Raw genomic sequence first — 70,306 nt, forward strand, 5'->3', positions numbered from 1 at the left:
TACAGATAGTAACGATGCTGGTGGGGCTGTGGGTGGGAAGCCGAGGCCCACAGGGACACCGTGCTGCCCCTCCTGTAGGAAACACGGTGCACATTACCCCATCGCGCATCTGATGCCGCTAAGCCCAGCTTCATCTGTTCTCTGTCAGTGGGGCTCTCATGGACAGAGCACAGAATACCTGTGGCGATTTGCACTTTTCTCCTGGCCCTGTTTCCAGACTGAGCTTTTCTCTTTCTGGGCCACTGTGGCAGGTGATACAACCTCCATTTCTCACCCCATGGACAGCTGAATCTCTGATGAGAGGGTCTATTATGTCCGGCGCACCTCTACCCCAAGGCTTCTGTGAGGGAAACTGGCCCCTTGACCTCACTGCTCTGGCCCCAGCTGTGGACCCAAAGGCAGCCATCAGAGGCAGGCCAGGGGCCCCGTCACCTACCAGGCAGTGGCTCCCCGAAGACCCTGAAGAGAGGCTCGGAAAGGGGAAGCTGAGGGAGCAGGTCCGTGTGCGCACCGTGGGAGCACAGGGCTGCAGCGTCCTAGTCACTAAGCGGCTCCAGAGCCTCCACAGGGCCCAGAACACAGGCCCAGCCCAGTAGATAATGTTGAATGAATGAACGAACAATTGAATGAATGACTGAATGGAAAGTCCACGAGGGAGCCAGGAGAGTAGTTTTGTGATGGAGTCTGACTAGCAGCAGAAGCAGAGCAGACAGGCCTGTCTTTTTAGTTGCTAAACATTAGAGCAACACAAACATTCGCACTGATTAAATGTCACTATGGGCCAGGGGAGCTAAGTGGGGTTCTTTTTGGGTTTTTTTGTGGTACGCGGGCCTCTCACTGCTGTGGCCCCTCCCGTTGCGAGCACAGGCTCCAGGCGCAAACGCTCAGCGGCCATGGCTCACGGGCCTAGCTGCTCCGCGGTATGTGGGATATTCCCGGACCGGGGCACAAGCCCGTGTCCCCTGCATCGGCAGGCGGACTCTCAACCACTGCGCCTCCAGGGAAGCCCGGAGCTAAGTGTTTTACAGGTAGTTGCAAAGAGCTGGGACATTGGTTGATCAGAGTTCCAGGGCGGTGCAGGTGGGGCAAGGGGCTGGATTTTTGGGAAAATTCAGTCAAGCAGAAGCCCCACCTCCTCTTGCCAGAGGGCCGGAAGCAGCATGGGCAGCGGGTGTCATTAGGGGCAGAGGAAAGGAGGAGTGGGTACCTGGAGATTCGGGTCCGCACGCACAGCGGGGGAGAGGGTTTTTGCAGCTCTCTGAGACGGAAACTTTGGGCAACAAAGACCTTCTCCTTGACCAAAGTTCAGGCTCCTCTGAGCCCTCTTCTCAGCTAGGCCTTTGACCTTGGTCCCTGCCCAGTCTTTGGCCTGCCCAGCCCAGTCTTACCAAGAATCCTGCTAAGTTAGTTTAGAGAGGATTCCCACCCTTGATATCTGATCACCCTTGGTCTCTGATCAAGTTCCTCATCCCCGCCCTTTGATGTCTAAGCCTTTGGCCTGCTTTCAGCAAGAATCCCCCTACCCTTGTCGGCCCCTCCCTACTCCGTGGCTATCGACCGCGGTGTCTGCTGTATTCAGGGTTGAGCCTGAACTCTCTCCCCGTTGCGTCAGTCTTGAGCCCTGTTGCCACAGTCTTGAATAAAGTCCTCCTTACTGTTTTAACAAGTGTCAGAACAACATTTCCTTAGTGAGCGAGAAGAAAGACACAGAGTTCTCAGAAGCTTTTGTTGGGAGGGCCCTGTAGGCCGTTTTACAGAAAAGCCACTGGAAGGCCTCAGGGGTCAGGCTGATGCTTCTTTGGATCACCGCCCCTCGTTCCACAGAGGGGTCTGATTTACCTTGTTTTCTGGACTCTCCTAACCTCTCTCCGAGCATCCCTGGGGCCGTGAGCACCGCTGCGTTGTTTCCCCGTCATTCTCCCCAAGGAAGGAGAACCAAATAATTTCAGGAGTGTCTGAACCGGGACACTCTGGGCACTCCTAAGAGTGAAACGGGCGCTGTCACTGATAACGCTGGGACATCAGACCCAAACCTCTGGATGGCCCAGGACACTCGGGCGCGGGGGACGCGCTCAGCTCCGACGGGGTCTCCAGCAGCGACGAGCCCGCGCAGGACTCTCAGCCCCGAGTCTCCGCCCAGAGTTCCAGAAAGGCCTGGAAACGCGCGGCCGCTTGCGGCCGAGCGCGGTGGCCACTAGGCGGCGGGCCAGGGCCCGGAACGCGGCGACGCCGGCGCCCGCGGGTCTCGTGACCGCGCGCCCCGCCCGGAGCTTCGCCGTCATGCAGTCCCCGGCGGTGCTCGTCACCTCCAGGTGAGCCAGACCCCGCGCCCGGCGCTGCGTCTCGGGCAACGTGGAGTCGGGTGCCCGGGAGCCGCGGCCCGGTGCGCCCGGGGCGGAGGAGCCGGCGGAGGCGGCCGGTCCCGACGATCCCGCCCGCCCCGCGGCGTCCCCAGCGCGCCGGCCGTTGACCTGGGCTCGGCCCCTCCACCACCCAGCGGGAGAGGCGGGCGGCGGCGAGTCCCTCCCCCCGCTCTCCCCCCCCGGTTTTACAGATGGGGAAACTGAGGTCCCTAGAGGGTAACGAACTCACCCAAAACCCAGTGGAAGGCCTGGACTGGCTGGTCCCGGCCAGCAGGCAAAGGGAGGGCTCTCCTCCCCGCTTTCCTGTCCACCTGTCTTCCTTTCTCTTCGAAGATCTAGTTATGCATCCTGTCCGCGCTCACCGTGCGCCAGGCCCCGGGCACGGCACTGGGGACGGGGTGAATCCGGCAAGGCTCGGCCCTGCAGGGGAAACGGGGATGAACGCAGACCCTCGGGAGACAGATGCTGAATGAGGGGTAGTGGGTTCAGGTTGCCATGGGAACACAGGGCAGGAGGTAACCCCGGCTTCTGAGGGGGTGCATGAGGCCCCCCTCCTGCAGGAGGAGTGGAGGTTAATGAGGTGAAGGGAGAGAAGAGGGGGCAGCTGCTCAAACAGGTAGCTCAGGAAAAGTGCAGTTACTGCCAAGGCCTGCGGAGGGTCCCTGGAGGCAGAGGATGCAGGGTGACCCACCCCACCCTGACCCAGGCCTGGGGGACCCAGTGCAAGACGGATCCTGGAAAGGCTGGGATGGTCATGGTTTTATTCTTTCCCCCTCTCTAACATCTGGCAAGGGACTCACTTCAAGTATTTTCATACACTCTGCCCTTGTTCCCCCTACCCAGAATCTTGGGCTAAGACATCAATCTCTTACATAAATGAATGTTATTTTTCCAGCAGTAATCTGAACATCCCTGTGGCTTCAGGTCTAGAAAAGTATGTGTGACTCTTTAAGTGAACCCTGATATCAGAACCTGCTCGGCCTCTGCATGGTTGCTGGTCGTGTCCTCGCTGGCAGAAGAGGTTTCCCCAGGGCCGCATGAATCACCTCCTCTCCCTGAGCCTCAGTGCCATTTCCTGCAAAAAGGAGCTTTGAGGTTGGCAGGTGTGAGCAGGGCCGCCAGCAGCAGACCAGTGGGGGTGTGACCTTGGTGCTGGGAGCCTGGGAAGGGCGTGGGTGGCTTCCCTCACTGCCACACCTGGGCAGGGCTCCTTAACAGATGCAGGTGCTGGTGGTGAAGGCCAGGAGAGTGGTTCTAGGATACAGTAGTGAACAACACAAAGTCCCTCTCGTGAGCTTTGCTGGGGCCGACGGACAATAGGTAAATATATGGTGTGTCAGGGATGATAAATGGTATGAAGGAAAATAAAGTGGTAGGGAAATAGGGTGCTAGGAGGAGTGAATGCTGTTTTACATGGTGTGGCCCAGGAGTGTCTTTCTGACAGAGAGTGGCAGTTGGGCAGACTCCTGACAAACGCAAGAGAAATCTTGAGAAAGAGTGTACCAGGCAGAGGGGACAGCAGGAGCCAATGTCCTGGGGCAGAGAGGTGCTTGGGCACCAGCGAGGAGGCCAGGGTGGCTGGAGTGCCGTGAGCCGCAGAGAGCATTAGGTGATGTGGTGCGGAGCTGGGGGCTTGGAGGCAGGGGACAGTCAGGACAGGCCTCCCAGGCTGAGGTGAGGCTCTGGGCGAGGTGGGACCTGGCTTGGGTTTCACAAAGGTCATTTGGCCGCTGTGTTGAGCAGAAGGTAGGTGAGCAGGGTGCAGCAAGGAGACCGTTCTGGCAGTGATCCACGTGAGAGCTGATGGTGGCAGAGGGGGTGCGAAATGTTTGGGCTCTGGCTGTATTTTGACGGTACAGCTTTCAGGGTTTGCTGATGATTAGATGTGGGTCGCGAGAACAGGAAAGAGGAGTCAAGATTGACTGCAAGACTTACCCTGAGTTCCTGAAAGAGGGAGGTTGCAATGGACCGAGTCGGGAGACTATGGATGGAGCAGGTTTAGGAAGGTGAGAATCACCATTTGTCTGGACACGTTCATGAAGAAGCTTGTTGACAGCCAAGCGGAGATGTCAGGCAGGCAGCTGGGAGAAGGAGTGTGGCCTTGAGGGGAGAGTCCGGAGCAGAAAGAGGAACGGAGGACCATCCAGGGAAGCAGAGCAGGAGTGGCCAGGGAGGGCGGAGAAGGGAGAGAGGGTGGGGGTCCCGGGAGCAATGAAGACAGAGCTTCAAGGAGCAGAGAGGGACTGTCAGGTGCCGCTGGAGTAAGAGGAGAGGGAGAATTAACCTTAGGGTTTAACCACGTAGACCAGTATCAGCATCACATGACAGCTGTTGGAAATGCAGATTCCCAGGCCCTGCCGCCAACCTGCTGGATCAGAATGTGCACGTTGACAAGATCTCCAGGCAGCTTGGATGCACTTTACAGTTTGAGAAGTTTGGTCTGGGGCATAGGTGGACAAGCTACACCCATGCGCCCACCACTTGCTTTTGTAAGTCCTGCCCACCACTTCACTTTTGTGATAAAGTTTGTCTGTCTGCCACTGCTTTCGCTCTACAGTGGCTGCGTTGAGTAGTTGTAATGGAGACCCTGTGGCCTGCAAAGCCTAAAGTATTTACTCTCTGGCCCTTTACAGGAAAAGTTCCCTTGGGGGCCTCGGGGAGTGGGAGCGAGCGTGGGTTAGGGTCAGGTGACTGTTAACATGAAGTTGATTCAGCACCCTGGATCTGCCACTCTCACAAGCTCCCAGGTGATGCTGATGCTGCAGGGGCCACACTTGGAGAACCCCAGGTCGAGACCAAGGTGGGGTTGCCAGGCCCCACGCTGGAGCTTGCAGGTTGCGGCCGTGAATTTCAGGTGGGACCAGTCAGCACGTCTGTGCGTTTATCCCAGTGACGTGCAGCTGCTGGACACAGGTGCGAGGGACGCGCAGAACTGGAGGGTTGAGGGGCGAGGGCAGGGGAGCTGAGGCCAAGGGTGTGATCCCAGCAGTGGGGCGGCGCGACAGGACGGTGGGGGAGGGGACAGTGGAAAGGGGGAGGGGTCACGGAGGCAGGTCCTGGAGGAGCAAGCTGGACTGATGGGAGGCGCCAGTCAGCGGGGAGGGGGGCGGCAGCCTGGAGTGAACCCTGGCTCCACCTCTGACCCGCTGAGCCCAAGCACAGGTGACTCCCCTTTTGTGTCTGTTTCTCTGACTTTAAGTGGGTCTGAGCGGTAGTGACCCTCGGTAGGGCTGAGGGAGGCAGGAGTGTCTCAGGCAGGCAGGTGCTTAGAACAGAGCCTGCGGTAGCGCGGCCGCTTCATCTTCAGTCCCCTCCGCTCTCCTGCGCTCCTAACAGTAACACGGCGCGCAGCGCCAGCGGGTCTGTACCTGGTGCAGGGCCAGGGACGCTCATTTGGTTACTGGCAAAAGGAATAGAGGGCTGATTGGTGTTTTTCCGTCTCGCCCATATGTTGGGTTCATTCAACACCTGCCTGAAGGCAGGTTCGCCTGGGCCTTTCTAAGTGATTCGTGCTCATTTTCGCATACCTTACACCCTGTGGATATATTTGTGTGTGTAAGGGTTTGAATGCTTAGTAGTATGTGGCTACGTGGTGGGCTGTCCTCCCAGTTGGTGACAAATGGCATCATGGTGACAGTGCACATGCTTGGTGTGGAAAGGGGAGGAGTCTGTGTGGAAGGAGTGCTGGGGGCAGGGTGTCATCTGATGGATTGGGATGGAGTTGCAGAGAGGGAAAGGGCCTTGCCCCAGACACAGTCTTAGCGCCAGTAGCCCCACCCCTCGGACCCTCCCCTTTCCTATCTTCTGAAAGTCCCGCCCGGCACATAGTAGGTCTCGACCCTGATAACTGTGTGCTGGGCATATCCTGTCATAGGTGCTTGTGTGATGTATGTTTGTGTGCGTGGGTCTCCATTATACCCTTACATAGAATGAGGAATACATTTAACCTTTTTTCTCACCTCGGAGGAAACATTTCATAACTTCTTTGCTCATCGTGTGATTCAGTACATTTGTATAGCATTTAAAAATCCTCCAAGAGCTGTAATGTTTTGCGGAGTATCCTCTCAAAGCCTCATAGAGCAGGCCTTATCAGTGCCTTGCAGAGGCCCCAGGGCAAACGATGGCCTGGTATCCAGTGCCCTTTCCATCTTCCCCTAGCTGGGCAGGTTCTGTAGCGGCTCTGCTGCTCTCTGGTTAGCTGAAGAGATGTGTTTCTCTCTCCGGATTCCTGGTGGGGTTTCATTCCTGCACTGTGTGCCCAAAGCCAGGCACTTCCCTTGGTTTGAATAGAACCCCTGGAATGCCATCCCCACAAATCCCACAGGAGCTCTTGTGCTGGGTTTGTGTCAGACACCTATAGCTGTTTGTGATTTTCCATGAGTCCCACCTTCTCTGCTGTCACCTGTTTTCCTGCTGGTGAGAGCCCATTGTTCCTGAGTGACCCAAAGGCAGGGCCCAGGCTTGGGGCCTGGGAAGCCAGGCTTTATGAGGGGCTGGGCTGTGGTGGGGTGGGTAGCCGGGACCACAGAGAATGGCCAGTGGAGCAGCCTTGCACCCAGGCCTGCTGGGCCACCTGAGGTCTGGCCTGCATTTCACTCAAGAAGCCTGCTGACTTGAACCTGAGCTTCTTTTGCCTTCTTTCCCTTTGGCAGGCGAGTTCAGAATGTCCACACAGGCCTGGACCTAACCGTGCCCCAGCACCAGGAGGTGCGGGGCAAGATGATGTCAGGGCATGTGGAGTACCAGATCCTGGTGGTAACCCGTCTGGCTGCATTCAAGTCGGCCAAGCACAGGCCTGAGGATGTCGTCCAGTTCTTGGTGAGCTGGGGGCTCCGCCAGGATGCTCCCGAGGGTGCCCAGGGTCCGGGGTTCCAGCTGGGCAGACACACCTGCCACCAGGGTGCGAGTAGCATCGGGGTGCGAGCAGTGCTCTGGCCAACGCTCACTCGGCCTGACGGTGCCAGAGCGATTTGGCGGTAAGGACACCGGTGAACCAGATGCTTACAGTCTGTGGGGAGACAGACCTGTAAAGAGACAGGAGTCCAAGGGGAGGGGAGGACTGTGGTAGTGTAGAGAAGGGGCACCTAACCCATCCTAGGGAAAGGGTTCTGGAAGATGTCTCGGAAGAGGTTAGGGCTGAGCTGGGTTTTGAAGAGCAGGTGGAGACATCAGCATTACTGCGGATGAGACCCTCCCTTTCTCACTCCCCTTCAGTCTACAGCCAGTGAAACATCCCAAACAGTCTCGCACATCTGTCCATCTAGAGGTGGGCGGACTGGAACATACAACGGAGGCGGAACTGAGGTGGTGTGTGCAGTCCCAGATCCCCGGCCCTGGAGACCGAGCCCGCGGCCCCAGAGAACCCAGCCGCATCAGGGAGGCGGCACGCACAACGCCAGCCTCCGGGCCTCAGCCGCGCCTGCAGCCACAGGGGACTGGGCAGCAGGGCCTGCAACACCGTCCCTCCAGTTGTAGAGCTGCCCACAAGTCTGGCCCCCTCTCCCCGACCCACAGTGGCGGCATCCCTAAACCTGACAACCCCAGACACGGCAGAGGTGCCGAGACCCCAGCTCCACCCCGTGCAGTGGAAGCAGACCTGTGACTCAAGATTCTGGACACAGCAGAAGTGCCCACCACCCCACTGACCCGGGCAGCAACAACAGTGACAGCAGCAGCCATGGAGACACAAGCAGTGACAATGCGGGCACCAGGCAACACCTCTGACAAGGGCAGTGGAGGCTGGAAAGTGCCCATCCTCTAATATAACCAGAGGCAGCTCAGGTAAGAGAAACCAAAAACTTGTGCTGTAGCGCCACCTAAGGGAAAAGAAAAGAAAACAAAAGCCTCTAACCTGTTGAATAGTTGGAATGAAGTTTAAAAAAAAAAAAAGCTTTACCTAAAGAAGAAAGGTGTTTGCTGCTTCATGTGTACCAGCAGAGGAACAACTCATCAGGCACCATAAAGAACCACAGTAACACTGTATCACAAAAATAAAATGGTGATTCTCCAGAAACCAGATTTAAAGTCACAGAACAGTGCAATCTGATAGAGAATTCGAAACAACTGTCAAGAGGAAGCTCAACGGGCTATAAGAAAACTCAGAAAGGCGGTTCAGTGAATGTCAGGGTTGAAATTAATGAACAGAAGAAATACTTTACCAAAGAGACTGGAACTCTGAAAAAGAACCAAACAGAAATTCTAGATCTGAAGAACCTAGTAAGCAAGATGAAGAGTGCATCAGAAAGGATTGGAAATAGAGCAGACCATATGGAAGAGAGAATTAGCCAGTTCAAAGATAGAAATCTAGAAATGATACAGTTAGAAGAGGAGAGAAAATTAAGATCCAAAAAAAAAAAGAGAGAAAATTCTACGAGAATTATCGAAGTCTTTTAGGAAGGGCAACATTAGGCTAATGGGTGTCCCAGAAGCAGGAGAGAGAGATAGAGATAGAGATAGATTCAACACCCATTTATAAAACTTTCAGTAAAATGAGTATAGAAGGAATGTACCTCAGCATTAATAAAGGCCATATATGGCAAACCTACAGCTATCCCTGTAGGGTCAAGAATAAGACAAGAATTCTCACTCTCACCACTCTTCTTTTTTTTTTCCTGCCCCTTCTTTTCCCTTCCTCCCTCCAGCCCACCACGCTCCACTCACTTTCCAGTCTTATCCCTCCAGCCCACCACGCTCCACTCACTTTCCAGTCTTATTCAACATAGTATTGGAAGTCCTAGCCACAGCAGTTAGGGAAGAAAAAGAAATAAAAGGCATGCAAATTGGAAAAGAAAAAAGTAAAGCTTTCACTGTTTGTGAATGACATGATTTTATATATAGAAAACCCTAAAGATGCCACCAAAAACTATTAGAAATAATAAATGAATACAGTAAAGTTGCAGGGCACAAAATCAACACACAAAAATCTGTTGTGGACTTCCCTGGTGGCGCAGTGGTTAAGAATCTGCCTGCCAATGCAGGGGACACGGGTTCAAGCCCTGGTCTGGGAAGATCCCACATGCCGCAGAGCAACTAAGCCCGTGAGCCACAACTACTGAGCCTGTACTCTAGAGCCCACGAGCCACAACTACTGAGCCTGTGAGCCACAACTGCTGAGCCCGTGAGCCACAACTACTGAGCCTGTGTGCCACAACTACTGAAGCCCACGTGCCTAGAGCCCATGCCCTGCAACAAGAGAAGCCACCACAGTGAGAAGCCCATGCACTGCAACGAAGAGTAGCCCCCGTTCACCGCAACTAGAGAAAGCCCACGTGCAGCAACGAAGACGCAACGCAGCCAAAAATAAATAGATAAATAAATTTATTTTTAAAAAAAGTCAGTTGTGTTTCTGTGTGCTGACAATGAGTGAGCAGAAAGAGAGTTAAGAAAACAATCCCATTTACAGCCACCACAGCAACAACAAATGCCCAGGAATAAATTTAACCAAGTACACTGAAAACTATAAGACATTGTTGAAAGAAATTGAAGAAGACACAAACAAATGGAAAGATATTCCATGCTCATGGATTGGGAAAATTAACATTGTTAAAATGTCCATATTACCTAAAGCAATCAACAGATTCAATGCAATCTCTACCAAAATCCCAAGGACATTTTTCACAGAAATAGAACCAAAAAATCTAAAATTTATATGGAACCACAAAAGACCCTGAATAGTCCAAGAAATCTTTTTCCTTGGGAAAAAAGAACAAAGCTGGAGGTATCACACTCCCTGATTTCAAACTGTATTACAAAGCTGTAGTAATCAAAACATCATGGTGTTGACAGAAAAACAAATACATAGATCAATGGAACAGAATTGAGAGCCCAGAAATAAATCCATACAAATGGACAATTAATTTAAGACAAAAGGAGCAGAGAACATACAATGAAGAAAGGATAGTCTCTTCAATAGATGGTTTTGGGTAAACTGAACAGCCACATGCAGAAAATGAAAGTAGACGCTATCTCACACCATACATAAAAATCAACTCAAAATGAATTAAAGACTTGAATGTAAGACCCAAACCATAAACTCTCAGAAGAAAACATAGGCAGGATTAGCTTTGACACCAGTCTTAGCAATATCTTTCTGTATATGTCTCCTCAGGCACGGAAAACAAAAAGCAAAACTAATCAAATGGGACTACAGCAAACTAAAAAGCTTCTTCACAGCCAAGAGAGCCATCAGCAAAGCAAAATAACAAGCTTCCGAATGGGAGAAGATAAAACTCATATATCCGATATTACGCATTTTAATAGTATCCAAAATATGTAAAGGACTCATAGAATTCAACAACAAAAACCCAAACAATCCAAGTTAAAAATGGGCAGAGGAGCTGAATAGACATTTTTACAAAGAAGACATACAGATGGCCAATAGGCACATGAAAAGATGCTCAACATCACTAATTATTAGGGAAATGCCAGAGTTAGCTATCGCTTCACTCCTGTTAGAATGGCAATTATCAAAAAGGTAAGAAATGACAAATGTTGATGAGGGTGTGGAGAAAAGGGAACCCCCTCCAACACTGTTCGTGGGAATGTAAATTGGTGCAGCCACTATGGAAAATAGTATGGAGAGTCCTTAAAAAATTAAAAATAGGGAATTCCCTGGCGGCCCAGTGGTTAGGACTGCACGCTTTCACTGCCAAGGGCCCGGGTTCAATCCCTGGTTGGGGAACTAAGGTCCCACAAGCCGCATGGCGTGGCTAAAAAATAATAAATAAATAAAAATAGAGCTGCCAGATCATCCAGCAATTTCACTTCTGGGTATTTATCCAAAGATACAAAAGCAATAATTTGAAAAGATACATGCACTCCTATGTTCACGGCAGCACTGTTTACAATAGCCAAGACATGGAAACAACCTAAGTGCCCATCAGTAGATGAACGGATAAAGAAGTTGTGGTCCTTATATACAATGGAATACTTGATGAAATCTTGCCATTTGCAGCAACACAGATGGACCTTGAGGGTATCCTATCAAGTCAGACAGAGAAAGACAAATACCATATGATTTCACTCATGTGTGGAATATAAAAAATAAAAAAACAGAACGTGAACAAACCAAACAAAACCACGTAGATACAGAGAACAGAGTAGCGGTTGCCAGAGGGAAAGGGGCAGAGGGGAGGGTGAAATGGGTAGAGGGGATGAACTGTATGGTGATGGATAGAAACTAAACCTTTGGAGGTAAGCACACCATAGCATATACAGAAGTAGAAATGTAATGTTGTACACAGGCAACTTGTATAATGTTATAAATCAGTGTCACTGCAATAGAAAAAAACAATTTAATGAGCGGACGGAGCTAAGAACAGCAGAAGGGGAGAAGGGTGCCCCAGGCAGAAGGCACAGCCTGAGCAAAGGCACAGAGGCTAGAAACAGGGTATCATGTGGGGAGCTGTGAGCGGCTGAGTATTGTCCTGGATGAAGTGGGAGAAGAGGAGGGTGATAGCGGGCAGCGTCCAGGTCATAGAGGGCGTGCAGGGGGCCCGACCTGTCTGGCAGTCAAGCAGGAGCTTTAAGCAGTGGAATGACATGGTCCTGTTGTCTCTCACTGCCTGCCTGGTGGAGAGTGGAGTTGGATTGGAAGGAACAGGGCAGAGGACAGGGAGCTCAGTGAGGAGGCTGGTAGAGAAACGCCTGGGGCCGGGGGGCAGGCCAGCGGTGGGTGTACAGGAGGGAGGGAGAGCGTTGAAAGGATTTCCAAGGTGACATGCACATAATTAACTGGCTGATTGTTTCTACCCACTGAGATAAAGGGCTCCAGCGGAGGGAGAGGCAGGTGGAAGGAGGACGTTTCCAGTGTGAAGTGTTTGCCTGATAGATACATGAGGTTGGAACTCGGGGCCTCGGGGCGGGGTCGGGCCCAAGGGGCTGCTTTGGGAGGCATCAGCTTGCAGTGATGCTGAAAGGCTGGGAGCAGATGAAGTTGCCCAGAGAGTGGATGTGGGCGTGGAGGTTCTGGCTGAGGAGGAAAGCCTGGGGACGCTAGCACCTCGGGACAGTCAGGGAGAAGAAGCCGAGGCCGAGGGAAGAGAGGAGGCTCAGGGGCTGGAGAATTTCAGGAGGGGGCAAGACCACAAACTCACCCATTTAGTATTTACCTTTGGCTTCTTGTGAAAAGGTCTGGAGACGTGCCCAGGAGAGACGGGCCACGGGATTGTGAGAGAAAGTTAAAATGAGCAAGGGTCCTGTGGGTCAGAGCAGAGCAACCGGCTGGTTTGTTCTGCGTCTCCTGGCAGCCAAGACAGAAAGGCAAGGAGCGAGTTACCCAGGCCTGGGGACCTATCAGAAGAGACACAAGATTCTTTTTTTCTTTGTGTTTAAATTTCTGTTATAATTTCTAATATGGGAAGTAGCAATAACTACAGCTTGCATAAACAAAAGTTCTTTGGGGTCCTCAATAAATTTTTTTTTTTTTTTTTTTGCGGTACGCGGGCCTCTCACTGTCGTGGCCTGTCCCATTGCGGAGCACAGGCTCCGGACGCGCAGACTCAGCGGCCATGGCTCACGGGCCCAGCCGCTCCGCGGCATGTGGGATCCTCCCGGACCGGGGCACGAACCCGCGTCCCCTGCATCGGCAGGCGGACTCTCAACCACTGCGCCACCAGGGAAGCCCTCAATAAATTTTTAATGGAATCTTGATACTAAAATGTTTAGGATCACCTGGATGAGGTAATAAATCCCCATTAAAAAAGAGAAAGTCAAACCCCATTATCAGAAGAGAATAAGAAGGATGGATTTAAGATCGAAATGAACGAGTCAATGTTGTAGTTACAGGAAGAGAGAATTCAGAAAGAGAAAAAAGATGTTTTTAGTAAGATTAAGAAAAAACATAGTGTTTTAGGCAAAAGATCCATATGGCTATGCACCCTTTTAACGCCATCAAACAAGGCCATCTGTCTCCCAGAGGTCACTACCAGCTCGCAGACAGTGTAATGCCCCTGTTTCCTGTGCTCATTTATACTTGGTGGTGTCTGACATTTTGATTTTGTGAATCTTGTATTGGTAGGTGTTAGCCCACCTTTCCTTGATTACTAATGCGATTGAATATCTTCTCAAATGTTTGTGAAACACTGTTTCTTCCGTGGAATTCCTTCTGAACCATTGGCTGTCTTTTTCTTACTATGTATAGGAATTCTTTATATATTCTTTATATTTATGGCATGACAAATATCCTTTTCCAGTTTGGAGACACCAGCTTCTAAGTGATCAAAGTTTATGGCACAGTTCTTTCGTTAAGAGACATTCAGCACATCCTGGAAAGTGTCTAAGAGAGTGTGATGGTTTTCGTTTGCTTCTTGGACAGACTCTTGTTGAGAACCAAGGTGTAATGTAATGGCAGGTGATGGTTCTGGGTCTGCTTTGTTCTACTGGGTGATTTGCAGCTCCTGGTAATCTGACTTGACCCAGATGGAGCTCAATGCACCCATGTTTTTCAGGGACAGGAGCAAAGAGGAAAATATCTGAGACCCAAGTCTGTGGGCGAGACAGAGAGGCAGCACTCGGGGGCCCTTGATAAGGTGCTGGCTGGCCTTATGAGCGAGGGTGTGAGGGGATTTCTTTGACACCTGCATGTGTCACACCAGTGCCGCTTTCTCCTGACCAGTGACTCCCTTGCCTTGCCCTGCGGGTAGCTGTGTGCACAGGTGCCTGTGCGTGGAGGTTCTTCCCAAACATTTTGAACCACCTGCAAGGGCAAAGAACGCGTTGACTCCCTGTGAGGTCTAGGGGTGTAACCCCACACCTGAACTTTCTTTGAAGTTTCACGATTTAGCTTTAAAAAACTAATGAGCATTTTGCTTTCTACTCCTCAAAAGGAGTAGAAGCCCGTGCTTTGGAACACTGGTGAATGTGGGCCCTGCGTGGGGTGGCACCCAAGACTTAAAGCTCCCCGGCTGCCTATGCTGCCAGTGCCCTGGAGACCCACAGCTCCCAGAAGCGGGGCCCTGGTGGGTCGGGTGGCCAGGCCTGCATGGAGCAGTGAGGCCAGCAGAGGGCGCTCCGCCCCCACCTGGTGGAGTCTCGGGTTCTCGGGACCACTAGGAGTTGGGAGCCTGCGTCACTTTTGTGAAAGGACGCTCTTACCTTTCCTTGAGAGCTGTTCTCAGGAAAGCTCCCGAGCAAGGCTCTGTGTTGACAACTGCAGGCCACAGTCCCCTGTCCCAGATAACTCCCAAGGGGGGGTTCCTGAGGTCCCCCAGTGCCCCAGCCACCTGCCAGCATCTGGAACCCTCACGGGCTGGGGGCTCTGAGGGTGATGCTGCGTGCTCCAGCAGAGCTGTGTGATGGGACTGCCAGGTGTCCCTTGTCTGAACGCGTGCAGACGCCTCACAGCCCATCAGCTACACCAGTGCTTCATTGGTGTGCTGTGTGCATGGCCCTGGCTTGGGAGAAGTGGGGATATCTGTCTTCGTAATCGATGCTCCCACGGAGGAGTTAGGGAGACTGGCCAAACATGCGGGGAGAGCACAGAGGAGTCTAAGACAAGGGAGGACGCTGGGCTGTAGGTGGGGCGTGGCGTGGAGCGAGTGACTCTTCTCTGAGCGCCTGTGTTGGCTTATATAGACCACAGTGATGGCATTGACGCGCTGTGCTACCGCTGCTCCCTTAACTGGAGGCCTGGAGCCTCGGGGGCAGAGACCACACTGTGTGCTCATACAGAGTAAACGCACAGCAAGAGCTTGACAGTGAGTGGACGAGCCCTAAGCTGCGGCGGGAGTTCTGGGGAAAGATGGAGAGGCCGTAGCAGGCAGCCCTCAGCTCTGCAGGAAGCCAGGTACCCCAGGATGACTCTGACGGCCGAGGACCACCTTCCAGCGGACCCCCTGGCCAGCTTCCCCAGGGTCCTGGTGTGCAGTGGGCTTCTGGCTGGCACCAGGGCCAGAAACCAGCTTTGCAGTGTCTGGTTCTCCACCACCTGCGCACTGTAAGGTGTGGCCTTGTCAGAGGCAGCTGCTAGTTCACGGGATAATGACCCTGCAAGACGCTGACCCGTTGTTGCAGGAAGATGACCTAACAACGGCCAGACCGTGAGGTCACCCTGCTAATGCACTGAAGGCCCGGAATGGAGGTATAAGTCACGGCCACCTGCAGGCCAGGTCTCTGTATCAAGTGTCTCTACCCAGACCTGTGATGGTGCCTGGAACCTGCCACGATTGCATCTTTCCTTTGGGCCACTAGGACTTTCAGGATTAGCACCCAGCGTTGACCAGGAGGCCTAGGAAGTGGAGCCTGAGGCAGGGAGCTGGGCGGAGGGTCCCGAGGGAGGCACAGCCTCCTGGGGCCGGTCCTAGGGGAGGACTCTCCCAAGAGCCCTGCGCCCTCGGGACCTCTGTTGGGGCCGGAAGAGCGGCCTTCTCTCCTTCCCCTCTTCACTCAGGGAACCACGTGCTCCTCTCATTCCAGGTCTCCAGAAAGTACAGTGACATCGAGGAGTTTTACCAGAAACTCAGCAGTCGTTACCCAGCGGCCAGCCTTCCCCCGCTCCCCAGGAAGGTGCTCTTTGTTGGGGAGTGTGACATCCGGGAGAGGAGAGCCATGTTCGATGAGATCCTGCGCTGCGTCTCGAAGGATGCTGAGTTGGCAGGCAGCCCTGAGCTGCTAGAATTCTTAGGTACGGGAGGCTCTTTCTCAAATTCCTGAGGTCTCTGCTGGCCCAGAACTAGGCCTCCCTGCCCTGGCTTGGCGGGAGGGGGGTCCACATACCCCCTGCAGCCCAGAAGCTTCAGCCAGGCTGTTGAGGCCCATGGGCCTTACTGCCGTGCTTGGGCCGGGGTGGTGGGTGGAAGAGGCCTGGGACCCAGCCCTGGAGGACTGACCATCTGGGTGCTGGATGGGGCTCACCCAGGGCCCTTCTCCGTAGTCTAAGCCCAGCCACTCCCCGCCTAGCCAGCCCCCTCCAGAGCTCCCCCCACCCGTACACACGCCTCTGCCTCCCACCAGCCAGGCCTGGGGGCCTGCAAAGTCTGGAGAAGGCTGTGCTCCCACAGCCAGGCTGGTGCCCTGGTCCCTGGGGACACCTCGCTCAGCTGGTACCCCTCACCGAGAGGTTTGGAGCGTGGCTCCAGGCAGCCCCTCCCACCCAGTGATGGGAACCTCGAGTACTTGCAGTCCAGGTCCTGCGGCCTCCTGTCTTCCCGCTAGTCCTGTCTGTCGGATGGGAGTCGCCCGGCTAACAGGTGCTGGTGAGAGTCACATGTGCAGAGCTCGCCACCAGGAGGCGCTGTAGAAGCGATGGCTAACGTCTCACCCCCACTCACACCTACTGGACTCAGAACGCTGCGGGCGTGTCCCCGTCCTGCGCCAACACCCCGGGGCAGGGGGAGCGTGGGGAGGGCTCCCATCCGGGGGTGCGGGGCACTCACCGCATTTAACTCTTTTCCCGAGTACCGTGAATCTCCTAGTTTCCCAAGACAGATGGGAATTTTTCAGAAGAAAATTAACAGGAAATAAACCAATTTTGAAAAAAAACAATGTGGGGAAATAAAAGTGGAACGGGTGAGCGCACGGAAAGCCGAGCCTGGTGAGACTGCAGCACCGGTTTTCTTCTCTCCTTTCCCACGCACCCCACAAGGGTCTTCGGGCTGGGGTCTCTCCGGCCCTCCTGTTTACTGAGGTCACAGCCCTCCGCCCTTTGCCTCTCTCTGGGTCTGCGTTGACTGTAGGAAGGGGGCCCCAGCCTATCTGTAGCTGGAAGAAACTCCCCATCTCCTGGCCCTCTGTGTTACGGGGAAGCAGGATAGGATGGTCTGACTTTCCTAGCCTCTCCGTGCCTCAGTTTCCTTATCTGTAAGATGGAGGAACAGATAGGATCTCTCACGTGGGATTTTTGCCATATTTAAATGAATCTGTACCTGTAAAACTTTTTATTACATGATGCTTATTCCATGAAATTGACGGTTCATGAGATTTTGAATGGGATTTTTACATTTGTCCTAATAAAATAACAGAGCGTAATATAATGCAACATAGTCATTGTCACTCAGTTCTACATACTGTGTCAGCATACATATCACATCCTATGTGCCAGGCACTCTGGGGCATATAGGTGGCTTCTTTACCCACAGGGTCATATACTTTGTAAGTAACTGCTTTCAAAAATACACTATTCAGTAAACTACTTAGATAGAGATAAACAAGTAGTCTAAACCCATGCTTCTCAAACCATTGTGGGGAAGGACTAACTTTTTTATTCCCAGTATGTCACAAACAGCATTCCAAGGTACTGTGGAAGTTTCTGGATGCTTGCTCCGCCTTTCTGTAGTTACCTTTTTGTGGACACCCGCCTATGGACCACACTTTGAGAAGCACTTATGTAAGCCAGTTCGTAGTGAAGCCATCACAGTGCGTTCTCGAATCTTCCATGTGCTCGCGGAGCAGTCACTGAGTTCCTAGTCTAATCACCCAGACCCTCGGAGCAAGTCTCCAACCGTGGTTGGCAGAGCTCCCCGATGGGCTCCGCAACTGCAAAGCATTTCTGGAACTGTTCTGTGGGAACCCACGTACACTGGCTGGCTTCTGCCATCAGCCCGTGGACTGTAGCCTGTCGTCCCAACAGGCCCTGGGCTGCAGAGGTTCAGGAACTGCTCCCTCTGTCCCTCTGTCTTCTCCACCCCAGGCTTTGCTACCCCCATCCAGACCCACCATCCTGGTCCCAGGACGCTGCAGGAAGCCCCCAGCCTCGGGTGCTGGCACTGGAGCTTGCGCGCCAGGAAGTGCTTCCTCGTGTCCCCCCGGCGGTGGGTGTCAGGCGCCCTCTCTGTCTCCCTCCACAGGTACCAGATCCCCCGGGGCTGCGGATCTCAGCAGCAGAGATTTCTCTGTCCTGGACACAGACAGCCAAGGGGGGGACGACGGGGATGCTTTCGACTTCTTCCAGCAGCAGGATCGAGTGGAGGGTGAGGGTCTCCCCACGCTGGACCAGAAGGGGCAGGATGCAGGGAAGTCCTCAGAGGACGAGGCAGAGGAGGCCCTGGACCCTCTGGGCATCATGCGGTACGTCTCCTCTTCTGGGTGCCCCCCCCGCCCCCGTCTGGTCTGTCTGTCTCCAGGCTCCTCCCTCCCTCCTGGGAGTCTGAGAAAACCGGTATCCCTGGGTTATTGCCCCTAGGGGCCTGGTACTCAGGGAACTGGCTCTCTGCTCGTCCCAACATCACCTGGGTCTTTGGGGCTCAGCCCAGGTATCTCCTGCCCCTCCCTGCTCACAGGGTGGCCCCCCACCCCCCAGTTCTGCACTGAGACCAGGCAGGGCTGCCCCCACCCCTGGCAGTTCAGCACCCCAGGAGGCCTGGGTTCTCAGTCCAGCTCGTCGCTGACAGCCTGTGACTCGTGATGCGTGACTGGAGCTCCCTGGGCCGCGTCCCGCTGCCCTGGGGACAGGGCTGTGTACCTTGGCCCTGCCTCCCCAAGGTGGTTGTAAGGCTTGGGGGGGACTGGTGACCCCTAAGCTGCTGACTGTGATGGAAGGAGGTAGAGTGAGCCCCAGGGTAGACTGTGTCCCCTTTACACGCGCACACTTGCACACACACGTACACACACACATACACCGGAGAAGAAGAGGCAACTAGCTGTGGTCTTGATGGCCCCTTGGTGTCCTGATTCTGTCACCTTCCTGTTCCTTCTCCTTTCCTGTCCCTCTGCCTGCCTTTAGCCAATCAGTGAGCTGCTCCTGAGCCCCCATTGGGGGAGCACCCTGAGCTGGGGGAGGGGCTGCAGGCTAGATGAGACCGGAGAGCCAGACCCCAGGCTCCCCAGGCCCCTCCGATGGGCACAGGCTGAGGCGTTGGGCAGGACCTCCCGACCAGAAGGAGATGAGGGGGAGCCCGACAGACGCAGCCTGCCTCCCAGGACCCTCACTTCTTGGCCCGAATGAGCAAGAAACAAGGTGGGAACTGCTGATTTTGAGCACCTAATACGCGCCTGGCATTGTACTTTGCACTTTGTCTACTGTGTCTCATTGACAGCCTGCCCCGCAAACAGCTGTTAGTATGCCATTGGACAGATTAAAGAAACTGACGTCTGCAGAGGCCAGGTGCCTTGCCCGAGGTCAGGCGGCTTGGTGGCTAATGGTACTGGGGTTCCAACCGAGCTCAGGGTCCTGTCCTGGACTGCGGAGCCAGACTCCCTGGACCAGAATCCCGGCAATTTACCCCTTTCCTTCAGTTTTCTGCAAGGAAAGCAGGATAATGATAGCACCCATCTTTTGCGGCTCTCATGAAAATTAAGTGAGTTAGACGTCACGACCCCATCGTTCTGCCCCACCACCTCTGCAGAGGTGGACAGACCACAGACCCAGTGACATTCTCTCTGCCTGTCTCGCAGGTCCTGTTCCAGAAAGAAATTAGAGCCAAAGAGAAATCAGGCAGGGACAAGTTCAACTTAAACAGCGTGAAAAATACAGTCGAGAGAGCACTGCCCACCACCCGCAGGCCTTCCTCTCCTAGTGGGGTGTGTGAGGGTGGGCACATGAGGACATGTGGCTGCAGGGTCGACGTGAGACCAGCCTGGAGGGGACGAGGAGTCAGACTTGGGAAAGATCCCAGGCGCTCGGGGAGACGGGGGGGCCGGAGCCGGAGGTCCTGCCGCTCCTTGGTGCCAGGTGTCAGGCCCTTCCAGCACCTCCCACCCCCGCTGGCCTTGTCCTAGGAGGGGGTCAGCGGCCTGGGGAGTGACTGCGAGGTTATGTCGGGAGAAGTTCGTAATAGCCGCTCGTTATCAGCCTTGTGCGACCCGAGGGCCTTGTTGGGCTGTATTTGTTTGAACTCAGCCTCTCTGTTATTCTGAGTAACCACATGTTACTTGCTGCCAGACTGCTATGGGCTTGCGTGGTTTGTGCCAGCCTCTGGCTAAAGGACGTGCTTAGCAAAGCAGCTCCTTTTTTGGGTAGGAAAACGCTCTTTGGGGTTGGCAAGGGCCGCCTTTAATTCCCTGCTTACTCCAGTAGCAGATGGTTGGGTGAGGTGCTGGCTGTCTGGGGACCCCCTGCGCCCCAGCACCATCCCCAGCTCTGCACTCGGGGGGCCTCCTTTCTGAATCCGAGGAGAGCTGAGCACCTAAAAGGGATCTCGGAGGCTTTTGACCTTCTGCCGGTCTTTCTTTTAATACCGATGTGACAATAGTCAGTGCTGTCGTCTCCACTGGGAATAATAACAACTAACATTTTCTGAGAGTTTATTAAATGCCAGGAACTGATTAGCATTTACATGAATAGATATTTTCTATTCTATTTCTTTTTTTTTTTAAGGGTCATGACTCAACCAAATTGCTTTCCATATCCACCGTGGGTCTGGTTTGGGAAATGGTGCCCTAGGAAGCGGGTTCTGGCGTCAGGCTCGTTCTGTGTGTGAGGAAGCTGACATTTGGAGTCCAGTAGCTCATCCAAATTCATCCAGCCCCAGATGGCAGTCAGGACTTGGTGTCACCTCCCTGCCCTGTCCCCGGATCCCAGTCTCCCAGCAGATTGGGAGGCAGGCAGGGCCCTAGGATTATACCCCCTTCAGAGATGGGAAAATTGAGGACAGAGTTGCGCGGGGACTTCGCTAGTGCCTTGTGTGTGGCAGGGCCCTCCCTTGAAGTGAGGGTGTCCCCTTGGCCTCTCGTGGGACACCCAGGTGGGCCTGTTGACTTCTTTGTACAAGGCTGCCTACCCGACCCTCTGGTGAGGAACATTCTGTTCTTTGCAGGAGACTTATGCTTGGCCTGCATATTTCTCCATCCTGTGCCCTCAGTTCCTCTGCGGCTGCGGCTGCGGCTGCGGCATCCTTGCTCTCCCAGCCCCCCACCTCCCTGAGCGCCCATCTGGGCCGGATGCCGGCCTTCCCCAAGCGGCCACGTTTCCAGGCGGCAGGCGCTGGCCCTTCCTGCCGTGGCCGCGCCGGGGCGCTGTTTCTCCACTGTGGGGTTGCTGGACGGGTGGGGGCCACGGCACAAAGCCTGGCTTTCCTTTGTCTGTAAAACCTGGTTTTGATTAGGGAAGGACGCACTGCTGCACGCTTAGAAAGTGCCTCAGGATAGACAAAGCCCTCACCGCCTCCAAATCCCACGCTGCCACGCTCCTCTTTTCGGAATTTTTGTGTGTCCCTGTCCCGGCCAGTCCACGTAACTGCAGACATAGTACACATGCCTTTTTACACTCCGCTCTTGCACTTTATGTCCTCACGATTGGTTTCCATGTGGAACACAGTTTTCATGTTTAACTTTCTATTTTAGAGACTTCACAGTCCTGAGAAAGGTGAAGTTCTCCCATAATAGTTTTGCCTTCTGCTGGAAATACTCTGCGAGGAACATTTTAAATTGTAACTCAAATGATGTATGATTAGTGTAGAAATATTGCAAACACCGTTAAAAGCCCTTTCATCATGAAAGGTGTACACTTTTGGATATTCACGTTTTACTACCGAAATCGAACTGCGTTATGTGCGCCATTCCATAATTTGCTTTTTTTCAGCTTACATACTGGGTTTTTCCGGATCAGTAAATAGACTTGTACATTCTTAACTTGGTGCTAGCCCATCAGGCTGATGTGCTGTAAATGGCATTCCCAGGCCCCCGCTGGGGGACACTGTGGTGTTTTCCATAGGTTTTTGCTATTACAGGCAATGAAAGAACTTGTTCATGTATGGAGTGTTTATTCTGTTGAGCTTTCCCCCCAGTCACCTGACCCAGAACAAGGTCCTAAAAGCTTCTGCTGGGGGTCTTGGTTGTGCCTCTCCAGTGAAGGGGTCTTTAAGGACTTAATTCCCCTGTGTTGGGAAGTCCTCCCTGCTTTTCCAAACCCTGCCCATCCACAAGGCCCGCTGCCCCCTCCTCTTCCCCCAGTGTCCAGGGAGCTCCGCAACCTCCAGGCCCCAGGTCCCTGAGGACCCTCAGCTTCCCAAGGGGCAGGCTGGCTCCTGCAGGATCACGCTTTCCTGTAAGACTGGGCTTCCTTCTGTCTGCTCCAAGGAGGGGGAGCCAGCACCCGGGGCCCTGTGCCGTGGCCTCAAATGGTGAAGCTGGACGTTTCTCTGGAACGTGAATCATGTGTTTTGTCATAAATATTTATACAGATTTTGCTATATCTTTCCTAAAATAACCGTATGTGTTTTAGTATAAAAATACCTTGCTTCCTTTATTCGGATGGAACTGCTACTCTGGGATCATTCTGTGGTTCTGAAGACTTCCGGCACGCTGCCAGGTGCCCCCAGATCTACTAACCCAAGATTTACTTATTTTCCCCCCAGCTTTATTGAGATAAAATTGCCATGTGACGTGTGTAAGGTTAAGGTGCACCATGTGATGACGCGATGCACCTACGTAGTGTGAAATGATTACCACAATAAGGTCAGCCATCGCCTCACCACCGTTTCCAAGATAGAGAAGCGAGGCGACCCCCAAGGACAGGAGCTCTGCAGGGACAGCTTGGCCTCACCCCGCCTCACGAGGGGCCCCAGGAGCTGCTCCTCCTCGGACGCCTCTTGCTAAGTATCCCGGCTGTCCCTTTTGGGCTTACGGCCCCTTTAGGGTTCCAGCCCCCGCCTAGGAGAGCAGAGCCCGGCCGGGAATTCTGCACCACCTGGAGCTGGTTAGAAATGCAGGTTCCACCTCAGGCTCCCTCGAACCTGGACGGGGCCCAAGAACCTGTGTTTTAACGAGCTCTTGGCACGCTCCACAGGCAAATTCCTGCTTGAGGAGCCCCCCAAACCGAGCTCAGCAGAAGTCTGGGAGAAGCAGGAGGACAGTGATGCAGAGAGCAGGTGCACCAGCCGCCAGGCTCTGCCACTCACAGGGGTTCCAGTAGGCGGGCTCGGGGAGGCCTTTCCTGTTACTCTCAGCCCCCGGCCCACCACTGTCTCTCGGGTCTCGCTCTCTGGTCTCCTGCTGGAGGGCCGTTCTTCCTATCGCTCTCGGGGCTGTGAGCCAGGGCTGGCGGCCTCGCGCTGTACCTCCACGCACAGCACTTAGCCTCGGCCGTCCTGGGTCCAAACAAGGAGCGTGCAGGGGGCACAGTGGGCCCCTTCGTCTCACCCTAGAGCTGTCACGGTGATTGCAGCATCAGCTACCGTTAGGGGTGACCACAGCACCCCCTACAGGCATGGGTTTCCCCATCCACGGCAGTGCACAGAGTCTGTCCTGAGTGAATAGAAGTGTCAGGGACAAACACATGGAACAGTGCCTTCCACTTTTCTAACTGAGTAGCAAGACGCTTTGGTTCTAGAGAAATCTCATACAGGACCCTGATATATGAAACAGACAGAAGTAAAGTTGGCCGGGTTGGGACAGGAGTGGGGACTGGATCTCTGCCCCTCAGCCTCAGCCCACCTCGGTGGCGGCCCTGGGCAGCTTTGCAGAAGGCCAGGGCCCCTGAGCGTGGTTTGAAGGCCACTGGATGGAAAAGCAGGAAAGCCTAAGATGTGTGGTCACCCCAGAGCAGGGCTAGCGGCTGACTGTCCCAGGTTCAAGTCCCGGCTCTGCCACTTAGCAGCCGGTGGGCCCTGGGTGGGTTGCTGAACTTCTCAAAAGCCACAGTTTCTCTCTTTGTAAATTAAAGTCCAGGCCCAGTGATTGTAAGGGTAAAACGGGATGAAGTACAGGAAATTTCCTTTGTATGATGTTAACACTATTTCAGGTTTACTTTGCTCTGAAAAAACCCTTGGGTGTTTAAAGTACACAATTGAAATGGAAAAGGCAGCTTTTCCATTTCCTGTTGTCATGCAGATATCGGCCTCGTGTGTTGTGTACACAAGGGCCTTTGCCTCCCCTCCAGCGTCTTTGTGGTTATAATTGAGGAGCCTCTCCAGGATCACACGGTCTGGGGCGTGGTCCAAGCGGGAGCTGCGTCCTCTTGACTCCTGGCCCAGGACTTACCCCATCACCCCCAGACCGAGACGCCCACCTGTGCCGGGTGCCCACTTCACAGCCCCGGTCCATTTGCTCTCCATGGCGGGTGATGTAGGGGATGGGTGTTCTTCGCCGCAAGGACCACCAGCGTCCACTGGTCACGTCAGCGTTTGGAGTGTCGTTGGGGGTATTGGAATAAACGAAGACCGCCCAGATGAGAACACGCAAAGGCCACTTATTCAGAGCAGGCCATAGCAGGGGACTTAGCCACCATCACCTGCGTTTGGGCAGAGACTCACAGGCAGGCGGGGAGCAAGAAAGATTTCTGGTGGCAGAAGGGGAAGGCTCGGGTCTGCCTGACTGCAGACTATTGGCATGCGAAAGCCAGAGGCCTAACCAGAAGTGGGGCGGCCTGCAGCCTGCGTGTTTGCTTGGGGGAGCATATTTGCCTCTGTCGCTGGGCCTAATAAGCGGGAAGCAGGGTGAAGACGAGGGAAGCTGGCAGTTACCGATCAAGGCCTGGCCACTGGGGCCATAGCTGCAGAGACTGCGGTGTGGCTTCCTGGGCCGGTGGCTGCAGGTTGCGGGTTCTGTTTATATCTGGCCTGGCGGTTGCCTGTTTGTTCATACGGTCTGTCGGGGCCGCCGTGGGTGTGATCAGGGTTGGGAGTTTTGCTTTCAAGCCGGGGGTGGCAGAGCCCCTTCAGCTGGGCCGCCCTGGTTTCTTGGTGCTGCTGCCGTGGTGGGTGAGGGGCAACGTTTGGCCGCCCCTGTGCAGAGAAGGAGAAATGTCATCCCCCACAAGCTGAGAAGAGAGAGAGGTCCCTGAGGTCCTGGTCCCTCGCGGGGCGGGGAGGGTGCCCAGTGGCCTGGAGAGTCAGGCTGGGGCTGCTGAGGGTGTGACTTGTGGGAAAGGAGCAAATGATGGGCGTCCAGGGCAGCTACCTGGACTGGCCGGTTTACTTTGTAGAGCCCAGAATGGAGGCAGTTGGGACGAAACACAATGTGAGCTAGACGTCCTCAAGCAGCGCCTGTGATCACGGGCCTCTGCTTTGCCCAGCAGCGTACAGGCTCCACTTTGCACCTTCCAGATCATTCCTTGTTCCCACTGAACAGATAAGGAGACACTCAGAGAGTGAAATGACTGGCCTGGGGTCGTACACAGGTTCTCCTGCATCCCCCTCCAGGGGGTCCTCCCTCAGACCGGTCATAATGCCCCCATCCCCGGCCCTGCGGGATGTGGCCTGACTTCCCCTCAGACCCTCCCCCTCCTCCCTCCATGCACCTGCCGTCCAGTTGTTGGGCACTTGAACATACCAAGCCCTTCCCACCTCAGCGTTTTCACAGGGGTCTTCTCTCTGCCTGGAGCACAGCTTTCCCAACCCTGCTCACCCTTCCTCCAGTGCTTTCCTGAATCCCCTGGCCCAGCGAGGCTGGTGTGGGCCCACAGGGTGAATGCCTGTCCTCCGTGATTGGCGCGACTCCTGTGATCGGGTCGCGGCGGAAGCCCGTTGCCTAGCGCTGCTGCAAATCACATTGTCCTGGAATGAACATCACAAGTTCATTTACTGGCACTCCGAGAATTTTCACTAATGGGGGAAAAAAAAGAAAGTGAATTTAAGATTAAAAAGTGAAAAGTGCTGTATTTTGAAGCAGGAACATTACACGCTTGGAAAAGAGTTGATTTCCGTGTCTGATTTAGTATCACCCTGGCTCTGAAGGTAACAGTCATGTTGTCTGTGAGTCTTGACTTCAGAAGGATCCACCGTCTTCTGGTTAGTCTAGGAGATGCCTCTGCAACTCAAGTGCACTCAGGACCTGGGCCCTTGGTCCCCATCGGGGATCTGTCACAGGGGCAGGTGCATCCGGGAACACTGACACAAGCCCCCTGGGTGGCCGGAGGGGAGGACGTTCTCATGTCAGTCCCTGTCACCAGAGCCGCCTGAGCCCCGTGGAGCAGGGCCGCTCCTTGGCCTATCAGAGCTGTCAGCTGTGGCACCTGCCGCCTGTCACTCATGCGCGCTCCCCGCCCGCCTGCAGGATGTGGCCTGGCCTGGACATCTGTCTTCTATCAGGCACACACAGCAGGAAAGCTGACGTCTGTGCGTGCACACGCGTGTGCACTGCAGGAGCATGGTTCCATGTGCCTGCACCCGTCCAGGGACCTCCCCCCACCGCCCCCCACCCCCGACCTCCTGCAACCCGTGCTGTGCGGGAACCCGCACAAGGTCGGCAGCTGCGGTTCCGTCCATTGCAGACCCCACTGTTTGATGCTCAGTTGCCCCATCCCTGGTGACAGGAGTCTGATCGTACCAGCCTTCCTTTGGAGGAGGGAGAAGGGGGGGCATCCTTTATGGCTCCGTGCAGAGGGTGTGCTGGTGGCGGGCACGGCAGAACTGGGTGGTGTGTCCTGCGGGCATCCGGGTGGATGCAGGTGGAAAGGAGCTGAGGGGGGACAGAGGGGGCGCCAGGACCGTAGCCGTGTGTGCAGTCTGAGTCCACGTTCACACGATGTGTGAGGGAGGGGAGGGGAGGGGACGGGCTTGGAGTCTGAGTGACTCACCTGACATTGAAATGCCTGTCCTGTCCCTGAGTCAGAATCTGGCACCATCCTAAACTTGTCCCTTCTGCCCACGGGTCACTTCAGCAGTCCACATTTATCAGCACTTTGCCTTCTGACGGCCTCCCTGCTCTCATTTTCCCCAGTCCGGGCCCTGGTCATTCCTCCAGGGACCAGGAGCAAAGCTTCCACGGGGCACTGGGTTCCCGGTGGTGCCCAGTCCCATAGCCCCTCACAGATTGAGGGTCTCTCTGCCTGTGTCAGTCTTCTGCCCTCAGCCCCACAGGTCACTGCCCTCCTCTACGCCACCTCCCCTAGGAAGCCCTCGGGCTGGGTTGGCTCCTTCCTCGGGGCTCCGGCTATCACGGAATGAGTGCCCTGTGTGGTGATGACGGGTGTATGTCTGTGACCCTGCTCGGCTGTGAGCTGCTGGGGACAGTGCCAGGTCTTCCTCACCTCTGTGCCCTCATCACCCAGCACAGGTTCTTGCCCGTGGGAGGTACTTCCCAAGCGCTGGCACATAGAAGTCACTCCGAGTGAAAGGATGAGCTTTTCTTACGGGAGGGCCGAGGGGCTGCTGGAGAGACCAGCTGGGGTGCCTGCGAGATCCCTGGAGGAGGAGCCGTGGGGTGGAAGGCCTCTGTCTGAGATGATGCTGGCCGCCCCTCTCTCTTCACTCCCTTTCCCCCCATCCGTCTGTCTGTCTGTCCATCCTTGCGCCGCCCCTCCATCCATCTGTTCTTTCGTCTAATATTTATTGAGTGTCTGCTCTGGACCAGGCACACTACTGAGTCCCCAGAATTTGGGGCTAACCAGGACAGGACCCTGGGGCTTTCGGCCATCAAAGCTCCGTGTTTCTTCTTCTTCTTTGTCTCCCCTGGAGACGGGTCGGAGGTAGTCGGGGAGACGGAGGATGGCCCAGGAGGAACAGGGTGGGGTTTAGATGGTGCCTGACTGAGCAGCCCCATGGGCTGTAGAGTCGCTTTATTTCAGTTCAAGACACAGAAGATAAAAAATGTCTCCAGGGAGAAAAACAGGAACATTCATCGGATTTGAGAGGAAAACTCACATAGCAGGAAAGCCAGGCCTAATTTGTGCTCTCCGAACCAGAAGTAGGTGCAAGAAGGGAAATCGTTGAAATCTCTGCCTGGCTCCTCCAGAGATAATTAATCACGTCTGTCCGTTCACTTCCTTTGTTCTTCAGACCCTCCCTTCTCTCTGTGCTGCCTCTGATTTCTGGTTGGTGGGAAGCCCCAGCCCCTGCCCCAGGGGGCCAGTCTGCTGGGGAGGATGTGTGTGTGCCTTCCCCACGGGTGGTTTCAGAGCTGCCGGTTCCGGTTCCGAGCAGGGTGGACCTGCGGACGCTGGCTGCGAGCTCCCTGCTGGGGGCTCCCCGCCCTTCACTGTGGCAGCCCCTGCCGGGTGCAGAAGCACAGCCAGGCAAAGGGCGGCTGCGACGGGTAATTGAGGGGCAGCCGTGGGACGGAGCCCGCAGGCCCCTGGCTGGTCCAGTGGCTCCCAAACATGGCCGGTCATCAGCGTCCACAGGGACACAAGCGGCTCCCGGCGCCTGCCGCTGGGGTTCTCATTCAGCGGGTCTCGGCTGGCTATGGCCATCTCCAGCTGGCCTGCCCCGAAGGCCAGGGCCTCGTCGGTACCCGCTTACTAGGGGTCATTAGAGCGGCGCTGGCTCTGCCTGGTCTGTGAGGCAGAAGGGGAAGACATCCCAGGAAAAGCAGGACACCCTGACTCCTTAAGACGTGTGAGGAAGCGCAGATGAAGTTTCTGGAGGAGCCCAGGCTCCCTTCACCTTGCCCAGCACCACAGGCAGGGCCTGGGGATGACACCACAACGGAGGTGTGGCCCTGGTGGCCTGTGGCCTGAGCCCATCTGGCTTGTGCCCGAGATGGAGAAAAGTGCAGGGACTGGGGTACGGCCATTGAGTCCCTGGCCCTGCCTGCCGTGTGGCCTTCAGCAGACACCCAGCTTCTTGAACCACCGTTTCCTCGTCTGCTGAGAGAGATCTTCCCGCTGGGGCCTCGGCCCTGAGCGCCGAGGAGTGTTGGTCCCGCGGCCTTCCAGCAGGTGCAGCCTCACCTTTCCTAGCTTCTCCCCACCTCCACCGGGAGACTGAAATTCTAGCAGACACCTAAATCCAGACCGTGGGAACAGCCACCTCTGAGCGCCCTGGCCGCCTACACCCAGGGCTGCCCTGCTGCTGTTTCTCTGCTGCTGGTTAATCTGTGTGTTGTTTACGGTGGTATCAGCACAGTTTGACTGCACAGTATCGCCCGCATGAGCTCAGCTGGTGGCCTCGGTCCAGTGGAACGGCCCTCCAGGCAGACAGGCGCATGGAAGCCCCACTTCCGGTTAGAAGCTTATTTCTGTTGTTTGCAGGAACCTTAAAATGGCTAATTTAGGCACCACCAGCAGGGGTTGGATCACCTTGTTAAAATAAAACCAGGTTTGTTTATTTCCTGGCGCTATACCTTCCAGTGACGTGTGTAGATCTGCAGTCTTCAGCTCCCTGAAGGCTGCCATGTCCGCTGTGTAACCACCACCCGGATCGGGAAATAAAGCCCTCCCGGGGCCCGAAGCTTCCCCGAGTCCCCTCCTGGTTTCCCGCAGCAGTGTCTGGCCCAAAGCAGGACCTTGGCCAGTCGATGAATGAGACGCAAAGGCACCCGAGGGGTGCAGAGGTGACTGGGGCTCTGAGTAGCCAGAGGGGTTTCCCGAAGGAGGCGATGCTGGCTCAGTGGGACTGAAGTGTTTTCTGGAACGACGGAGGTTAGACCGCTCAAGGGAAGGGGGGATGTGTGGGTGGAAACAAGGGAGCATTGCCCAAGGCTGCCTTCTGTTCTCCCCTGGGTCCAGGCCCTGAGGTGTGCAGCCTCAGGTGCGTCCATCCCTGTGTCCGAGCGGCTGTCGGTGGCTCTGTGATGAGCCTGGCCCCCGGGGTGCTGAGGTGGTGTGGCCTCGCAGCTCTGGAAGGAGGGCACGGCCTGTGGCCTGTGGCCTGTCCTGCTGGCCCTTCAGGGCTGGAGTCGTCTGCAGTCAGTCGTGTAGTCCGGACAGCCTCCTACCTGCCACACACCCCACAGCGGCCGTTCCCTGGGCGCAGGGCTGGGCCGCTTCCGTAGCGGCGCGTCCCCAGCTCACTGTCGCTCCTTGGAAAGCTCCTACGCGACACCAGCTCAAGCCTGCCCGGTGCCTGTGTGGCTGGCCGGCAGGGCTCTTGTGAGAGGTGCTAACCTCGAATTCTGTCTGTGATTCCCCAGCTCCAAGAAGCCCAAGAAACGCCCGGAGGAAGTGGCCGTGAAGCCCAAACCCTCGCCCTGTCTCTCCATCTTTGATGAGGAGGTGGACCCCGACGAGGGGCTCTTTGGCCCGGGCAGGAAGCCCTCTCCCCGGAGCCCCGCAGAGGACGTGCCCCCCAGGGACTGTAAGTAGAGCCCCGGGGGTGTTCCTTTCACTCTCGGTGTCTCCCGGGTGACCCAGCCAAGCTCTACGAGTGGCTTTGGACCCACCACACATGAGCAGGACAGCTCATGTGTTAACACGATGCAGATGCAGTCAGTGGAGAGATTTTCTGCTGGAGAAATCTAGTCTCACACCTTGTGTCCCCATAGCCTGGAACGTTCCAGGGCTGTATGTTTATTCTAATCATCCCTCAGAAGCAAAGGGTAGTTTTCTTTGCTGCTTTGAAAAGTGTGGGTTGTGACTGGTGTAGAAGTGCCTTTGTTACCTCTGTAGCCAGATGTGGGCACCTGGTGGAGAGTGGACGCTGGCCTGCCTCCGGCCTGCTGGGGCTCTGCATGACTTGGAGTCTAACAAGAGGCTCTGTGTCCCCTGCAGAGACCCCGAGGGAGGGTCCAGTGCAGAGCTGGAACAGGGAAGCTGAGCAGCCTTGGGACTTCCACACTCGTGCCTGTTTTGACCCTTCCTATCCCCGCCCGCGTTTGCATCCAGGGTAGGGAACTGATGTCACCCATTAATTCAGCCGGCACCAGGCGCTCACTGACGGCCAGGCACTGTGCTGGGGCCGAGAACACCTGGATGAGTGAATCACAGTTCTGGCCTCAGGGCCTCCCTGAGGGAGACAGGACGTCTCCTGACCATTAGAGGCTAGCCTGGGCCTGTAACAGGTCTTAGCAGGACGTCCGTGCCTGTGGGGACCCCAGGGAAGGCTTCCTGGGTGAGGGTCAGGTGGAGGAACTGTACCTGAGCTGGATCCTGAAAGGTCAGCGGAGTTTGCCAGGGCTGCTGACGAAGCACATTCCAGGCGGAGAAGCTGCAGTTACCTTTCACGAAGGGCAGCGTTGAGCAGTGGAGGCGGTGAGAGGGTGGGGAGTAGACCCCGGCTCTTCGAAGGCAGAGGCCGTGGTCAGAGCCGTATCTGCTCACCACTGCATCCCAGAGCTGGCAGCCCTGGGCCGGTGGTTGGCGCTCAGTGAGCGCTTGTAGGAAGACTGGGGTGCAGCCCTGGGGACTGGCCGGGGCCATGGGGAGCCCGGGGTGTGAGCTGAAGAGGCTGTTTCCTCCTAAAAGCAGTGGGGAGGCCGCAAGGACTTGAAACCGGGAGGAGTGGCATCAGGTGGCTCTGGCCCAGCATGGAGGGAGGCGGGGGCCAGGGCCGCAGGCCCCCGTGAGCACATGTCTCTTGCCCCACGTGGCCCCGTTCCTCTGGTACTTCCGCAATCTGCCTTGCAGACCGAAGTGACAATATTGTTTCCTCTCTCCTGGCTGTGCCAGGAGGTTGGGCCAGACGCTCTCCACCCTGCACCCCGCAGGCAGCCGAGGACAGGCTAGGACTTCTTCTGACCCCTCTGCTGCTGCCTCCTCCGCAGCCCTGAAGCTGTTTGACGATCCTGACCTCGGCGGAGCCGTCCCCCTGGGTGACCCCTTACTGCTGCCAGCTGCCCACGGGGGTGGAGGACCCACGTCCCGCCCAGGCTGCAGGGAGGCCTCCGAGGAGCTGTTCAGGTACCATCTGTCCCCAGTGCTGCTCTACCAGGTCTGAGAGTGGCCTGGACAGAGCCAGGGACCCGTCCAGTCTGGGAGCACTTCACCATCCTTGGGCTCCGAGGGAGGGAATCCCGACCCATCAGAGGCAGGAGCCTGTGGGTGGGGGCTGACCAGGAGGCAGCAAGTGGGGTGCGATGAAAGGGTTGGGTGGGGGGCTGTCAGCAGCTCATCAAATTCTAGAAAGACAGGACTGCGTGTATACAAATAGGGTATGTAAAGAATGAATTATGTAATTGCACGAGCAAGTGTAACTGGCATCAACAGGTTGGGAACAGATACATAAAACTGACTTGGTAGCACGCAGCGCACGTCGTGGGGGGCAAAGTGCAGACGTTCTGGGCAGTGGCTGGTACCCATCGGCAGGCCTTATGGAGGGGAGAGCGAGGCTTAGCCTGTTACGTGGAGGCCGATTGACAGAACATGTGCACACCTGACCGCCGCGAGGGGTGTGCCGTGTGTCAAGCAGTATGCTGGGCTCTTTACATGTTATCTTATTTAATCCTCACAGCAGCACCGCCTCCCACCCTCACCCTCCACGTAGGTGCTATTTTCTCCTTTTTACGGAAGATGGAGGGTGGGAGAGGTGACTGGCCCAAGGCCCCCAGCTCCCAGGTGACAGGCGGGGATTGGGACCCAGGTCAGCCTGCCTGTGTCCCGTCGTCCCCCGCTTCCAGGACTCTGAGCGCTTGGAGGAGGAGAGGCTGGCAGCTCCGCCTCCCACCCCGGGGCCGGCAGGCTCTCCCTGGGCTTCTGCTCGTGCCGCTGCTTCCTCAGCACGCTGGGCACTGTGCATCTCTGCATCGCATCATCTATGTCCCCAGGAGGCAGGCCGAGCCTGGCCGTCTACGGGACTCTGAGCTCTCTCTTTCCAGGAAGAGTTACGTGGCGCTGGACATGCGATCCCGGGAGGCTGTCACCACCCGCCCTCGTTAGCAACCGCGGGCTGTTAGCCTTCCGAGTGCCCGGCGAGCCCGAGTCACAGCGACGGCTCCCTGCCATTACATCTCCCCATGGCCCCTGGCAGCTGTTCACGCTCATCCTGCGTCCTCACCGCTGACACCCAGGCAGCAGTACTCCCTGGGAGAAGCTGGGACTGTTGTTATGTGCTTCGGGGTGACGCTGAGGCCCAGGGAAGCAGGTCAGCCCCGGGGAGCCTCTGCCGTTGCTAGGACTCAGCATGTCCTAGCGGGGCAGACCCAGTGGGACCTTTGGGCATCGTTTATACTAAATCCATTACACTGGAACTTTCCAGCCCATGTTCTGCGGAACGCCGGTCTGGGGGGTCTGAAAGGTGTTACCTTCAAACGCTCTCTGTGGCCAGATGTCCGGGTTAAGCAGGACTTTCCAAGCCTTTAGTGTGCGGGCACGCGTGGCTCAAGGGCGATGCGAACGCAGCATTTCACGTTCCGGTTGGTCCCTGGGACCCTTTCCTTTGTAAGGCCTCCTACATCCCACAGGGCTCTCTGGCAGTCACTGCCATAGAGAATGTGAGTCCTGTGACCCTGCCTTTGCTCTGCCAGACATCTGGTAAAGAAGGAATTACCCTCTTGAGAGCAGGAACCGTATTTTTTTTTTCTTTGTGTGTCCTGGGACTATGCAGGTGGTAACCGGGCTTCCTTATGATAAACTTTCTAATATTCATCCATCCAGCAGTGCTTTCATCACCCCTTCATTCCACCACTGGCATCTGCCATCCCATCCTGAGGCAGCATGGAGGGGCGCTTGAGCCGGGTTTGGAGGCTGAGATACCCCCGTTCCCTCTTGCTCTGGGGCCCCAGTTTTGGTCTTTAGTCAAGTTCTGCAGAGACCTGGGGAAGAGGAGTGGCCTCGGTGGTTGACCTCACACCTGCAGGGCCTGGAAGGGAGGGGAGCTGGACCTTGTGTCTGTGCGACCTGTTTTTACCCGTGACTCAGGGAGCCCAGTTGGAAATAGGGTGCTTGGCAAGAGATGCTGTGTGGCCACCTGTATCCCAGGTGTGACTGCCCCACCTTCTGCCTCAGAGCAAATCCAGCTCCTGATTCGCTCCAAAGAGTCATTGCTTTGCCAAGCAGTATAAATCCTGAACTCCGACACAAGCTTTTAGCTGCTGCTTTATTTCCCTAAGGGCCCCTGTTTGAGGATTTCAGTCCCCCAGAGCTTTTCCTGGGTACCCAGCCTCCAGTGGAGGATGTAGGACAAGCCAGCACCTGCCCCAGGGGGGCTCAAGGAAGGGCAGCACTTGGAGGGAGCGGGGACACAGCTGAGCTGAACTTGCCAGGAGGAGCCTGTCCCGGGGTGATGCCTCCTGGGATTGCCTGGAACTCACTCTTTCAAGGCCTGGCTTGGGCCAGTCCCTCTGGGTCTGGAGGGACACCTTTTGCTCACTTCTCTGCCATCCGTGGGAGGCTCTGAATTCTCCCCTTGGGGCCTATGCCGCATCACAGGAGGCTGACCGAGGAAGCAGGCAGGGTGACCCACTGCCCCTTCAGTAGCTGCTTCCTGGCAGGCAGCCCTTCCCAGGAAGGGCACCTCCACCCTCATGTAGACCTCTGCCAGGCCCTGTGGTGCCGGGAGTTGTTCTGGCCAGAGGTGCCTCCCCTCTGCTCCTGCCTTTACTCAGCCGTGCTGCTGTCTGAGCTGGAGCCCGTTCACAGTTAGGGAGACGGAGGACCAGGCAGGTGGGGTGGGCTGAGGCCACTGAAGGAGTAGCAGGATGAGGGAGGGAACCACACTCCGCCTGCCGCGCTGCGTGTCTCTGTACAAGGGGTTGTAACCCTGTGGGGTGATGCCGCTGTTGCCATTTGGCAGATGGGAAACCAAAGCTTGGAGAGGCCAAGTGGCCTGCGCGAGGCCCCCCGGTCTTCTGCCTGCAGCGCCTCTGCCCTCCTTCCCCTGTCCCCAGCTAGCTGTGGGCCCCAGGCCAGGCCCTTCATCTTTCTGTGCCCCAGTTTTCACATCTGTAAAATGGAGCTAACATCTGCTACCAGACAGTGTCTTGTGATTACTCAGTGAATTAACGGATGTGGAGAAGGCCGGCCGTGGTAGGTACCCAGCCCAACGTTGATTGGGTGGGCAGGTCGGGGGATGGGTTGAATGGGTCTTTTCGCTGTGCACCTGGTCTGCAGGGGTTGAGTCCTTGCACAAGGAGCTGGCAGCAGGAGCTCCCTCGGGCAGAGGGCAGAGCGGGGCTGCCTCTCTTTCCTGATGTCCAGGACTTGGGCTGGTCCTGAGTGACCGTCACACTGCTTCGGCCTTCAGTTCCACCAACAGGCCGTCAGGTCCGGGGCGTGGCGGAGTCTTGGTGGGTGATGGCCGAGGCCGGCTTCAGCCCTCAGGGGGCCGTGTCTAACGAACGCCCGGGTGGCCCACCAGGGGACGCTGTGGGCCGGCAGACTCCACCCCACGATGGCTTAGAGCCCCTCATTCATTCTTTCTCTGGCTGAACTTGGCCTGGATGAGAGCCCAGCATCTCAAGTCAGACTTACTGGTTCCAGCTCAGGCCGGCCACATGCTTTCACCTCAGGCAGGTGGCTCGGCCTCCTAGGACTTGAGCGTCCGCATCTGCAGGGAGAAGATTGCGCTGTACCTCCCCATGGGTTGTTGAGGATAGCAAAAGGTAATGGGTCTAAAGTGCGTGGCCCAGAGCAGGAGCTCCGTATGTGGCAGCTGTTACTGTTATTTCTTGAAGGGTTGAAGGAGGAGTCACCTAAAGGAGCCAGCTTGTCTGGAGTGGGATCACCCGAAAAGCAGTCCTGCAGAGGCTGCCAAGGGGCCGGCTCTGCTCGCGCTGGGCTGCGGGGGTGCAGGGAAGGAGAGCCCTGCCCCTCAGTTCCTCCCCGGGGGCGGATGGGTGGAAGGGCGAGGCTGGGAGGCGGGGGGACCGAGCCCAGTGCCCTGCAGGGGTGCCTGCCTTGGCAGGGGGCACCTTGTCCCTTTTGCAGGAGATTGTGCTCAGGGCTTCTCCCTCTGGTTCTCTAGAGTCGAAGAGGACTTGGACCAGATTCTGAACCTGGGGGCTGAGTCCAAACCCCAGCTTCAGCCCCAGCCCCAGCCCAAGCCTCCAGTGGCAGCTAAGCCAGCGCTACTCAGAAAGCCAGCTGTTCCCCCCAGGGCGGGTTCATCTGAGGCTGTGGCCAGGCAGCAGAAGCAGCAGCAGCAGATCCAAGCCATGGACGAGACGGACATCTTACAGTACATCCGGGACCACGACGCGCCTGGCCAGGCTGCCCCCAGCCTCTTCTGACCGCCCCCAAGCCCTGTGCTCTTCCTGAGCCAGCAGACTCTCTCCTGTGGAGGGGCACGTAGTGAGGTGCAGACTTGGACCTGTAGGGCCAGAACCTCTATTCCCAAGGGAGGGAGGGTGGAAGCCGGGTCATAGGACCCCTGCACTGCCTTTTTCCTTTTCCTCAGCCCTGTGGGTTCATGGAATCCTGCAAGATGCAGAGAGCAAGGTCACTATAGGAAGTGGAGCCAAAGTTGTCTCAGCCATGTGGATGTGGAGGGGAGAGCCTGTGGGGATGCCTTGCTAACCAGGAGCCCAGTCCCCAGGATGTCATGAGACTGGGAGCGCGGGGGGCCAGGGAGGCTCCACTCGGGGTGGGAAACTTTGTGCCCACTTGTGCCCACCGGCTCTGCCAGCCCCAGCACGTGCCCACCGGCTCTGCCAGCCCCAGCACGGGAGGGAGGGCTTGGCCAACCTGGGGTTTGGGTGGGAATCTCTAGTCACCATGACTCCTGGAGGCTTGCAGGCCCTGGCAGGCTCCCCAGTAGAGGGATGCTGAGTGGGTGCCCAGGAGAGCCTGGCTAGGTGGGGTGGCCCAGCCACCTCCGGTTACCAGGTGCTAAGCACGGTGCCTTCCCAAGTGTCATAGCTCAAGGGAGACGTCAGGCCCAGCCCTGCCTCTGGTGTGTAGATGGCCTGACAATCCCCATGTCTTCCTTTCCTAGGGAAGGCCTGGCCAGACCACGGCCTCCTTGGGCCTCTGGCCATAGGGCCGATGTCCACCGTTACAGCTTTGAGCACAGGTGTCCCTGCCTCCTTCAGGGACGCCTGTGGCTGAGGTGCCCCTCCTTCTCACGGCCTGGGCTGGCTGCTCTTTGGCCGCTACTTGAAGGGCCCCGTCTGTCCAGTGGTGGGTGCTGCCAGGCCTTCCCTGTCCTCAGGGTCTGGATTTGCTCACTGGCCTTCCCCCAGTGGGAGCCTCCTTCCCGGGAGAAGGAGCCCTGTGCCGGGCAGGGCCAGTGCCTTCGACTTCTCCCCGACCCCCTTGCCCCGGCATACGGGTCTGAGCATGGTGCATGTTTAATGCAGCAAAGAATGCCTCTTTTGTTGTTGTTGTTTTTGATACAGCCTTCATGTTCAGAATTAGTTTTTAAGGAAACACAGGTTTTTAAAAAAACGCAACCGCTGTTGTCCCTTGGGTTGCGCTGCTCGACAGAGAGGATTGGAAGGAGGATTTGGGATGAGGACCCCAGGCCGTTCCCCATCGGGGCCAGGAGCCAACCCTGATCCCTCAGGGATTCTGCCGGAGCCAGGCCAGTGTTTGCTGCCCTCAGAGTCTCTAGCACCCGCTGCCCAGTGCCAGGACCTGCAGGGCGGGTGGGAGCGCTGTCTGGTTTGTCCCGCGTCTCACGTCCCCCTCCCCCTGCACTGGTGCCAGCGTGAGAGGAAATAGGCGGCCCCGGGGGCTGAGAGCCTAGTCCCTCCTCCCCCTCTGCCTTATGTGGGCCCCGAGGGCAGCCTCCCTGGGGCCCGGAGCTCCGGGACAGCCTCAGCCCCCAGCACAAGCCGCCCCTCTTCTCTTTCGCCGCCAGGCCTTCACACCTGCACGCCGCGCTGGGGTCCGCGCTCTTGCCGACTGCAGGAAGGCCTCCGAAGGAAGGAGCAGGTGGTGAGGCGATGGGCTGCCGTGGCCCCTCTCTCCTCCCTGTTCTCTCCTCTGGGCCGCTCCCTCCCGCCCCCAGCATGCGACATAGGGGAGAGGGTGCAGCTGGCAGGTGGCCGTGGGGGGCCACAGGCGGAAGCTGCCACTCCGGTGTGGCTTCGCCCACTGCTAGCCCGGCCTCCTCCCTGGCGGCCTGGCACTCGGACACCTCAGCAGAGATACTGATGCTCCGTGGCGCCGCAGGTCTGGGACCCACCAGCCGATCTGTGACCTCCAGGCGTCCAATAAAGTCCGTGTCGGTGGCTCATTCCCACATTTGTTAGTGGCGACCTTTTCTGACCCCGGGCTGATGGGGGACAGTGTGGGGCACTGTCTTTACAGCCCCGGGCTGATGGGGCTCAACAAGGGGCACTTCCCTCGAAGGACCTGGGGTGTGCCAGGCCTCCCAGGCTGCTTCTGTATGAGGCAGGGCGAGGGCAGAGGGAGGATTCCACTGTGTGAACTGAGGCAGAGGGGCCAGAGGCCCCGGCCTGGTGGGGTCATCCGTCAGTAACTGCTCAGCCAGGACCTGTTTGGAAAGAGGACTTTTTCCTTCTCCAGACCTCACTTCTGTCTCCTCAGGGTAGGGACTGGTCTAGGCTTGAACTGGCCTCGAGGTCCCTTCAGCTTTGACACAAGACAGCCCCGCCGAATAAACCCGTCCATCCGCTTCCAAACCTGTCCTAGCCTCCACTCTCCTGCCAGGGTCAGATTCTGAGATGCTGCTTCCTGCCCGGGACCCAGAGGTTCTCAGCAGACGGCTCTGCAAGCCGACATCCCCCAGAGCACTAGAAACGGGTCCCCGTGCAGGGCAGTCTGCGAGCCCACGCCGGCCTCCCTCACCACTCGGCTTTGGAGCTCGCAGCTAAGCTCAGATGGGGGTCTTGGCTCCCAAGGACAAGCAGTTGGGTCGTCCTGAGAAGGACCACGCAGCCCACAAGCCTGCAGCGGAGAGTTCACCGTGGAAGGAAAGTGAGGTCCACTGAGGGCAGCGTTTGTTTGTTTTGCAGCTGTGTGAGCCCTGTGGACAGGATGTGCCGGCTGCTCTGGGGGCCCCGCTCCCATCCCCCATTTTTCCTCTCAGGAAGCCGGGAACTCCAGCCACTTCTCCTGGAAAGTCCCCATCCTAGTGTCTGTCCCGGCCGGGCCGGGAGGCGAGCTCCGCTGGGGGAACCCACCCTTCCACACTCTGGTGTCCCGTGACCGTGTCAGTGCCACATGTCTGGAACCCAGCCTGCCTCCGTGTGCTCTGGGGCTGCCCCGAGGCTCAAGCCCTCACAGCAGACGCAGATGAGGCAGCAGAGGTCCAGGTGATTTGGGGGCCCCATGGCCGTCATGCCCAGCTGCCAGCTTGGTGTCGTCGATACAGTCCGTGTGGTGGTACGCTTTCCTTTGTCTCTGGGGAGACCCGGCGTGGAAGGTCACGTTCGGCTCTCCAGCTCACCAGCTGCCCAGGTGAGCATATCCTGCGGACGGGAGAAGGGAGAAGAGCTACCAACACGGCGCTTGGATGGTGGCCCTGGCTGGGCAGCAGGCACCCCCCAGTGCTGCCGGGCCTTTGGGTTGAAGGCCACCCAGAGCAGGCGTGGTCGACACTCAGAGCCCCTTTGAGTGGATGACCTTTCAGTGTCAAGTTGTGGATGGTACCATTCAGTGCAAACCCTCATCACTTAAACCGTTCCCTTGAGGCCTCACGACCAAAGGACCAGGCTCCGTGGGCCTGGAGGGATCTAGGTTCCGGTCCAGCTGGGCTATCCGACATCCCCTCACCCTGCAGTGCCGAGTGAAGAGACTTCCCTGGGTTCATGTGAAGGGCCAGGTAGGCTGTAACGTCCTATTCGTGCCTGAAGGACTTTCCTTGGGCTGGTCACTACAGTTCATCCCAGAGGGACCCCTGCCCAGGACAAGCTGCACGCTAGTGAGATGGGGCAGGCTGAGGATGGCTGGTCAGAAGGCACTGCCGGCTTCCGCCCAGCCTCGCCCACAGCCCCGGGCACTGACATTGACTTCCAGGTGTTGTGCTACGTACGACATGGTGAAGGGGACCCAGGTGTGCAGCGTGGTGCGTACAGCCTGGAGCACGGATGCGCATCCCTCTCGTGGCTGAACCTCTGGTTCTGGTTTAACACGGTGCTGGCCGCTGGTGAGAGCTGAGGGATTTCATTTCTCAGGTCACACTCAGGATGAAGCCGCACTCCTGGAGCGGGGATCATGGGCTCGGCGCATGGCCTCAGTAAGCAGGAATCCCTGTTGACAATTTTCAGAGGTGCCGATGCTTCTCTGCTAATTTGGCAAATAGCGGCAGCCTCTAAATTCCTTTTTGAGTTAAGCTGGGGTAGCTTTCTCCAGCCCAGCCAGCCAATCCCGTCTGTTTCCTCACATGCCGAACGCATCCGCAAACACTAAGCATTTAATGGCACCTACCGTGTGCAGGCGCCGTGACACGTGGAACACGGGGAGTCAGGTGGGTGAGGCGTAGTGAAAGATGCAGGTCAGCCCTTCTGGTCTAGAAGCTCCCCATCGTGCTTGGGCATCAGTCAGTTTGATGAATAAGTGCATACAAGGAACAAGAAAAGTGCACGAACAATACAGGGCAGAGAAGCGGGTGGCAAGGCCTGTGTAGGCGGCACAACTCTGGTGCTCAAGAGACACAGAGCAAGAGAGACCAGGCCAGCCTGGCCGATGAATGTTTCCTGAGCACCTCTGGGTGCAGTACCTGTTCTAGGCACGATGGAGGACACAAAGATGATAACACATGAGTCATCAAAGCCGGGTCTACCGTGAGCCACGCTGAACTGTAGGTTCTGTTCTGTTCTTTGGGCCTCCTGCCCAAGCAGCAGACACAACTAGGAAAAGCACCTCCTCCCACGCAGCCCTCTCTGCCCCTCCCCCTCTGCCCCCCCCCCAGCAATACAGTGTTACATGCAAGGTGACCCCAGCTCTTAGTCACTGTCTTAATTTCCTAAGGCAGCTGTAGCAAGTACCACAAACTGGGTGGCTTTGAACAGCAGGAATTTATTCCCATTTCCGGAGGCCAGAAGTCTAAAATCAAGTTGTTGGCGGGGCCGCGTTCGCTCTGAAGGCTCTGGGGAGAATCCTCGCTTGCTTCTTCCAGCTTCTGGTGCTTGCTGGCAATCCTGAGAGTTCCTTGGCTTGTAGCTGCTTCACTGCAGCCTCTGCCTCTGTCTTCACACAGTCATCTCCTCTGTGTCTTTTCTGTGCCTGTGTCCAAATTTCCCTGTTCTTGGAAGTAAACCAGTCATTAGATGAGGACCACCCGAATCCAGTATTACCTCATTTTCCCTTAATTACATCTGCAAAGACCCTATTTCCAAATAAGGTCCCAATCACAGGTTCCATGGGGACAAGAATTTCGGGGGACACTGTTCCACCCAGTTCAGTGCCTCGGGGTCTGAGGCTGAGCTACCTGAGTGCAGAAGTGATGACTTCATATCTCCTGTATCAGCTTCCGGGCTTTTTGGGTGCCATGTGGTCCCATGTGGTCTTGGGGCCTTGTTATCATACAAAATTGGGGAAAATCACCCCACCGCTAACAACAGTCCCGGGACTTTGTACATTGCTTGTGTCCAGTGGCGGGAGCAGGACACACCGAGTATGTGACTGGTGGAGCCCCAGGGCCTGACACCTCTGGGCCATTATACACCTTTCCCCAGGGCAATGGTAGGCTCCAAATAGGTCTGATTACCCGTGCTCTGAGTGGATGCGATTCACGAGTAAGCTGAGGCAGGCAGCGTCCCATTCTGTCCTGTCCACGCCATGGCCTCTGTGGTGTCCCCTTGGGCTTGTATTTCAGCAATACCCTGTCATCCCCACACCCTGTCTGAGGAGGGGACAGGTCGGGGAGGGAGCTGGGAGGGAGGTACCTTTGTTGGACACTTACCCGGTGCCAGGGTTAGATTTCTCTCATTTGCAGCTGCCCCCAGAAATGCCCAAACCGCTTCACTTCAAATCTTAGTAAGAATGACTCTTTAGAGCAACATGTAGCACAAGATGGAGATTGAGCAGGGCTCAGAGCCGTCCTGACTGACGGGCGGCTGTGACTCCCTCCCTGGAGGGTTGCAGGGCTCTAGAGGTCTTTCCGGGGACCCACATTGCCTCCTGCTCGGAGCCCTGGCTCAGGAGTGGCCTGATGGCTTTCCCAGGTGTCTGCCCTCCCCCCAACACCCACCATCCTCTCTCTGGGCCCCTGAGGAAGATGGAAAATTCTTCCAGAGAGTGAGACCTGCGGGCCAACTCCCAGGCGCCCGAGGGGGTGTCCCAAGGCCTCGGCCTTCTCAAGTGGGTTTTCTTACCTTGGCAAGATTGCTCTTGGCTTCTCCGTTCGTGTGTTTCTGTTTTTTCTTTTGGTTTAATAGCCACTTGGCTCATTTCCCGCTAAGAAGCGCTCTCGGTCCCAGAGGGCAATTTTTAGAGTAGAAAGCAGAACAGCTAACTTCTTGTCTACCTGTCTCTCGGACCATCCCGAGCAGCAGAGGCGCAGCTCAACCCAGTGCTGGTCTGAGGGCTTCCTTCTACTGACCAGACAGTTGAGGGCTCTAGTTAGGCTCGGTCTGGTTGTATGGGTGGCCCTAGGATTGGAACCCTGGCCTCACTCTCTGTATAATATAAGCCACAGGTATGGGAATGGAAAATGCTGCAGCACCTTGCGTAAAAGGTTTGGCAGTTTTTAAAAAAGCTGAACATAGATTTACAATACAACCCAGCATCTCCCTGCCTAGGAATGTACCCAAAGAGAAAGGGAAACACGTCCACACAAAAACGTGTACACAAATACAGCAGCTTTATTCGCCATGGCCAAAAAGTGGAAACACCCACAAAGTCCATCAGCTAGTGACTGGATAAATAAAATGCGGAATAGGCACACAATGGAATATTATACAGCAACGAAAAGGGACGACATGCTGACACATGCTACAACACGGGTCAACCTCAAAAACATTACACTGAGTGAAAGAAGCCAGACTCAGAAGACCACATATTGCATAATTCTATTCATATGAAATTTCCAGAAGACAAATTCTACAGAGACAGAAAGTAGATTAGCAGTTGCCTTCGGTTGGAGGTTGAAACAGTGGCCAATGGACACAAAGGATCTTTTTTGGGGCTGGGGAGGGGATGGGGAAATGTTCTAAAATTGGTTTGTTGTAATAGTTGCACAATTCTGTAAATTTACTGAAATCACTTAATTGTACACGTTACGTGGGTGAATTTTAAATTATACCATTAAATTCTACCCCAATAAAACTGTTAAGAAAATTAATGACTGGAAAATGAAACAAACAAATAAAAAATCCTTGGGCAGCAGAGGGCAGCGGCTGGAAGGGTGGGCCAACCCCTGGCTCTCCAGCCTCCTCGCTGTGTGGCTCCAGGCCAGTTACTTACTCTCTCTGTGCCTCAGTTTCCTCACCTATAAAATGAGGGTAATAATTGTACCTGCTTCATTAGGGTAGTTATAGGGAGAAAATTAATTAATATTTGTAAAGTTCTTTGATCAGTACCTGGTACACATTATATGTGAATAATCAAAATTCCATTGAGTTGTTAGTTGTTTATTGTGCTGTAAGGAATTCTAGGATTCCTCTCTTGATCTAAGACTGAGAACCAGACCTTTGGGTGGAAAGGGAAGCCGCCGGGGGGCTCATGTGTGAGGGTGGGTCACTCTATGTCAACCTCTCGGCCTCTCTGAGCGGAGGTGTGCAGAGAGAGCGAACACAGCCTGCTCCTGCTGCCTCACGGGGTGGGGATCACGAGAGATGACACATGCAAAACCATCGGAGACCCACTAAAGGGCCCTGGCGCTGAGGGGCCTGGTGTCTGGGGCCCCAGGGAGGTGACCAGGGTCCTAGATCTGGATGGGCCATGGAAGGTTAAGGAAGATGGAAATGGCCGGAAACGAGCTGCTGAAAAAGATGTCATTCTGATGAATATTCCTTATAACACCAGTGGGGCCATGGCCCCAGGGAGCTCATCCCAGCAGCCCCCCACACTCCAGACCTGGTACAGCTCTCCCAGCACCATGGAGACAAGGAAATAAACACCACTGGCTTCCCTCTCCCGGCCCCTGACCTTTTGTTCAGAGCAACTGGCGGGGCGGAGCTGGGAAGGGAAGGTCAAGGAGAGTTTTCTGGCAGCCTTGTGGCCTGACTGGACTGACTGAGGTGTCTCAGCACTCGTGCCCCTTCCTCTTTTCGCCTTGGGCCTACTCCAACTTCTCATCATCCCCTGTTCACTCCGGGCCGCAGTGGGGCAGAGGGTGTCTAGCACCTGCTTTGAAAAGAAGCCACGCCCACAAAGGCTTATACACAAATGTTCATAGCAGCGTTATTCAAAACAGCCCTCACCCCCAGCCAAAGGAAACAACCCAAATATCCATCAACTAGGCAACGGATAGACCAGCAGTTACATCCATACGGTGCAACAGTGCTCAGCAAATGGGGAGGAGACTACGAGTAGATATAATGACACAGACGGATCTCAAAACATGGTTACTACATACTGTATGAGTCCATTCATATGAAATTCTAGCAAAGGCAAAACTACAGCAGATCAACGGTTGCCAGGGGCTGGGGCTGGGTAGGGGAGAGGGAAGAATGACGCCAAGGAGACATGAGGAGACTTTCTGAGGTGACAGAAATAGTCTAAAATTTGAGTATGACTATAAAAAAAAAACCTCATTGAACTGTACCCTTAAAATGGGGAGATTTTATTGTAAATTCTACCTAAATAAAGCTGTTGAAAAAGGAACCACAATACAAAAGTAAATATACTTCTACCATTCAATTCAGCAATCATGCTCCTTAATATTTACCAAAATAAGTTGAAAACTTACATCCACACAAAAACCTGCACAGAGGTGTTTATAGCAGCTTTATTCATAGTTTCCAAAACTGGGAAGCAACCAAGATGTCCCTCAGTATATGAATGGATGAATAAACAATGGTACATCCAGACAATGGAATATTATTCAGCACTAAAAATATATGAGCTATCAAGCCACGAAAAAAAAACATAACATGCCCTTAAATGCATATTGCTAAGTAAAGGAAGCCAGCCTGAAAAGATGGCTTACTCAATGATACTAACTTTATGAAATTCTGGAAAAGGTAAAACTACAGAGACAGTAAAAGGATCACTGGTTGCCAGGGGCTGGGAGGTAGGGGATGAGTAAGTGGAGCAGAGAAGATTTTTAGGGAAGTAAAAATACTGTGTATGATTCTATAATGTGGATACACGTCATCATACATTTGTCCAAACCCATGGAATGTGCAACACCAAGAGTGAACCCTGATGTAAACTATGGACTTTGGATAACAATGATGTATCAGTGTAGGTTCATCCGTTTTAACAAATGCGCTTTCTGGTGGAGGATGTTGATCGTGGGGGAAGCTGGGAGTGTTCGCGGACAGCAGGTACATGGGACTCTGCATTTTCTGTTCAATTTTACTCTTCGCTGCTTTTATAACATATAAACATAAAATCTATTTTTTAAAAAGGAGCCACAGTGAGGAAGTTCCTTAGCCCAGAAGATACTCAGCACACCAGGAGGCCAGCCCTGCTTCACCAGACCATGCCCTATTTTCAGTGAGCTCCCTGCATAGCCTTCAGGTGCCCTGGGCTCCAGCTGGGGCTCAGCAAACATTTGGTGGTGGAAGGAGTTTCTGGTCCAGCAGATGGGCAAAACGGAGGGAAGGAGCAGGGGGCACCTGATGAAACGGAGGACCTGCCCCCGAGTCCTCTGGGGAAATGAAAGGTCCAAATCCTCAAGTCCTGGAAACCCCAGGCATTGACTGGCCTTGGTTCATTGAAAACTTCTCTCACCTCCACTGCATGATTTCCAACTTTCCTTTTTCTTTCCTGTAGTTGCCCTGTGCTGTCCTGGGCAGGCAGATGCAGAGGACTTATTGCAAGGTGGTACCTTTTGGGGGTAGGTGAGATGGCCTCCACAGATCCATGGATTCCCTCTTCCCTTCCCTCGTGGAACAAGGCTGAGGGCCTCAGGATCAGGAAAACACACCCAGGTTGCTCCCAAAGGCCTCATCAAGCTCCAGGGGCTTGGAATACAAGGGCTCTGAAGAGAACGAGCCTTCCTGGGAGGAGACCCAATGGTCCACCTGGACCCCTGGAGCAGCTTTGAAGTCTCAGTGCTGCCAAAGCTGTCCATCAGCTCTCCCTTTGGATTGGAAAGTGCACAGATCCTTGCTTACTGGGAATAAGGAAGTGCTGTTGCAGGGTTCTCAGGGGCTAGAGAGCGGAAGACTGCTCACGCAGCCCTGTTAGAGCAGCAGATCGGGATCCTGGTGTGGGGCAGGGGCTCATCCGGCTGCAGGCTTTGATCAGAGATGGGGGAGTTGTTCTGTGTTGTCCCATGGTGACATGAGAATAGACACCCTGCATGGTTACCTGCTAGGTGCTTTACACTCGGCACCTCATTTCTTCTTAATCTAAGCCTAAAGCGTTATTAGTGCTAATAAATGAGAAGCAGTCCTGCTGATTCACCTCCCTATTCTTGAAGTAACTTTTTTCTTGACATTGGTGCCTTTGGGCTGGGCTTGAGGAGGACCCCCTTCAACCTGAGGTTCAAGGGTTCCAAGTTTAGGGAGGGAAGAGGAGGGATCCCAGAGCCTGAATCCAAGAACTGGGGCTCCAGGCTCATGTGGAGAACAGGATAGCAGACCAACCATAATAAAGACAGAGCTGGGAGACAAGCTCTCCAGCCAGCTCCCCCAGCCTGCCCCTCCCCCTCCTCCCCCTCGGGGGCTTCATCTTCACCTGCCACTCAAAGGTAATCCTTCCTGGGCCTGGTCTTTGGAGGGACTTAGCTCATTGATAATTATTTCTGTTTCTTCTATGAATATTCATCTGCACAGGTTTTTGTAATTTTTTTAAGTTAATTGTGTTTTAATAGATCTTTATTGGAGTATAATTGCTTCACAATACTGTGTTAGTTTCTGTTGTAGAACAAAGTGAATCAGCCATAGGCATACATATATCCCCATATCCCCTCCCTCTTGAGCCTCCCTCCCACCCTCCCTATCCCACCCCTCTAGGTCATCGCAAAGCCCCGAGCTGATCTCCCTGTGCAGCTATCGGTTGGTAGTGTATATATGTCCATGCCACTCTCTCACTTCGTCCCAGCTTACCCTTCCCCCTCCCCGTGTCCTCAAGTCCATTCTCTATGTCTGCGTCTTTATTCCTGCCCTGCCACTAGGTTCATCAGTACCTTTTTTTTGTTTTTAGATTCCATATATAGGTGTTAGCATATGGTATTTGTTTTTCTCTTTCTGACTTACTTCACTCTGTAGGACAGACTCTAGGTGCATCCACCTCACTACAAATAACTCAACTTCCTTTCTTTTTATGGCTGAGTAATATTCCATTGTGTATACGTGCCACATCTTCTTTATCCATACATCTGTCAATGGACGCTTAGGTTGCTTCCATGTCCTGGCTATTGTAAATAGTGCTGCAAAGAACATTGTGGTACATGACTGTTTTTGAATTATGATTTTCTCAGGGTATATGCCCAGTAGTGGGATTGCTGGGTCATATGGTAGTTCTATTTTTAGTTTTTTAAGGAACCTCCATACTGTGCTCCATAGTGGCTGTACCAATTCACATTCCCACCAACAGTGCAGGAGGATTCCCTTTTCACCACACCCTTTCCAGCATTTAATGTTTCTAGATTTTTTTGATAATGGCCATTCTGACCGGTGTGAGGTAAGAAAGGCCTCATTGTAATTTTGATTTGCATTTCTCTAATAATTAGTGATGTTGAGCATCTTTTCCTGTGCCTCTTGGCCATCCATATGTCTTCTCTGGTGAATTGTCTATTTAGGTCTTCTGCCCATTTTTTAATTGGATTGTTTGTCTTTTTGATATTGAGCTCCATGAGCTGTTTGTATATTTTGGAGATTAATCCTTAGTCTATTGTTTCATTTGCAAATATTTTCACCCATTCTGAGGGTTGTCTTTTCGTCTTGTTTATGGTTTCCTTTGCTGTGCAAAAACTTTGAAGTTTCATTAAGTCCCATTTGTTTATTTTTGTTTTTATTTCCATTACTCTAGGAGGTGGGGCAAAAAAGATCTTGCTGTGGTTTATGTCAAAGAGTGTTTTTCCTATGTTTTCCTCTAAGAGTTTTATAGTGTCTAGTCTTACATTTAGGTCTCTAATCCATTTTGACTTTATTTTTGTGTATGGTGTTAGGGATTGTTCTAACTTCATTCTTTTACATGTAGGTGTCCAGTTTTCCCAGCACCACTTACTGAAGAGGCTGTCTTTTCTCCACTGTATGTTCTTGCCTCCTTTGTTGTAAATTAGGTGATCATATGTGCGTGGATTATCTCTGGGCTTTCTATCCTGTACCATTGATCTATATTTCTGTTTTTGTGCCAGTACCATACTGTCTTGATTGCTGTAGCTTTGTAGTATAATTTGAAGTCAGGGAGCCTGATTGCTCCAGCTCCATTTTTCTTTCTCAAGATTACTTTGGCTATTCAGGGTCTTTTGTGTTTCCATATAAATTGCAAAATTTTTTGTTCTAATTCTGTGAAGAATGTCACTGGTAGTTTGATAGGGATTGCAGTGAATCTGTAGATTGCTTTGGGTAGTATATTCATTTTCACAATATTGATTCTTCCACTCCAAGAACATAGTATATTTCTCCATCTGTTTATGTCATCTTTGATTTCTTTTATCAGTGTTTTATAGTTTTCTGAGTACAAGTCTTTTGCCTCCTTAGGTAGGTTTATTCCTAGGTATTTTATTCTTTATGTTGCGATGGTAAATAGGATTGTTTCCCTAATTTCTCTTTCTGATTTTTCGTTGCTAGTGTATAGGAATACCAAAGATCTCTGTGCATTAATTTTGTATCCTGCAACCTTACCAAATTCACTGATTAGTTCTAGTAGTTTTCTGGTGGCTTCCTTAGGATTTTCTATGTATAGTATCATGTCATCTGCAAACAGTGACAGTTTCACTTCTTCTTTTCCAATTTGAATTCCTTTTATTTCTTTTTCTTCTCTGATTGCTGTGGACTTCCAAAACTATGTTCAATAAGAGTGGCAAGAGTGGACATCCTTGTCATATTCCTGATCTTAGTGGAAATGCTTTCAGTTTTGCACGATTGAGTATGATGTTTGCTGTGGGTTTGTCATATAAGACCTTTATTATGTTGAAATAGGTTCCCTCTATGCCCATTTTTTGGAGAGTTTTTATTATAAATGGGTGTTGAATTTTGTCAAAAGCTTTTTCAGCATCTATTGAGATGATCATATGGTTTTTATTCATTAATTTGTTAATATGGTGTATCACATTGATTGATTTGTGCATTCAAGAATCCTAGCATCCCTGGGGTAAATCCCACTTGATCATGGTGTATAATCCTTTTAATATGTTGTTGAATTCTGTTTGCTAGTATTTTGTTCAGTATTTTTGCATCTATGTTTATCAGTGATACTGGTCTATAATTTTCTTTTTTTGTGATATCTTTTTCTGGCTTTGGTATCAGGGTGATAGTGGCTTTGTAGAATGAAATTGGAAGTGTTCCTCCCTCTGCAATTTTTTGGAAGAGTTTGCGAAGGATGGGTGTTAGCTCTTCTCTAAATGTTTCATAGAATTCGCCATCTGGTCCTGGACTTTTGTTTATTGGTAAATTTTTAATTACAGTTTCAATTTCATTACTTGTGATAGGTCTGTTTATATTTTCTAATTCTTCCTGGTTCAGTCTTGGAAAATTGTACCTTTCCAAGAATTTGTCCATTTCTTTGTGGTTGTCCATTTTATCGGCATATAGTTGTTTGTAGTAGTCTCTGATGATCCTTTGTATTTGTGCTGCGTCAGTTGTGATTTCTCTTTTTTCATTTCTAATTTTATTGATTTGCGTCCTCTCCCTTTTTTTCTTGATGAGTCTGGCTAAGGGTTTATCAATTTTGTTTATCTTCTCAAAGAACCAGCTTTTAGCTTTATTGGTCTTTGCTATTGTTTTCTTTGTTTCTATTTCATTTATTTCTGCTCTGATCTTTATGATTTTATGTATTGAGGTGCTCCTATGTTGGGTGTATAAACATTTATAATTGTTACATCTTCTTGGATTGATCCCTTGATCATTATGTAGTGCCCTTCCTTATCTCTTGTAGCAGTATTTATTTTAAAGTCTATTTTATCTGATATGAGTATTGCTCCAGCTTTCTTCTGATTTCCATTTCCATGGAATATCTTTTTCCATCCCTTCACTTTCAGTCTGTATGTGTCCCTAGGTCTTAAGTGGGTCTCTTGTAGATAGCATATCTTGTTTTTGTATCCATTCAGCCAGTCTGTATCTTTTGGTTGGTGCTGAGATGAAGACCTCCAGGAGACCTCACTCCGATGAATATTCCCTGGGGTCTGAGGATCTGTTAGTCCACTGGTTCCGACTTGGAGCTCCCACAGCAGGAGCTTTGGCCCCACCACCGGCTCATGAACCAAGATCCCACAAGCCACGTTGGCCAATAAAAAAAAAAAGGAGAAAAATAACAAAGTAAAAAAATAAAATTAGACTAGGAAACTAACAGATATGTTAAAATATATATAAAAATAAAAATATTGATGAAATAACAACCAGAAGGTGAAACAGAACCACAATAGTAAAAAAGAGGAGGAAAAAAAAAGTGGAAAAGGCCTTGGCTGTGGAGGGCGGGGCCTAAGCAGGGGCGAGGTTTGGGTGGCGAGCTGAGTGGGGGCCTGTACTTAGAACCCACAGGGCTGGAAAAGGCCCTGGGAGGGGGGTGTTGCAGGGTGGGGCTTAGGCTCAACAGAACAGCAGGGGCCCAGGCGTTCCTCCTGGTCTCAGAGGGTGGGGGACCCCACCTGGGTGCCCAGCAGGCTTCCTAGGCCTTAGTGGATGTGGCAACCCCCCTCCACTCCTCTCCTGCTCCTCCCATCCTGGAGGACCCCTCCCGCCTGCCTCTCCTGGCCTCCGTCCTATGCCCCCAGGACCAACCCAGCCCAGAGGGGACCTCTGAGGGCCTAGGCTGGAGAGCAGGGCAGACTTCCTTGGCTGAATGGGCAGGGGAATCGCTGGGCAAGCTCACCCCTGATCCAAGACCACGAGGGTCCCTCCAGGTGTGGGAACCCCTCCCCCTCTCAGCCACCCCTCAAGGGCGCTGGTCTTGTCCAGCCTCCACTTCTCCTCCCCACTCAGTCCCCCGACGTCTTACCAGTTTGCTTGGGGGTTCTTCCCGTCTACTTGGGCGTTGGGGTTCCCCATCAGTGTCCAGCAGGTGCCCTACTTGTGGGGAGACGCTAACTCCATGTCTTCCCACACTGCCATCTTGACTCTGCCCCCTCAAATTAGTTTTGATCCTTTATATTTTTCTAGAAAATTGTCTACTCCATCCAGATTTCAAATACATAACATACTCTCTTATAACTTTAAAAGTTATCAACATGTTTGTGGTTATAGTCTAATTTTCATTTCTAGGGTTTTTCTCTCTCTTTTTTTAATTGGTTATATTCATCAGAAATTTATCCTCTTCATCTTTTCAAAGAACCAGTTTTGGGTTTTAAAGATCTGTTTTACTATTTTTTCCATCTAATTCATTCATTTCTATTTTAACTTTATCCATTTCTCCTTTCAGTTTTTTTAAATCACATTTTTAATTTATTTTCATTTTAGTTGTTAATTTTAAAAACACTTAAGCTACAGAATTTCCTCTAGAAGAGTTTTGGCCCCCTCCCACAGATTTTATCACATAATGTTCTCATTTTAGTTAATTTTCAAGAAGTTAAATTTGTAATTTTAGTTCCTGTTTAAAACTGAAAAACTATTTTACATACTAGTAGTGTTGGTATGTTTGTGCTTTTGTTTCGAAGTTTTAGAAACTTGTTTCCAAGTTTCCAATCTCTTTGTAATTCATTTCTAGTCTTATCACATTATGATCTGAGAATGGGAATCTAAATGACTGCTATTTCTGTAATTTAAAAATCTTCCTTGGCATCTAGTATATAACCAAATTTTAAATGTTCAACAGATATTTTAAAATATTTATTCTATTTGTGGAACATATATATATGTATATATATATATACATATATATATATAAAATTTTGAAAGTATTAATTATGTTTTTCAGAATTCTGTATCCCTATTTACTCTGGATGCACTTGACCCTGAGGGGGGATTGTAAAACTCCCACTGTCACGATGGTTTTGTGCAGTTCTGGGAATTGTTTAATGTCAGTTGTGGTTGAGGGTCCCCAGCCGCCTCTAGCCTGGTCTCAGAGAGGCTGAGAGCTCCCATGAGGATATGACCTCACCTTAGCCAAAGGAGCTCATGATCCTGGGCTTGCCTGGCTTCTGTCTCTGGATTTATGTTCCAAGCATGCTTTTTTGTGGCTCAAGCTATTGTCTTTACAGAGGTGCTTGGCCTCATGGGCATGGGCATCAGGGTGGGCACTGACAGGTTTCCCCTTCAGCTAAGAGAGCAAAGGGTCCAACCCACAAACAAGGGTTTCCATGCCAAGTTGGCAGGCTCTACCTGCTATGGAACAGGTGCCCTGGAACACCTGTGCCTCTTGGATGGCAATCGGTTCTCTCTGGGCTCCTGCCAATTGGACCAGCAGGAATTGGTGATCTGTTTTTCCTGTGGCAAGGCAGGCCCAGACATAGCTCTTTTCAGCAAGCCCAACCTCTCAGGCTCTTGGAAAACAGGTGCTTTTCAAGACCCCAGCATTTATGAGGTTTATTCCTGTCTCCTTCGTGGTCAGGACTGAGGGAGAAGGCCAAGGAGGAGAGACATTGACTATTTGGGGCCACATGGGTGAGATTCAGAGAACTCCTCAAAAAACTCTTGATTTGAAGGATGGGGAAATTCACTGTATTGCAGAGGGCAGAGGTGGGAACTGGAGGATGTGACAAAGGCTGAAGAGTGGTTTCCCTTGGGGCAGCAGAGTGGGTGAGGGCAAGGAGTCAGACACCCTGAACAGAGTGGGCAGATGAGCCAATGAGAGTCAAGAGAGCACTTGGTGAAAGACTGAAAGCTTCCCGCTAAGTCAGGAATAAGACAGGATGCTCACTTGCACTACTTCTTTTCAGCCTTGTCCTGGAAGTTCTAGTCAGAACAATTAGGCAAGAAAAAGAAATAAAGCAAATTCAAATTGGAAAAGAAGCAGTAAAACTATATTTGCAGATGACATGATCTTATATATAAAATAGCCTAAAGAATCCACCAAAAAAACTATCATAGCTAAAAAATGAATTCAGCAAAGTTGAAAGATAAAAGATTAACATACAAAAATCAGTTGTATTTCTATATACAATCTGAAAAGGAAATTAAGAAAATAATTCCGTAGATGATAACATTGAAAACAATAAAATACTGAGAAATAAATTTAACCAAGGAAGTGCAAGACTTGTACACAAAAACTATAAGACATTGCTGAAAAAAATAAAAGAAGATGGAAATAATAAATGGAAAAACGTCCCATGTCCATGGATTAGAAGACAATATTGTTAAGATGGTAATACTCACCAAGTATTTACAGATTCAATGATTGTTTTTTATATATATTTACAGATTCAATATATATATATTGAATATATATATATTCAGATTGAATATATATATTCTATATATATATATTATATATTTACAGATTCAATGATTGTTTTTATAAAAATGGAAACACTAACCCTAAAATTCATATGGAATTCCAAGGGACCCTGAATAGCTAATGCAATTTTGAAAAATAAGAACAACATTGGAGGACTCACACTCCCTGATTTCAAAACTTACTGCAAAGCTACAATAATCAAAATAGTATGGTACTGGGACAAAAATAGACATATAGATCAATGGAATGGACTGAGAGACAAGAAATAAACCCATATATCTAGGGTCATTTGGTTTTTGATAAGGGTGCCAAGACCATTCAATTTAGAAAGAACAGTCCTTTCAACAAATGGTGCCAGAGAGGCTATCCACATGCAAATGCATGATGTTGGACCCTACCTCACACCATGTACAAAAATTAACGCAAAATGGATCAAAATCCTAAATATAAGAGCTAAATCTGTAAAACTCTTGGAAAAAAATGTAGGGATTGATCTTCATGACCTTGGATTTGGTCATGGATTCTTAGATATGCCACCAAAAGCACAAGCAGCAAAAGAAAAAATAAATTGAACTTCATCAAAATTTAAAACATTTGTGCTTCAAAGGATACCATCAAGAGAGTAAAAAGTCAGGCTTCCCTGGTGGCGCGGTGGTTGAGAGTCCGCCTGCCAATGCAAGGGACACGGGTTCGTGTCCCGGTCCGGGAAGATCCCACATGCTGTGGAGCAGCTGGGCCCTTGAGCCATGGCCGCTGAGCCTGCGCGTCCCCAACAGTAGAGGCCACAACAGTGAGAGGCCCGCGTACCGCAAAAAAAAAAAGAGAGAGTAAAAAGTCAACTCAGAGAATGGTAGAAAGTATTTCCCAACTATCTGATAATGGTCTAGTATCCAGGTTATATATAGAACTTTTACAACTCAAAAATAAAATAACTCAATTTTAAAACTCACAAAGGACTTCAATAAGCATTTCTCCAAAAAAGATGCACCAATGGTCAAGTGCATGAAAATATGTTCCACGTCATTAGCCAGCCGGAAAATGCAAAGCAGAACCACAATGACGTACCATTTCATACTCACTAGTATGGCTATACTTTTTTTAAAAATTGGAATATAACAAGTGTTGATGAAGATATGGAGAAATTTGAACCATCATAAACTGTGGGTGGGAATGTAAAATGGTGCCCTGCTGTCAAAAAAAAGTTTGGTTGTTCTAAGAAGTTAAAACGCAGAATTAGCCTAAGATCCAGCAATTCTACTCCTAGGTATACGCCCCCCATATTGAAAACAGATTTTCAAACAAAACTTGTACAAGCATGTTCAGAGTGGCACCACTCACAATAGCTAAAAGATAGAAAACAACCCAAGTGTCCATCAGCTGTTGAATGAAAACCAAAATATACACTGTGTGTATATCCACACAATGGAATATTATTCAGCCATAAAGTCTCAGCACATGAAATACTGATACATGCTCCAGGATGGAAGACCCTTGAAAACATTAAGCTGAGCAGAAGAAACTAGACACAAAAGACCACATGTTATATGGTACCATTTATGTTCTATACCCAGAACAGGAAAATTCAAAGAGACAGAAAGCAGATTTGAGGCTACCAGGGGCTGGGGACAGGGGAAATAGAGAATCACTACTTAATCAGTATGGGCTTTCCTTTCAGGGTGATGAAACCTTCTGAAAGTAGATGCTGGTAATGATTACACAACATTGTGAATGTATGAAATGCCACAGAATTGTACACTTTAAAATGGTAAATTTTACATCGTGTGTATTTTACAACACACACACACACGCACGCACAAGTGTATCTAGGACATGATGGGGAACAAGCCCAGCAAGGAAGGTGGCCTTGCCCTGCCAGGCCAAGAGGCCCAGGAGTCACCAGATGATGGGGAACAGGGGGTGATGTGAAACCTGGGGGGCAGTGGAGGATGGAAGGCAGCATGCTTGCACAGCTGATGCTGATTCGGGTTGAGAGAGGCTGCTGGGAGTGCAGGCCTCCCAGGTTGAAGAAGCCCGTGTGTGTTTGCATGTTTCCTGGGAATGATAAGGGCTGCGACTTCTCTTTCATGGCTGCATCTAAACTGAAGACAAGCTCTCCCCTGGTTTGGCAGGAAACATTTGAAACTATTGCCAAGACATCTGTTTCATTTTCTTTGGCAACAAAATGCATCCTGAGAGATAGACTCAAGGCTTACGACTGGGAGCATCCCTAATTCTTTCTCCTCTTCTCCCACAGGAGTTTAAGTAGAAGCTCCCAAGCTCGTGTTTAGAGAGGGTCAAACCGGAGGCGGCTGAGCTGCAGAGAATCCAGCATTTGGAGAGGGAAATGAGCAAAAGTGAGGCGGGCAGGAGAGCAGGCAGCACGACCAGGCGGCGCCCGAGAATGTCCTGACAGTCCGGAGTCTGGGAGCAGAGTCCCTCTTAGGGGACGGGGGTGGAGGAGACCCCTGTTCTCTGTGACCTGCTCTGCTTCTGAAGTGGAGAAATTGGGGGACTCGTTCCAGGAGAGCGAGCATGGGCTTTGGCATCAGACAAACTGGGTTTGAATCCAGTTTGCTTACTCTCTGCGTGACCTTGACATTACTCCCTGTGTTCTCATCTGTAAAAGGGAGAAATGATATCTACCTCATAAGTGTGTTGCTGGGATTAAGTGAGGGGATGCACGTGAACCGTGGCGCAGAGTGTAGCACACTGGAGGGGCTCAATAAATGCTTCTGAATCCTCCAGAGAAGTGAGATGAAGAGGCCCTCCAGCCCGGCCTGCATGTCTCTGTGCCTCAGTCTCCGTGTCTTGAACGTGAGGGGGCCTGGAACTGACTTTCTGTGATTTTATGACTAAGAACTGCAGATCCAGGGCTGTCTCTGGGGATTGTTTAAAAGTAGCGTGGCTTGTACACAAGCTGAGAGAAGCGGGGTGCAGGGTATAGACTGAAAAGCTATTGATTCCTCAGCTGAGAGTCAAGCCGTTACATGACCACTGGGGGTACCAGTGACAGCTCCTCTCAGGCCATCCCCGAGGCAACAAGACCCAGTCCCACTCTGGGCCAGCCCCAGCTACACTCCTGCCCTCCAACATGCTCCCTGAGTTTCTCGGACCTGTAAAGTCTGGTGAATTATTTAAACATCTAAACATCAGCAAAGCCAGTGGCAGTCAATTGTCATGAAGAGACTGCAAGTCCCACTCATTTAGGACGTTTAGCACCTTCTGAGGCCGGGGGCCTTGGAGGGCCCTCTGGGGAGCAATATATTCAGTTACTACTGAGTTGCCAGCACGCTTCCACCCAGCACAAGCCCACCTGCATCACATGCCACTGTCTCCATTTTAGGGAGACGAGGCTATTTGTCTGAGGAGGTTGCATGGCTGGGAAGTGGCTGAGCTGGAGTTTGAACCCATCTCTGTGCTGCCACGTAGACCTGGCTTCCCGTTAACTAACTAACTCAGTCTACTGAGTGGACCAAGCACGGCGACTCCGCAGTTTTTTTTAAACAGCTTTATTGAGAAATAATTCACACGCTGCCTAATTCACCCATTTAAAGTGTACAGTTGAGTGGTTTTCATTACATTCACAGAGTGGCTCAACCACCTCCTCAATCTATTTCATAACATTTTCAGCACCTAAGAAACCCCATAGCCCTTAGCTATCACAGTCCAATCCCCACAGCCCCTCCAGCCCTAAGCAATCATTAAGCTATTTTCTGTCTATATTTGCCCATTCTGGGCATTTAATATCAGTGGAATACAAATATATGGCTTTTTATTGCTTGCTTCTTCCCACTAGCATAATGTTTTCTGAACTCATCTGTGTTGTAGCGTGTATCATGCTACTTCATTCCTTTTAATGGCCAAATAATATTCCATTGTATGGTTATATCACAGTTCATCTCCATCAGTTAATGGACTTTTGGGTTGTTTCTACCTTTTGGCTATTCTGAATAATGTTTCTATGAAGATTCATGTACAAGTTTTTGTACAGACATGCTTTTATTTTTCTTGGGTGTATACCTAGGAGTAGAATTGCTGGATCATATGGTAATTCTATGTTTAACTTCTTGAGAAACTGCCAGTCTGTTTTCCAAAGTAGTTGCAACATTTCACAATCTTGCCAGCAGTGTATGAAGGTTCTGCTTTCTCCACAGCCTCCCCAAAACTTGTTAATATCTGTCTTTTTGACTATAGCCATCCTCATGAATATGAAGTGATATCTCATTATAGTTTTGTCTTGTATTTCCCTGATAACTAATGATACCAAGCATCTTTTCTTGTGCTTATTGGCCATTTTATATCTTCTTTCAATAAATGTCTATTCAGACCTTTTGCCCATTTTTATTGGGTTTTATATTTTTTATTATTGAGTCCTAAGAGTTCTTTATATATTCTAGATACAAGTCCCTTGCTAATGAGTTGCAAATATTTTCTTTCATTTGGTGGGCTATCTTTTCTCTTCTTTCATTGTGTCCTTTGAAGCATAACAGTTTTAAGGTTTTATGAAATCCAACTTATCTAGTTTTTCTTTGGCAGTTTATACTTTTGGTGTCATGGACTTCCCAGCTTTTTAAAGCAATATTTAACATAGAGAAATATGGCCATACCAAAATAGCAAGAGCTATTGATTCTTTTCATATTTTTTCAAGCTCAGACTTTTAAATAATTCTTTTATTATACTCCACTTCATTCCAAAAGTAATTTGATGCCACCTATGAAAATTCAAATAATACAAAAGGATACCATAAATAAAAAATTCTAGGCAAAAGGAAAATATGTATCAGAAATGAAGCCAAGGGTAAAGCCAGTGTGTAGAATTACATATGTAGAGCCTCCTAGTGACCAAAGCAAAGAGGAAAATGCAATTATTTATAAGATTCACAGGCCCATGAGATAAAAATATATCTGTATCTTAGGGGAAGCATTACTTTTCCTGGCACAGAGTCTGGAAACAAATTTCTCCTATGGCTTCTTTTAAAGGGAGAATATGTTTGGGTTATCAACTAGAAGAGAGCACATGTATAAAATCCCCAATAAACTATCTCTTCACAGCCCAATTTCCTTCCCTTTCTGTTTCCAGATCCACATCTCTTCCTGACAACAGTTCCGCCATACATGAAATTGTCCCTGTTGCAGTAATCTTTTAAAAACACGAATATGAGCACTTCCCTTCCCTTCTTGAAATCCTTCAATAGCTCCCAATGGCCCTCGGAATAAAGTTCAAAGTCTTTAACACGACTTACGTGATATTACGTGATATAACCCCAGCCTACAAGAGCCATTAATTTTGAACCCCTCCCCACTCTGAATCTCAGCTTGTGAATGCCTCCGCCTGTGAAGCCCTCACTCAGATCTATGTTCTCTTAGTTAACTCACACTTCTAACAAATATATGTGTTTTTATCAAGATGACAGTAGATTAGAAGCCCCAAATTAAAAACAGTGTAAAAGAGTTGCCACAGGTGGGATACTGAGACTGCCAATTCATCAGCAGTGGAAGACATTGAAAAATTATAAAAAGCAAATCTAAATACACAATAAACTGAGTAATCTGAGGCCATTTAATGTAGGCACAAATACTTCCGCTCACCCAACAGCCCTGAAGATCAGCCTATTATAAAATAAGTTAGAATTTGGACCCTTTACAATGATGAAGTTAATGATAAATTCTTTTCATTGTACTCTGTTGTAAGAAGGCATGAGAATATGGTGTTGTTTAGAATAACTTTCTTATATACTGGTGATGTAAACATTTTTTTAAAATATTTGTTCTTGAATTAATAAAATATTAGTTATCAAGAAAACTTGATTCTCCAAAACAAAGCCCCCTCATGAGTTTTATTAACTGAAGTTTGATTACAGAGGGAAGGAATGAACACCCTCTAATTCTCTGAACCAATTTTTAAGAAAATAAAGTTTTTAGAAGTACAAGAGAACTATATGTTCCTCAGAGAAAATGCAGATAAAACAAAAGAAAGAAAATTACACACGATCCCACTTTTCAAAGATAATCACTGCTAACGTTTTGAAATATTTTCTTCTATATTTTTACTGGGTACATACATATATATATATATATTTTTTACAAAAATGGCATCTTATTGACAGTTTTGTGACCTTGTTTCTGTCAATCATGAGGACTTTAATGTAATAAATATAATGGACATCGTCATTTGAATGACCACAATCTGTGCTGTCGTTCGGCTGTCCCATGCTTTATGTAACCATCTGTTGGACACTTGGCTTGTTTCTAGTTTTTCTCTTCCTCCTCTGATTCTGCTCTCAGGGTGACTTTGAGGCTGGCGCTGGAACCATTCTCTTTAGTGTACTGGGCTCTCTGTGACTTGAAAGCATGATGCATCTCTCGGTGGGGCTGTTGCAACTGGTAATAATGGCGCTTTGTGGCTTAATGAGAACAGGGCTCTATTAATCCCTCTTTGTCTGACCTCAGCCAACTTCGGTCTCAGTAGAAGCAGGATTCTTAGGCCCTTGGGACCCTATTGAGCTGTTGTCATAGTGATTGGTGCCGGGGGTAGGGTCACTGGGCCAACGTCCCTAACCAGACCATCTCTGTCTTAATGACACACTCAGGTCACGGCTGTTCAATCCCAAACTCAGAGAGACACATGACTAACCCTGCCGTGATGCCAGCATTTGGTCTGACTGTCCTGAGGCCTGGGGACTCCGAAGGCTTTCTGGGGCCTGGCATAACTCTCTCCAGGAAGGCAGCTCAGCTCACCTGTCCACAGAGCCCCAGGGCTGCTCTGCTGTCACCCCACAGACCTGGGACCACTCCCAAACGATGGCCCAAGCTTCTGCTTCTGAAGTGAACTCTCTCAGATCAGAGGAGGCCCTGCGCAACCCAGCCACCCAGCAAAGCTTCTTGTTACCCGATGTCAGGGCTGAACAACCTTGGAGACTATCGGGTCCACCTCCCCCTCATACAGATGGAGAAACCGAGGCCCAAGGAGCCAGATCTGATTCCAAACCATCTGGCAAGTCAGGAGCACTGTCTGAGCCAAGCAATCCCCACCCACAGCTCTGGAAAGGAACATCTCTTGTAGGACAATTGATATTTTTACAGTAAGTTTTTTAGGTTTGGTCTTTAAAAAAATAATACACGTTATTATTATTACCCAAGTAGTCCATGAATACATTTTCCTTGAAAAAATAAAAAAAACAAAATAGAACATTGCAGAGGAGGCACAAAGCCCCTTTGGCCTCTGTCTCCAATCCCAGCTCTCTTCCCTGAGACAGAGTCCTGGTTTGGTAGATATCCAAATCTGACTTTAAAGTACCCAAATCTTATTTGTTTGACTTGGGTGGCTAGAACAGCTAGGGTGACGCAGACCCATGTCCCCAGCTGGGCATGAGTCCAGGTGACTTGCAGTGGCTGGCAGGACTGCCCACACAGGATGTACTTCCCTGGCCCCAGGGTGGCAGGGAGTGTGGGACGTGCCGGCACTGCTGTGTCCTCACGCAGCCCTGGGCTGTCTGATGCTCCCCCATCTTCTTTCCCCATTTCCTGTTTCAGAACCCAAACAGCCTCTGCTACTGGCCTGGATTGGATACCAGGAGTCTAAGCTGAAAAATAGAAACTTTTTTACCAGGTTTAGCAATCTCTCCAGCAGACCGCAGGCCCCAAGGGACAGTGCTCCAACTTTGGGTTCCTGGGCCCATTTGGATTTCCACCCCCTACCCATTCCCGCCACTCCCCACCCCGCAACTTTCCTCCCCAGCATCAGTTCCCTCCCTCCCAGACATCCGGGACCCTCTGCCAGGGAGAAGTTCAGCAGACTATCTCAGTACCCCCTGGAGAAGGAAGAGGGAGGTTTAAAAGAAGAGTTTAAATTGCACAATGATATATTCGAAGCAGTTAGTCTTACATGAGAGAAATTCCGACATTGAAGACAAGTATAGGTTGGAAAGAGGCCTTCCTGGTACACCTACTTCACACCAAGTGGGGGACCTCGGGGGTCTCCATTTTTGTCTCCCTAACCACCTGGGGCCAAGCCTTGCTCCAGGCATTGAGGCATTGAAGCCCCTGCTAAGGAGATTGGCAGGACCTCTAGCCAAGCCTGGGAAAGATAATAAGCGTCATGAGAACAACAACAACAGTTTATGGGCTGGAAAACGGACAGCAGGTCTCTTCCCTTGAATTCACCCAGTCCTAACATTTGAGAACCTACCACAGTTTCAGTGCAAACTGTTCAGGTATCTCAATGCATAGAATCAAATCCAGTAGTTTTTAGGATTTTTTTTTAATCAATGAGAATCTTAATTTTTTTTTCTCAAGCAAAGACTCTTGCCCAGAGTTTTGACATAAAAAAATCAATCAGAGAGGTTTTCTCCAGGCAAAGTATTTTGTTTGGCAAAAGGACCCTAATGTCTGGGGAATCCCCAAGCTGCCTATATCCTTTTTTGATCACCTCTCCTCAAAATCAACTTCCTTCTTTTGCAGCTGAGAAAATGGAGACAGAAGGCTCGGGGCCTTGCTGAAACCCCTAGCAAGTCAGCGGCAGATCCAAGATTGCCCCGGACTCCTGGAAAGCTGGCCAGTGCTCAAAACCCAGCACGAGACTTTCCTTAGCCTGAAACGGTAAATTTAGACAAGATCTGTGCTTAGGAGGACACTGCGCTAGTCCAAGACTGCTGGGGAAGGATGTGGGGCAGGGAGAGATGATGCTGCCATGGCTACCTTGGCCCAGGAAGTGACCCTTTGCGCCAGAATGCTGGAACCAAAGCTCATTTACTGCTGGGCTGGGGGAAAATGACGGGGGTTGAGGCCAAGGGCCTCGTGCTGCTCACGGCCTGTGGATCCCATGTTTCTAAGGCCATGCCATGAACATAGAGGGAGCCCAGGGGCCCTGGGATGGGGGATGAGGCACCTCTGAGTGCCGGGTCTCTCAGCCTTGCCTCCTCTGGGCCTCCCTCTTCAGGTGGAGATGAGCGGTGATACAGGCTCAACCCCTTAATGTGACTATGAGGGGGACCCTGAGCTGGACCCCAGACACACTCAAGTGGTTCACATCCCACCCAGAGTCCAGTTTGCTGAGGTCCCTGGTGACGTCTCAGGTCTGTGTTAAGCAGTCACCAATGGGGCACCTTGAGGGCCTAGCCAGGGAATGCAGTGATGAAAAGATACCAGGCTCTGAAGGAGCCCAGACACATGTGGGGACAAACAGAGAACTGGGTACTTCAACACAGTGGGAGGAACCCTTCTATGGTAGGGATGATGGAATATAGAAAGAGAAAGAAGGGACCACTTTGCCCGTGTATGTGGGCAGCATGGAGGAGAGAGATCAGGTAAGCTCAGAGGAACTGGGGTCTTGAAGGATGCCTAGGAGTTTTCCATGAGGAGAATGGGAGGGAGGGGGGAAGGAGAAGAGAGAGACTGGGCATTCTGGGATGACAAAGCAGAGAGTGTCAAAACATGTGAGGGCCAGGACAAGACCAGGAAGAAGCTAGAGTGGCCAGAGGTGGGGTTGGAGCCGTGTTGGGGGGGATGGAGGGGAAAGTCATGAAGAGCTGTAGACATCTGGGTCACATCAAACCACTGGAGCCCTGGGTTTGGTGGGAGTGCTTCAGGGCCCTGAAGCGGTGGACAGGGGGAACAGTTGGGTCACTCCTTCCTCCATTCTATATTCTGGGCCTCCACACAGGAAAAGCTCTGAACTAAGTTCCCAGTGGTTAAAAACGCAACCTGAGAAATCTGCTGTGAGCCAGGCTAGAAGCTCCTGCGGATTAGTCCAGGGCTCTACTTCGTGGCCGCTGCCTCTTGTTGGACTCAGCGCCCCTCCTCCCTACCTGGCCGAGCCCTGGAGGGCAGCCACTGATGAACAGATGCGGCCATCGCCTCGCCCACCTTCCCTGCCCAGCAGGGTCCGGTGGGGATGACTTCAGCTGCTGGCTCCCTTGGCTTTGAAGTTGGTGTGTCTCGTCTCATTTGCATTTATATCACAGAAGAGTCAGCAGGAACCAAAAAATAGAGCTAGGAAGGAAAACAGTCATGCTGCCCAGAGCAGCACAGAGCAGACCACAGCCCCTCTGGGAGAAGTCAGTCGCCAGACACAGGCTGTGGATGGAATCACTGGTTGTTATGGCCCTGTGAGGCCCAGCTCAAATCCTGCCTCTTCCATGTAGTTCTCCTGGGGCCGAGTGGGAATGACTCCCTCTTACTGGGCCTACCTGCATGAGTAATTGTAATGATGATGACAGTGGCTCTGTGTGACGTGAAACTCCGGAGATGCCACTGGCTCACGGGGAACCTTTGTGCAAATTGGGAATAGGCGCCCCTTTCTCTGGGTGCGCACAGCCCTACCCCAGGGTGAGTGGCCCCCACTCAGTCCCTCAGTCACTGCCTTTCTGCACAGCACAGCTACACGTGTCCCGGCTGAAAAATCGACGGCGGGTATGACCTCTACCTCACAGGTGTGAAAGTGAGGCTATCATCATGCTGTGGGAAGGGTTGTGCTGGGGTCCACAGCTGTTCTGGGGAAGCCTCACCTCCAGCAGCTGCAGACGGTCCCCGGCCAGGCCCAGCCAGGGCTCCAGGCCTTGTTGATTCAAGTCCTGAGCCAGAGACCAGCCTCGGCCGCCGAGTACCGCAGCCACACGGGAATCAAGATGCAGAGCAGGGCTCTCAGCCGATTGTCCAGTGGGCTCCGGCCCAACCTAGGGAAAGAGCGGTCTCTCCACCGGGTCACCGAGGACTTCCTGGCCAGCAGCACACACTCGTTGCCTCCGAGTCACCATCTGCACTCTGCAAGGATTGTTGGTGCCACCAGCTACTCTTTTCCAGCCCTTCGCCTCCTCTACAGGATTCACTCTCTACCACAGGCATCCCTAGACTCACAGAGACCTGTAGCACCCTCCCAAATCATCTCATGGAGCTTTTGCATGCCTTCACACTCCCTCTTCTCCCCAGCCTCCGTGGCAGACATCACTGATTGACCACTGTGCTTAGCTCCTTTTATGCTTGGACTGAACCTCAGAATCCTTCTCAACACTGTGCTCTAGGCAGCCACAACAGAGCTATTTGAGTCAGTAGTTACGAGGCACCTATTTTAGCCATCTCTGATGTGTTCAGTGCCCAGGATTAGAGATGAGGCAGTAGGAGGTCAGCAGCAGGAGGGAACTTGTGCGAGTCCCATAGCCAGTCGCCAGCAGAGGCATGGTGAAAAATGAGTGTCCCCTCTATCGCCAGGCCCAGGGCTCTCTCATCCACCTCTTCTGAAATGGCAGCCTGGTGCTATTAGTCAAGGATGTCCAAATGTGTAAAAATGTGCGGGGCTGTATTTTGGAGGTGGGGGTCCCCCCACAGTTAGTGTTGCAGGGCCCCAGGGCCAGGCCTGAACCTCGGGAGGCCCTCATCCCAGGCGTCAGTGCATCAGAAAGACGAACTTCCCCCGCCCGACACCCCACCCCCATGGTAGTTCTGGAGACAGGCAGGGGCAGCAGGGCCCCCCTGCCCTTCCCGCACTGGCCCCTGTGCACACATGGCTGAATGTGACCAGAGCAACAGTGGGCCAGGCGGGGGGAGGAGGAACCAGGAAGGGGCCAGGGCCCAGGGCTGACTCTCGGGATGGGCTCAGGGAGCGTTTGCTAACCCAGCAATGCTCCACTTCTAGACTCACGCATTGAAAAGAAGGACACAGAGGCTGGCTTGCAGGGGCCCTCACGAGAGTCTAGGTGTTCCAGGAATTCAAAGAAGGTGGGGTCAGCATGGCCCAGGGGTTTCCATGATGGCTTCTGGGAGCTCACGACTCAGCCTGAGCAGAGGCTTGGTCATTCACTCATTCATTCATTCATTCATTCATTCCACCCAGACCTACTTGTACCTGGCATTGTTCTAGCTGCTGGATACAGCGGTGAACAAAACTGACAAAAACCTCCCTGGCCTCTAGTAGAGGGGTCAGCTGACAAATAAGATAAATGAGTGAAATGCATGTATGTTTAATGGTGATAAGTGCTGGAAAAGATAAAGAAGGAGAGAGAGAGGAAGTGTTCTGGAGAGGGGCACAGTTTAGACGAGGTGGCCAGGGAAGGTCCCGTCAGCAACAGACCATTGACTGAACCTGCAGAAAGCGATGGAGAAAACCCTGTGGATCTCTGGGGAAAGACCATTCCAGATGGAGGGACCAGCACCCGTGAAGCCCAGGCAGGCACGAGCCTGGTGTGCTAGAGGAGGGGCTGGAACCCTGGGGCGTGAGGACAGGGGGCCGCAGGGTGGAAGTTGTTGGCCTGAGGTCTGGGGGCTGTGAGGTGAGATGGGAGGTGCAGAGGTTGGATAGGGACCAGAACCCGCAGAGCCTCCTGGGTCAGTGTAAAGACTTGGGATGTGTAATGTAAGGACTTGTCATGGGTTGAACTGTGCCCCCAGCCTGGCTAAAAGATAAGTCTACATCCTAGCCCCCAGAACCTGTGAACATGGACTTATTTGGAAATGCGGTCTTTATAGAGGTAATTAAATTAGTATTTTGAGATAAGATCATCCTGGGTTATCCCAGTGGGCCCCAAATTCAATAAGTATCCTTATAAGAGACCCACAGAGGACAGACACAGAGGAGAAGGCCATGTGAACGCAGCGGCAGAGTCTGCAGCCACCACAAACCAAAGAACACCAGGACCCACAGATGCTGGAAGAAGCAGGGAAGCGTTCTCTCCTACAGCCTCCGGTGGGAGTGTGGCCTCAGTGCCAGGGTTGTGCTGTCCTTTGACAGTCTGTGGCTCCAAGGTGCCAGAGGGCAGCAGGCCGCACGTGCAGCCCGGCAGAAGTCTGACAGCAAACACTCCAGCATTAAATCCTTGGACAGCTTCTGATTCTCAGGGCTCCCAGATTCTGAGTGGCTTTGGCTCTCTGGGGGCCAGTGGCCATGCTCATGTCTGAGCCTCTTTGTGGTGATAGATGGCTTCAAACAAGACTTGGTCCTTTTTCCGTAAAGCAGGAGATGGTGTGCCACAGGAGGGCTGTTTCCTGTCCTGGGAAGATGGCGAAGGTTTCTCTTCCCTTGGCCGCTCCCATGGACGGAGGGGCTGATGGCATCACAGGGACACGGGGGCAGGTGGAGACATCCCTCTTCAGTGATGGAGGCAGGCTTGGATTCTGCTTCCTGCATTGTGAGAGCAGCTGTAAACTATCAGAGCCTGGCTGGCAGGCTTCAGGCCCCCAGGGTGGCCATCCTGCTCCTGTGTTCCTCCCTCAGGCTCTCCCCTGCTAGGAGCTGCCATGCTTGCCAGGACTCAGGGGCTCTGTCGCAGGGTGAGTATCGTGTCATGCAGAAAGGGGGAGGGCTTCAAGTAGGTGCAGCCTGAGAACGGCTGAGACCTGGGTGGCCTCTGGAATGTGCAATCTGATCCCCTCTCTTGGGGGCCAAATTCCTCATCGTAAGGTGGGCAGCTAGCTGGCCAGGCCAAGAAGTACCTGTTATATAAATGTTTGAAAACACAGAAAAGCACATGGAAAACGAACATCACTTTTCATCCTATCACCTATTATAACTATATTTTGGTCTCTTTTTTTTAACATGTTGGAGAGACATCTGGCCCCCGAGAACTGGTATGAGAATACCTCCCACTCCCACTCTGAGGTGTCCTGCTTCCCGGGGCACTGGGCTGGGGACATTTTGTTATGACCAAGCCTGGTCCTGAGCTCAAAAGTCAGGCTCCCCTTCCCTCTTGGCCACTTGGATCATGTCCCTCAAAGTGGTCCTGTTCTTGGTCCACTGGCCCTGACATCTTCTGACCTGCCTTGGGACCTGGATCACCACCCCTGGCGGCACCCAAACGCCTTCCTTCCCAGGCACTCTCTTCTCACCCTGGAACTTTCCTCAAGCTCCTCCCCCATTCCCAGCCCCACCTCCCTCCTCTTAAACACGAAATGGTCTCATGGCATGCCTACCTTCCTCGGGAGGACAGGGGATAGCGCCAGCTTACGTGCTTTAGAGACTGTGCCTGAGGGGAAAGCATCACGACTTACTCCCCCCGCCACAGATGTACCTGGTTGATGGTTGTCACGTTTCTATACGGCCGTGTCATTCCTATGTACATATGCTTTTTAAAATTGGGATCATACAATTGCTTTGCAGCCTACTTTTTTCACTTAATATTTTATAGATCTTTTTCCTTTGCATAAACATTCTTCAAAAACACCGTATCGAAGGGCTACGTCATCACAGAGCTGTATTGTAATGTACTTAATTACTCACCTATTTTGGAGCATCTGGGCTTCCATATTTTTGCTATTCAACATTTCCTTGATTGATCGCCTTTGTCCATAATTTTTTGTTTGAATTTCTAATTATTTCCTCGGAGGAAATTCCAAGACATTTAAGTTTTCTAGTTAAATATCCTTGATAAGTTCCGTGAAAGTGTTTCTGGAAGGGGTACGCCTGGCTTATTTATATGCCACCAGCAGCCCAGATCTGAGAGGGCTGGTGTCGTGGGTCTGTACCAGCTTATGGTAACATCAGTAAAGCAAATCCTACTATCTAAAAGGAAAATAATGGTATTTCAAAATTAGAACACATGATTATCCACAAAACAGAAACGTTCATAATTATTAAGCAATTTTAAATTTTGGAGGGGTCAGTTATCTGCTTCTGTTGCCTGTTTTTCTAACAAGGTTTTGATGGATTTATTTTAAAATCGTTTTATGAGCTCTTTATCCATGGCTATTGTGACATTTGTGACATATGTGTTTTACGAGCGTGTTGGTTAGTTTTATGGTTGTTTTTGATGGTTTTTAACATACCAAAGCTTTATATTTTTACACTGTCAAAGCCACTGGCTTTTCCTTTTGTGACATTGTCCATTACTTAGAAAGTCCTTCCTGGGAAATAGCTTCTTAAATGGGTCAAGAGGTTGCCTCTTCCTCTTCTTGGCTCTCTATTTTTGGTAGATTTTGAACAAACATCCTTTTCCCAAATCCCGTTTTCCCTGGAGCATCTGGAATGTGCTTGCTTTTATTTCTTGCTCCCCCCTAAAGGCCAGCGTGCTGAGGCAGGAAGAGGCTCTACGACATAATGTGATGATCTCTGGGTGGAGAAACTGGAGCGGGGAGGTTTGGGCTCTGGAAATGGCTTGTTTTCCACCTTCAAGGGGGCCGTGCTCTGTTCTAAAAGACGTCTGATCTTTCCCGCCAAAGAAAGGATAATGCTCTTCGAAAACCTCTTCAATGTAAGGTAGCTGCAAGTGAAGACCCTCTGTGTATGGTCAGACAGACTCAGGGGGCTTACTTCTGTGCTTTTGGGCAAGATGGTCCTGGCTCCTCAGCAGCCAGAATGCCTGGGGTACTTGAGGGTCTGTGGGTCCCAACACATGATTTAGCCATTTGTCTGCCATGGGCCCCCTGGAGCCACATTCCCTTGTTGCCTGCTTCTGAAGTACGTGCACCAAAATTGTGCACCATGGAGAGTTCCCTCAGCTCGAAGCCGGAATCCCAAGTTCTAGCCCCAGCTCTGCGTCCTCCCAGAGGTGGTAAGCTGCCCCACCTTAGGGAGTTTTCCTTCTGCGGAAGGAAGGCTCCAACACCCAGCTTGCAGGGCTGGTATGAGGATTAGATGATCGTACCTTGTGCATCGTCTGGGACACGGGTGGCGTCATGCTGCTTGTTCATCTGATGATAATGAAGCTGTCGCTGCCAAGGAGCAAAGCATCATGGCCAAGGTGGCCAACGTGTGGGGCTGGGACGAGAGCCAAGCTAACTCCGGGACTTGCTGTTATCTCTCTACCATTTGGAGATACTAGATTCTCAGTCTTTCAACGCATCAAAGGATTTTAGGAGAGGAAGTCCGGTGTTGTGGCTAAGCAAATGGCTTTGAAGTCCAGCACTGAGCTACTAACAGTTTCTGGATTTGCCACTTTTAACTCTACGACCTTGAGCAAATTATTTATCTTCTCTGAGCCTCCGTTTCTGCATTGTAAAGTGGGGCTGTTAGCAGTTCCCCACTTGTAGGGCATCGTGGGGATTAAGTAAAATAATACCTATAAAATTAGGGCAAATATATAGTTATCTTCCAGACCAGGACACTTCTAAGAGCGAAAGGAGGCATTATTAATAATTATCCAGCATCCCAGGACTGTCCCAGGCAAATCAGGGCATATGGCCACACCTTAAAGAAATCAGCGCAGTGACTACCTGAATATGATAGCAGCCAGTGATACTGAAGTGTGTGTGGGCTGTCTCCACAGCTGGGTGGCTCGTGTCAGAGACAGAAAAAGAGAGCCCTGGATGGGACGGAGGCAAGGGGTGAGGGGCGAGGACTCAGAGCCACTCCGCTGAGGGTTTCGCCAGGGGCAGCCCGAGCCTCACCGAGCCCTCTGCACCCTCTGGGAGGTTGTCCTTTATAGAAGGGGATGGTAGGGGAGCAAGTTCCTTTCCCAAGATCACCTCAGGGGAGGCTCTGCTTGGACTGGCCCCTCTCCACTCTCTGTCCCATGGGATCAAGTTGAAGCCAGCTCTGGACAAGGCAAGGGCTTTGGTTCCAGCCTGGGTCTGGCCCTCCCCTCCTCTGGGCCTCTGGGGCCCATGCAGAGCATCATCACAGTAGCTCTGGAGGTCACAGCTTTGCCCCCCTCATCCCTGAGGGACCCCTCATCTTTCGCCCCTAGCCTGCCGGATACGGAGTGAACAGACACATGGCCTGTGCAATCCCTCTTAGGCCCTCAGTGTACACATGGCCTGTGCAATCCCTCTTAGGCCCTCAGTGTAAACACATTCCTGAACCGGAGCCTGGAGTGACTCAGGCCTCAGGAATGTGCAATCTGATCCCCTCTCTTGGGGGGCAAATTCCTCATCCTAAGGTGGGCAGCTAGCTGGCCAAGCCAAGAAGCCCTGGAGGGCCTCTGCTCCTTCTGAGTGTCTGAGCTGCCGTGGCGCGGTCTGGACAGGCTCTAAGGGAACAAGCTCTTACAGCTGCAGCTTCTTGGCTCTGTTCCTCCGCTTCGGACCCCAGAGCCTTCTGACGTTGGGGGCGGTGGTGCAGGGGTGGAGGGAGTGCTCAGGGATCCCATTCCATGCT

The 70,306-nt window shown here is 52.1% G+C and overlaps 1 protein-coding gene across 2 annotated transcripts; it reads left to right on the top strand.

The window, feature by feature from the left end:
• The first annotated feature begins 2,230 nt into the window (after positions 1–2,230).
• Positions 2,231–37,951, top strand: HS1BP3 (HCLS1 binding protein 3). Of its 2 annotated transcripts, none has more exons than XM_030858314.2 (7): positions 2,231–2,312; positions 7,016–7,181; positions 15,777–15,984; positions 18,146–18,365; positions 30,027–30,190; positions 31,596–31,731; positions 35,732–37,951. In XM_030858314.2, exons 1-7 carry the CDS (start codon positions 2,281–2,283, stop codon positions 35,994–35,996), a joined length of 1,191 nt encoding a protein of 396 aa, XP_030714174.2. In that variant the 5' UTR covers positions 2,231–2,280; the 3' UTR covers positions 35,997–37,951. The 2 variants fall into 2 exon arrangements, with proteins under 2 accessions (XP_030714174.2, XP_030714178.2); XM_030858318.3 differs by lacking the exon at positions 35,732–37,951 and adding an exon at positions 32,646–35,712.
• The last annotated feature ends 32,355 nt before the right edge of the window (positions 37,952–70,306 follow it).

The sequence above is a fragment of the Globicephala melas genome, chromosome 12 (genome assembly GCF_963455315.2).
Source record: "Globicephala melas chromosome 12, mGloMel1.2, whole genome shotgun sequence".
Lineage (NCBI taxonomy): Eukaryota > Metazoa > Chordata > Mammalia > Artiodactyla > Delphinidae > Globicephala > Globicephala melas.

Coding starts and splice junctions, on each gene's coding strand:
- HS1BP3 (XM_030858314.2), top strand. CDS start 2,281: ATGCAGTCCCCGGCGGTGCTCGTCACCTCCAG. Junction 15,985..18,145: donor TGAGCTGCTAGAATTCTTAG/GTACGGGAGGCT, acceptor CTCCCTCCACAG/GTACCAGATCCCCCGGGGCT. Junction 18,366..30,026: donor GACCCTCTGGGCATCATGCG/GTACGTCTCCTC, acceptor GTGATTCCCCAG/CTCCAAGAAGCCCAAGAAAC.